A 72,089-nucleotide genomic window follows, 5' to 3' on the forward strand; every position below is an offset into this window, starting at 1 on the left:
AAGAGCCACGTGGTTTAAAAAGTCGTTGTTGAATGCTTTTGTCCGACCCAGGTTGCCTTGGAGTAGGGGCACCCGAGTTATTTGGTTAGGCACAGGACGACGGAGTTAAGTGGGACCGTGCTAGTATTCCGTGTGCAGGCGCTGCTATCATTGCAGGTCCGGGCCTGGAGTCCTCCTTTTGTGCCTACTGTTGCCAGGTAACTAACCCCATTCTTACTGAAGTAAGTGTCCGGGTCAATCGCGCTAGAGGGGGGTACGGACTTAGATCCCACCACCCGCTAGTCGTTCAAGGCAGCCTGTGCGCCCTTCTACCCCTACATAGCAGGGCTAGTAGCCCCTCACAATTGGCGTCACGAACAGGATTCACCCATTGGCTCGGGGTCGTTATAGAGGAGGAATAGAGTTAAGGCAAACATGTCTGAACTAGAAGATTTGAAAAGGAGCTTTGATGAACTACAAGGGAGGCTTGCGGAGCAGGCGGGTGCCTTACAGCAGGCACGAGAAGAACAGAGAGAAGCTCTTTCTCTCGCAAGGGCAGTGATTGATCAACAGGCCCAAGCTTTAAAAGCCCCGGCGGCAATCTATGTCCACCGAGACCGCAAACTGGCAGATTTTAGTGGTTGCCCTGGAAAGAGTGGAGATGATTGTGTGGAAGAGTGGATCGCGGCAATGCGGTCTGCGTTCCAAGTCATGAAGGTGCCAGAGGCGGACCGTGTAGAGCTGGTCAAGCAACACATAAAAGATGAAGCCAGGGCAACTGTTAAGTTCATGTTGGATGGGGCAGTAGAGTCTGTCGAGGGCATATTTGAGGTTCTCCTTCAAACCTATGGAGACAAGGTCCCCATAGGTACTAGGTTGAAGGAGTTCTATGAGAGAAGGCAAATGTCCAGCGAGACGGTCAGAACTTATGCCTATGACCTACAGGAGAAGCTGGCTTTGATTAAGAGGCGAGAACCCAACCGCGTTCCCGACTCAGAGACGGTGTTGAAAGAACAGCTAGTGCTGGGTTTGCGAGATGACCTTTTGAGGCGAGAGATGAAAAGGAGGGTCAAAGAGGAGAAAGGCCTAACCTTCATCGGGCTGCTGCAAGCCGCAGTTGACTGGTCCGAGGAAGAAGAAGCCCAGTCCTCTCTCGCCTCCCAAAGTAGGCTCAGAACTAGAGGTGCGGTGAACGCTGCAGTACCGGCCGAAGATAAACCATCCCCCCTCACCCTGGAGATGCTCCACGAGGAGGTTAGGAAACTAGCTGCTCGTCAAGAAGAGCTGTACTTAGCACTACAGAGCAGGGAAAGAGGGAGCAGCCAGCAGAGTGCACAGCGCAGGCGAACACCCCTGAGGGACAGCGAAGGGCGATATATTTGCTACAGCTGTGGAGAGCCTGGCCACACTAGCCGGCATTGTACCAAAAAGCTAGACGCAGGGGCTCTGGCCCCTATCCCCATAGACCTGGCGCAGGTGGCATTTTCTGGCAATCCAAACGCCAAGGGTGGGGCCAAGAAACACCCCACCACACCGGCCATAGGCCGCCAAGCAGCCGAGTGTCTTCTGACAGAGGTGGAGGAGAGCCTCCAAAGGAGTGCTCTTGGGAGGTGTCGCACCGTCCACCTTAAGATAGGGGGGGTAGACACCACCTGCCTCTGGGACACGGGGTCAAATGTGACAGCTATTACGGAGTCCCATTTCCGTAGGTGTTTTGGGCCACAGGAGTTGAAGTCAGCAGACTGGATTGAGCTCACAGCCGCAAACGGGCTCGATATTCCTGTCTTGGGCTGCTTGGAGGCCGAGGTTGAATGCGCCGGGAGAGTGGTTGGTAAGAAGTGCATTTTTGTACTCACCGATACTCACCCCCAGGTAGACAAAGCTAATGGGCTCCCAGGGATTGTGGGGATGAATGTTATAGAAGACCTCGAAGCGCTCTTTATCGCAGATGGGGGTCGCGTCCACATGGACCCCCACGCTCCAGACGAGACAGAGGCCACCATCCGTCGGTTGATAGCCCGAGCGAGGAAGGAGTTCCCGCGCACGGGTCCGGGTGGCAAAATCGGGTTCGTCAAGGTGGCTGGCAGGGAACCCGTCATCATCCCCCCGAGGAGCGAGAAAGTGGTGGAGGGTCGTTGCGGGGTCTCACCTAGGGTTGAGTGCCAAGTGCTGGCAGAGGCGGCAAAAGAGATAGAGCTGCCGCGGGGACTGTTAGTTGCCAACACTATTGCGACAACCAGTGGTGGAAGAATCCCTCTCAGAGTGATGAACACAAGCGAGAGGGCTGTCAAGCTGATGCCAAGAGCCAGGCTTGCCGTTGTAAGCAAACCACGAGCTGTGCTCCCCAAAGAGGTTGTATGGGTAGAGGAGAGAGAGGGGGCACTCGTGGTTAAGCCGCTGGGTCAGGGTGAGAGTATAGCGACAGGGGGCGAGGTTGGGCAGTTGCCGGTCCCTGTACAGGCTAACACCCGGGACCTCACTGAGCTACAGCGTCAAAAGCTTTGTCGGCTGTTAGCCCAACACCAAGACGTATTCTCGGCAAGCGAAGTTGATTACGGCTACACCACCACGGTGACACACAGTATCCCCACCGAGGCACCCCCAATCAAACAGAGGCACCGAAGGGTCCCACCCCATGTCTTTCAAGAGTTTAAGAGGCACGTTCAGGAGCTCGTTAGCCAGGGGATCCTTAAAGAGAGCTCCAGTCCTTGGGCCTCACCTGCGGTGGTGGTTATTAAGAAAGATGGGAGTGTTCGATTCTGCTGCGATTACAGGCGGCTGAACGAAGTGACGTGCAAAGATGCCTACCCACTTCCCCGCATCGAAGAGTCGTTGGATGCGCTCGGCAATGCGCTGTTATTCTCGACCCTGGACCTGACCGCAGGCTACTTCCAAGTGGCCATGAGCGAAACGGACAGGGGAAAAACGGCGGTTACAACACCATTTGGCCTGTTTGAATGGACTCGGATGCCATTTGGCTTGTGCAACGCCCCAGCCACTTTTCAGCGGCTGATGGGTATGGTACTGGGGGACCTCAGTTTTGATATACTCCTTGTCTACCTGGATGACATTATAGTCTTCTCCCGGGACTTTGATAGTCACTGCGAGAGGCTTGAGACGGTGTTCGAACGTTTGAAGCAGCACGGGTTGAAGTTGAAGCCGACCAAATGCTTCCTTCTGCGGCCGGAGGTTAAATTCCTTGGCCACGTGATTTCTGCTAAAGGCGTCCAGGTAGATCTAGAAAAGGTCAAGGCCCTGGAGGCATGGCCGGCTCCAAGGAGCGTGCGAGAGGTGAGGCAGGTGCTTGGATTCATGAGCTACTACAGGCGGTTTGTGCCAAGGTTTGCACAGTTGGCCAAGCCTCTGCATGCCCTGGTTGGGAAAGGGTTGAAAGACACGTCGAGGGGCACCCAGGCGTTTGTTTGGACCGGCGAGTGCCAGGAGGCCCTGGACGAGCTGAAACGATGCCTGGTGTCCCCTCCAATCCTGGCATATCCCAACTTTGGCCTACCCTTTATATTGACCACAGATGGGAGTCTGCACGGACTCGGGGCTGTGCTCAGTCAAAAACAGGAGGGCGTAGAGCGTGTGGTAGCCTACGCGAGTCGGGGGCTGAGAGGCTCCGAGAAGAATGACAAGAATTACAGCGCATTTAAACTGGAACTTCTGGCGCTTAAATGGGCTGTCACAGAGAAATTCAGGGACTACCTGATGTACGCCAGATTCACAGTAGTCACGGACCATAACCCGCTGCGCTACCTGGCAACGGCTAACCTGGGGGCTGTCGAACAGCGGTGGGTAGCACAACTCGCTGAGTATGACTTTGAGGTGTGTTACAAGCCTGGGCGACAAAACACGAATGCAGACGTCCTCTCCAGAATCCCCGACCAAGAGGAACCCGAGCAGGAGGACACAGGCAAGGACTTTATCAAAGTGGGCCCGGAAGAAGTGCGTGCGTGTCTGTGGCCCGCTAGGTTGGAGAAGGATGGTAGGGCTGATCTGAAAGCCAGAGTACAAGCGACTGCTGGGAAAGCTCTCGGTGGGCACAGCTGGGAGGAGGTCGAAGGGGCTCAGAAAAGCGACCCGGTCGTCGGGCCCGTGTATCGGGTGGTTGAGAGGGGCACGGAGATGAGCCATGCCGAGCTCCACGCGTTAACACCGGACGCGAGGCGGCTTCACCAACAGCTCGACCGCCTTAGGCTTTATAAGGGTGTGCTGTATAGGCATGTCAGTGACCCTCGTGATGGGGAGGAGATCAGGCAGCTCATTGTCCCAGAGACCTTACAACGTAAGGTATACGAGAACCAGCATGAGCATGGGGGGCATTTCAGTGCAAAGAGCACCCTCGCGGTGATGAGAAGGAGCTATTACTGGCCTACCATGAGTAGAGATGTTCAAGATTGGGTTCAGCAATGCAGGAGGTGCGCATTGGCAAAGGATGTCTTCCCCAACCACAGGGCCCCCATGACCTGCAGCAATGTCACCGCACCCCTGGAGGTCCTCGCTATGGACTATACGGTGCTAGAAAAGTCTTGTGGGGGTTACGAAAATGTCCTTGTCCTTACAGACATGTTCACCAGGTTCACCGTTGCCGTCCCCACCAGAAACCAAACTGCTGAGACGACAGCAAATGCTTTGCTGAAACATTGGTTTACCTATTACGGGTGCCCGGCCCGGTTGCACTCCGATCAGGGGAGGAGCTTCGAGGCTAGTGTGATAAAAGAGCTGTGCAGGGCCTACGGGATTGCCAAGAGTCGCACCAGCCCTTACCATCCGCAGGGGAACGCGCAGTGTGAGAGGTTTAATAGGACCATGCACGACATGCTCAGGACACTGCCACCAGAGAAGAAACGGGATTGGAAAACATACTTGCCAGAGTTGGTTATGGCTTATAACTCTCGTGAGCACTCCTCCACGGGTTATGCGCCCTTCTACCTCCTGTTCGGGAGGGATGCCAGAATGCCCTTGGACCTCCTGGGAGGGAAAGACATGAGGGAACCAGAGGCGGACAATCTGGACGACTGGGTCTGGGACCACCATGAGAGGCTTAGGACCGCGGTGGAGGTAGCAAGCTCGGCTACTCAGGAGGCCTCTAGGAGGAGGAAGAGGATCTACGACCGGAAGTCCCGCGGCGCCCTGCTTCAGTCTGGTGATCGGGTGCTGTTGCGCAACCACAAGCCCAGAGGCAGGAATAAGATCCAGGACAAGTGGGAACCCAACCCTTATTTGGTGGTGAAACAAAACCACCCCGACATTCCTGTGTTCATGGTCAAGCCAGAGAAGGGTGGCTCGACGAGGGTCGTGCATAGGGATCAGCTCAAATTGTGCACCTTTCAAGCGCCGACATGGCAGCCGAAGCAGGCCAATAGGCTGCCAGCCGAAGTGGAGTCCGATACCGACTTCATGGAGGGGGTTTGTGTTCTACCACTCCCATGTGAGTCGGACCCGAGCGCTCTCGTTGCCCCAGGGGCGGACGAGATCGGCGACTATGTCGCCCAGGGGTTAGAGCCGGATTTAGCGGGGGAGGTACAACCAGTTATGGCCCTAAGTGAGCCAGAGGACAGCGATGGGGCCTCAGAGGCGAGTGATGAGGTGCACGAGGGGCGAGGGGAGGTTTTGCAGTCTGAACGCCCTTTGAGGCGAACCCGAGGGGTACCTCCTGCGAGGTATAGAGATTATGTTACGAAATGAAGCCATGGATTACTGTTATGCTCATTTGCAATGTAATGCGAGTCATATGTGAATGGTATAGAGTGTTACTGAACATGTGAGTTAATATGTGTTATTCTGTGTTTGTTACAGGGATGAACTGCTTGAGTCGTCGCTGGTGTGGCAGGGTTTAGCTGGGGGGAAATGTGAGGGCACATATTTACAACCCTTAGAAAACGGTCACGGGGTTGTTTACAGCCTGAAGCAGCCAAGAGGGAGTGACGTAGCGTGAAGAAGACGGACTTGCGCAGTGGGAGAGAAGACGAGCGGAGCAAAAGAAAAAAGCACACGTGTCCGGATGAGAAGAGACGCTAGGAAAGGGCCACGGTCAGGAAGAGACCCGAACAAAGTATAAACGGGAGGTTAGCGAGACAGTATACGGTACCGCAGCGAGTCTAGGCTGGGTTTCCGTCCGTGTATGCACTCTGACTCCGGCTACAGTGGCCTTACGGGTGTAACGTCGGGGCGAAGTGTCGGCGGAGATAGCGCTAGCAGAGGGGCTAATCGAGAGCTAAGGCTAGCGGCCGCTCCCCTCCAATCGGCCTCAGTTTCCCGGCGTTGCCAGTAGAGTTTGGCGACAAGAACGTTTAGAAAGCGAGACAGCACGGCTGGCTGTCTGGCGAAGGACCAGCGAGTTTCCGGGAGAGGAATTGGGCGGCCTCACTTCGCACGGCCTGGGGACTGCCGTAGCTCCGTTAGCCCGCGGGACCGCCATCTTGGGCCCCGATGTCGGCGGTGTTTGGAGTACCCTGCCACCCAGACGACGCTCCGGTTGTTCACCCTGCTTCAGCTGGCTGTGTGTAAAAGTTTCACCTACCCGTGGGTTCATTACGCTCCATTTCAGGAGGGGCAAAGGTACAGTTTCTGTGTTTTATTTCCTTGCTTTGATGTGGACCAGAGAATGAACATTCTATTCCGGCTGTGGAAGTTCTGGACAGCCTAACAGACTGCAACTCCGGTTAATGACACATACCCCTAGAACTATCTGTCCGTCCCACCCCAGAGACAATTTACTGGAGTGAACTGTAAAGACTGAAAATGTTCCTTTGGTGTGTCGGACATTATAAATGATGTGATGAGACTGTGTCGACCATTTTAGACAGAATATTTGCTGTGTTAACTTTTACTGTTCTGCTGTGTTGTGAGTGTCTTTCCTGTGACTAGGGTGGGTTGTGTGGAGTCGAGGACTCCCAACTCTGGGTCTCACCAGTCTGTTTTGATTTATTTTACCTCATTTTATTTCTTTCATTTCTTTGGTCCTGGGGAGGCTCCTTGCTGTTTTCCCTTTGCTCTCCAGGGCCCTGTGGACATTGTTAACCAAGTTTGGTTTTTTTGGGGGCTCTCCAGATAAATAAAAAGAGCCACGTGGTTTAAAAAGTCGTTGTTGAATGCTTTTGTCCGACCCAGGTTGCCTTGGAGTAGGGGCACCCGAGTTATTTGGTTAGGCACAGGACGACGGAGTTAAGTGGGACCGTGCTAGTATTCCGTGTGCAGGCGCTGCTATCATTGCAGGTCCGGGCCTGGAGTCCTCCTTTTGTGCCTACTGTTGCCAGGTAACTAACCCCATTCTTACTGAAGTAAGTGTCCGGGTCAATCGCGCTAGAGGGGGGTACGGACTTAGATCCCACCACCCGCTAGTCGTTCAAGGCAGCCTGTGCGCCCTTCTACCCCTACATAGCAGGGCTAGTAGCCCCTCACACTTAGTTACTTAGTTACTTTTAAAAACACGATTTACAACCTGAGCAGGTGATAAAGCGATAGATCTTTCAGCCCAATTCTACTTTTTCTACATAATCCATCATACAAAATGTAATCAAATGGAAAAGTCTCTTTTTAAAACTTGTTTTATTAGTTTTAATCTTTTAACTTTATGCATCAAGCAAAAATTTAATTATATGCAACATTCTCTGAGTTGAATAAATTAGTTTAACATTTAAACCTATTTTCTGCACATTCCAGCACATAAAATAAAATATTTTTTGTCTTTACACTCACTCTTTCAAATAGATGCAAGTAAAACACAGCAGAAAATAAATAAAGTCAAAGACTCAGCGGTCCTGTTGCTCTATTTTCACCTGTAAAGCAGGAGCAGGGTAGGCGGAGGTTTACCCTGGTGCAGGTGTGCAGCGGTCAGTTGAAGAATCCGCGAGTTTCTCTGTGAGTTTCCCATTACGTCCTTGCGCACTCGGTGCTTGTTTGGAAGTTTAGGGTTTTTTTCGCTGTAAAAAGAAGTTTTCTTCCCACACACGATGGACGCTAATGTTTTTGTCACTTTTTATGGAATCAAACTCAAAGTAAGGTCAGTACTTCCACGCTTTAAACGCTGCACGCTCATACTCTCTCCCACAATCGATATATGATCCATTGTTGATCTGCACACAGCTGTTGTCACTAACGTCGCACTCGCTTACGTCACTGTCGTGAGACATTCTCACAAAAAAATCACGGTTTTAGTAACGTGGTAACGCAGCGTTCCTACGGGAAAGTAACGGTAATCTAATTACCGTTTTTGCAATAGTAATCCCTTACTTTACTCGTTACTCGAAAAAAGTAATCAGATTACGTGTTACTGCCCATCTCTGTTGTTGACTAATTTATCGTTCCGTCTTTTGCTGCTAAAACCTGGCTGTCCTGTTGACCCCTGAAGATGTGCTGTGGTATCAACACCAAGATGCTAGCAACAGATCCTTTAAGTCCTGTAAGTTGTGAGAGGAGCCTCCGTGGATCAGACTTGTTTGTCCAGCACGTCCCACAGATGCTTGCTTGGACTGAGATTTGGGGAATTCAGAGACCAAGTCAACACCGTGATTCATCAGACCAGACAATGGTCTGATCCCCTTATATTGGGAGTCAGCTGAAAAAAATGCAACACAAAAAATCAGCTGGACCAGGAATCAATGAGTCCCCTTGTACATTATAATGTTATGCTTAAAATAAGAATTGGGATGAATTGTAAAGGTGATTACCTGATGTGTTATGTAAAAAATGACATGGTCTGACTCTCATCTTTATGTCTCATGTAGCATACTTGAGATGTATACTAATACATATCTAGAAAATAGACAATAATCCTGAATGTGGGGGCTCATTTTCTTGGAAATGACAAAGAAGACTGCAGCTGTTTAGCTTGTGGTGAAGTTTTTTTTTCATCTTCTCTGCAACCAGAAATTGATTTAGGTTTGGAAATGTTTTTTTGAACCTGAGCCAAAGCTAAATGCTGTGTCATTTTGGCTGCTCATAGCCAAGAACACAGAAAAGAGATGCAGAAAGATTATTCCTCTGTCTGAACTTGCCCTGACTCGACTGTAGATTCAGATTTAAAGAATAAAAAAAAAGATAAAATGATGAAATAAAAAGAAACCTAAGCTACAATCAGGAAAGGGGAACTGTATCAGATACTTCCCTATTAAATTAGTTTTAGTGACCAGTGCTAAGTGGGATAAATTAATGGCAATTATTGTTGCTCAATCGATTCATTGCCATGTGAAGTAAATGCTTTCAAAGTGAGCAAAGATTAAGTCTGCACCTAAAAATATTTGTCCTGATACCTGATATCTTTGTTCCTTTGCTGGAGGAGACATGCCTATCCAGACCTGTAGACACTGGAAGCATGATCTGGAAAAATTACTGCAGTCTTCGTTTTCTACTTGTTTTTTCAAACTATTCCTTTTCAGCTATTTTGCACATATGTAAAGCTGAGTTCTTTGGCAATGCACATGAAAAATCACATATCTGACACAGGACCCGGACAACCTAAGAAACCTGATACCTGCACTGCCAGTCACACAATAGTGCTGCCTTGCATTTCTGTAATATTGATCTGACTGCTTGTTCCAACAAGGCTAATGCACCACTACCTTCACTCTCAGGTCCAAATGTCACTTAGTGTTGACGATCAAGCACAAAAGCACCCAAGCAAGGGGTAAACGCAGAAGTCCTTTGGTCATATTTGTATGATACTGGCCAGCAGGCAGGTGAAACGTCCAAAGAGTCCTCGTAAAAACCTGATGCTGACACAGGGGATGTGTGCAAATTGAGGGATGTCAACCTCTGACGCACTACCTGGGAAAATATATGACTACATTAGCAACAACCTCCTTCTCCTAAGGGTAAGGGTTTCTAGACAGCAGCCATGTCTTAATTGCCTCGTTTTAAAAAGCTCTTAACCTGTGTCTTCTACTGATGTAATATCTCAATCTCAGTCACAAAAGGGACTCCTGTTTCAGTCTATATCAGGGTGCGACTTTGTGCTCTAATGGTTAACTGAACATCTGTCCTATGCTACAACCCCTCCCCAAAACAATGCAACACTAGCAAAAAACCAGGAAGTGTTTCTGCTATCTGATTTGTTCTATACAGTGGATAAGTGACATTAAATAACATCTTCATTAGTTATTAATCTGGTGATTGTTTTCCAAATTTAATGACATAAGATGGTATGAAAAAGTGATAATGCCAAACTTTCCTTCAGCCTAAGGTGATTTATTACAACCTGCTATGAGCCACCAATCCAACATTTTTCACCTCAAAAAATGAATTATACCAGCGATAAAAATGCCATGATAGCATAACATCACAAAGTTGTTTAATAGCAACTGTGGACAAAGTAAGCAACTTAAAATTCAAACTACAGTTAGTTTTGTAAGAGTGAGATGTTTTTATATTGTCATTGATGCTTAGAAACATATAATCATGAGGGTCTAGTATAAAACGCTGCAATTGAAAAAAGAGAAGGGAGGGAGAGCTTTGCCGTGCTTACAAGATTACTACTACGCCGCACAACTGAAGCCCCTGGTAAACTGGTGTTCCCCAAACTATGAAGCTAAATGGAAAAATATGGAAATTACACAATTAGACTTCCCATTACAGTCTCTTTTAGGAAATAAGAACCAAGCTGAAAAATTTTACAAAGATTTGAACCATTTGACCCGGTTCACCCTGAAACTATGGTTCAGGGTTGTGGGGAAACTACAAATAGAAAAGCAGGCTAAGACCTTGAATTGGATAGCTTATGACCCGGAGTTTGTACCTGCCAGGCTGGATGGGACCTTTAAACAGTGGACTCTGAGAGGAATTACTTCTTTTTGTTCACTAGCAACAAATGGGGGATTCCAAAGCTATAAAACCATCTCAGATACATACGGATTGGCAAAGCACGACTTCTTTAGATACTTGCAGGTCAGAGACTATTACAACAAGACGTTGCTAATCAGAGATGAAAACGAATACAACCTAATTCATATCTTTCAAGAGGCATACAAGAGAAATGATTCTAAAAAGATGGTCTCGAAAATATATGGTAGTATACAAACCATTTTCATGTCTTCTGGGCCTGTCCAAGGATTCAGCCATATTGGGGGGAGGTGGCCCTTGAGATAAACAAAATAATTGGGATTAAAATAGACTATTCATTTGATACATTGTATCTTGGCAAATTGCATACGGCACTCCCACATAAAGATATTTATTTATTGAAAATACTTTTGGCTGGCTGCATGAAGGCCATAACCCGTAGGTGGCTAAAGGCAGACCCTCCAACTCAGGCCCAATGGCGTGGGATAGTGGAAGAAATTTTTGGAATGGAAAGGCTTACCTTTGTCCTTAGACTCGAGCTCGAGAAATTTAAGAAGCTCTGGGAAAAATGGGTTGTGTACTCCCCTTTGTACTGAATAAATGAATATTACCATGATGTAAGTAGATGCTATTACTGGAACTGTGAATGTCTCCCATGCTGACCTTAAGTTTTGTATTCCCATACTGTAAAATGATAAATAAAAAGTTATAAAAAAAAGAAAAAAGAAACATATAATCATTGATGCTTAGAAACATAGAATCATTGATGCTTAGAAATATATAATCATCTGTATGCTGATAAAAAATCATATCCTTATTAGGTCTGATAAGATTCTGTGTGCACTTGTGTACCATGAGGTGAGAGGAAGCAGCCTCGACGTTATAATTTCCATTATAGCTTTAGGAAATACACTGCTCTGTTCTAAAAGCGCAGTTTCACAACATTAAATGTTCGACTGAGACATGACCTATTGCAAGTTCCTGTTCTTATCATTTAGCGAGACGCTTACTTCTGGTTTTCTGCATACCTCATACACACAGTTTAAGTTCATTGAAAGGTTGTATGTCTATGTATGGTATAGCTGGAAATACACACACACACATGCACCTGCACACACACCCCCGCACACAGAATATAGACACTGATGTTGTTCAGATATGCCTGCTTAAGAATGTCACATGTATTTGTAATTGCATATTGATGAATGATTGCTTGCTGACAATAAAAAGGGCTGTAGCGTAGGAATCAGTCGAAGTTGGCTAAGTACAGGTGAAGGCCTGGGCTGACTTCCCTCACGAGCCACAAAGCTCTTTGTCTTTGTGGCTCGCGAGGGAAGTCAGCCCGTGCAGTTATTGAGTGTCTCGTGTTCCAGCGGGGTTTGTGCCTAGATAAACCCAACAAGTTTCCTTCCTAATTTATGTAATTCTCATGCTTTTGCACTGTCATCCTTATAATTAATAACATGACAAATGATAAAGGGGGGCTTTATATTTCCAGAGCTCACATTTTTCAATCTTAAAACATTTTAGAAACATCAATCAGAGGATGCTCAAAGTCCTCCAAGAACAAGTTTTACATTGGTAGTTATTTTGAAGCATGAACCTCATTAGGTGCAATTCCAGTAGTCACCAGGACATAAGCGCTGCATGTATAGCATCACCAGTCTGATAAGAACTGGTTCAAAGGTTTGCCAGTTTGGCTCAAGATAAGGTTTTAAAAAGGATTTTCTCCTTTTCACTCTGCTTTTGTTTCCATGCATTTCAATTCCAGATTCTTACAGCCACATCTCATTCCTATCATTTCTGGAATGTGTGCTTAGTTATTATTTTTTTATTTTTATTTTTAATTTTTTAATTTTTTAATTTTATTTATTTATTTATTTTTTTGCCTGTCCCGTTTGGCTCTTTTGCCATCAGAATTGTTGTCTAAAGGCAAAGAAAGATGCCCAACGGATTTACTTTACCAAACTGACCATCCCAGCCTTGCCGTAATGGTCCATTTGATTCACCTTTTATTGTTTATTTTATTTTCACTTACTGAATACGGGACAGACTTGACTGGGGGAAAGAAGGGGAGAAAGAAAGAGGGAAAGAGAAACAGCTGAGAAGAGGGACGGGGGAGAAGGGCAAAAGACAAAAACCAACAGAACGGGCAGAGAAAAAAAAATGCATATATCAATCACCTGGATCACCTGCTGAGAAAGAAAAAAGAAAGCAAGCAGAAGAGAACAAGAGTAATAGAATAAACAACATCACAATGATATATGGGAATATGACAGTAAATACTAAATGTTAAACATTATTGTGCAGCACATAAGATCAACAGAACACAGTGTGCTTTGAGGTAGGAGCCAAAAAGGGTGTAGTTTGTGGGTGTGATCACCCGTGTGTACACCTGTGAGCATGGACGCGCTTGTTTTTTGTTTTTTAAAAGGTTCCTTCATGTAATAATCTGCTAGAGGGTGTGGGGGGGCCACAGCCCCGTCCTCCAGGGCTTGAAGCAGGTGTGGAGGAGATCAAAACTCCAGACATCCAGAGGCCCCCAGAACACAAGAGACCAAGGAAGACCAACAGAGGGGCAGCTGCGCCACTGTCCCGGAAAGAGCTGAGGAGAGTCCCAGATGAGGGCTCACTCAGCAGCCGCGGAGCAGAAGCCAGGGGGAGTTGCAGTGACGCGCCCGTGAGCTCCGCCGGCAGCCAGCTGCGCCTGAGTGACCGAGCCCCAGGCCGAGAGGCCGGGGGCACCCCACCTCCGAAGTGGCCCGAGCGAGCCCCAGGCTCCAGGCCCCGATAAGCGGCCACCAAGGAGTGAGCCGGTGTGTACCTGGACGCCCATCCCCGGACACAAAGAACCACCAACGCACCGATGTCTGAGGGGGTCCGCCACTGGCAGGGGAAGTGGTGGTAGGGGGAGATAGGCCTCCAAACCTTGGAGGGCCTGAGATGTCCCCAGAGAGGTGGCGCCTGACACCCAACCTGACATATAGACACAGACATACAGGCACACACAGATACAAACATCCATTCCCACCCTCATGCTCTCATATGCACTTACTCCACACTCAACCAACGTGGAGACAGACATAAAGAGACGTTGTACACACGATCACACTCCCCAAGCGTACTCTACAAACCGGGTCTAGGTGCCCCCGCCCCTGGAGGGGGGAACTGCACCCAGACCCAGGTGGTGTTTCCCTTTTCCCTGCGGTGGGGGGAGGCAGACCGCCCCGACTCCGCAGCAGCAGGAAGGCTCCACACTCCAGACCGCAGTCGGACGGCCAACTCCTCCTCCTAGTCCTAGCCCCCCTGCTCCAGCAGGTCGCAGAGAATGGGGGTGAGAGAAGACTCCAAACCTCCCTCCACCCGCTCATTGTAATGTTGATGCATGTGTGTTCTAAGGTGCATTTAAAACCCAGGAGGGCATGGAGCTACCTGCCAGAGAGCAGCAGGTAAGCGCATGGTCCCTCCTGCTAGCCCTCAATGTCTACGTGTATTTAAAATTGAGAGGTGGGCAACGATGCCAGGGGTGGGGTGTACACCCTGATGGTACTTTGGACTCCGTGTATCGTGCCCACCCCCAAGATCCTATATGTATGTGTAATGAGAGTGTGAGTAATGTGAATGTCTAAGTTGTGGGATAAAATTGAGGCACAGGCAGCCAGAAGGGGACAGAGGGGGGGGGGGGGGGTAGCCTCCTCTGCACCCTGGTGACATACCCCTACTCCAAGGCCCTGCATGTGTGGGTGGTTGTGGTGGAGCGGGAAGAGGGAGGCAGCTGGAGATGGGGAGGGAAGGAAGGGAGGGGCAAGTGACCCCTCCCTGGGGCCAGCTCCCCCGCTGACCCCAGTATGCACCCCCATACTCCGCGACCCGCCAGGGAAAGGGGGCCGAGGCCCATCCAGACCGGGCCCAGTGCAGCAGCGCCGCCCGGCCCCACAGAGCCCGGGACAGTCCACCCAACCCCACCACAGAGAAAACTGCACCCACCCCACCATCCACTCATCTTCCAGACTACATAAGACAATAAACACCCAGGCTGAGATCTTCCTCCACCTCTCCTGTATCTCCCCCTCCTGCAGAGGGAGCTCCTGAGGAGAGGAAAGCTCCTGCAAGATGTGACAATCTCCCCCACCAGTTGAAGAGCCCCCCAGGTGGCTCGACGCACCGGCGGCACCCTGCTCCAGGGCTGGGCCCCCATGCACCCACCCGCCCACAACCCCGGCAACACACCAACCAGGACCCAAGCCCCCGAGGCCCGGTCCGGGTCCCAGCCCAGAGACGGAGCGCCCCCAGAACCTCACGCCCATCCCGGACCCACCCAGGGGCAGCCAGGCTACCAGGTCAGTAACCCACGTCCGTCAGCACAGACCCTCCCCTAGCCCCGCTGCACGCAGCCGCGAGGAAACAGTCACCTGAGAGCCAACAGAGCCCCTAACCGGACATGACCGCTACCCCGGGTTGAGCCCCCCAAGGAAGATTCCTCCGGGGAACCCCCCGACGCCCTAAGCCTGTCCCTACCCCCACACCAATCACAACAGTGAAGGCGGGACCAAACTATGACCCCCCACCCCCACTAGGTGATGGAGCTGATCAAAGGAGCCCAGAGCAATTGATCTGATGTGGTGGCAGAGGGTGTATCAAGACTAATGTAATCTAATAGATAATTTCTATATTGGTTAGAATTAAGATTATTTTTATTTTTCCAGTTCATTAGGACTGTTTTCTTGGCTATGCATAGGGCAGTGAAAACCATATGGGCGATATTCTTTTCTGAAGTGACATTATCTAAGCTGCCCAACAAACACACTAAGGGGGAAGTTGGAATGTTACATTTCAGACACTTCGATAAGTCTTCACATATCTCGCGCCAAAACTTCTGAACTGGTGGACAGAACCAAAGAGCGTGGATATAATTGTCCGGTGAATTGGTTTGGCAGTGTGAGCAGTTGTTGGTAGACGAAAAGCCCATCTTGAACATCTGATGACCTGTATAGTGCACTCTATGTAATATTTTGTATTGAATTAATTGAAGACTGGGATTTCTAATTAGATGAAAGGTTTTTAAGCAAATCTGAGACCAGAAGTTTAGGTCTAAGTTAACTGATAAATCCGCTTCCCATTTTGCAATAGGAAGTGATATTGATTCATCTGTTTTAGAAAGCATTCTGTATATTTTGGATAGTAATTTGGGGGGTTTAAGAGTAAGAAATTGAACCACACTTGGTGGTGTTTGTAGTTCAACTTGACCCGGTTTAAATTTCTTTTTTACTATGGATTTAATTTGTTGATATTCTAAAAATCTTTTCTTGTTGATCCCATATTGTGTAACTAGTCCGTCAAATGAAATAAATTCTGTTCCTTCTAGTATATGTTCTAAATATTTGATTCCTTTACCACTCCAATCTGAAAAGTTTATCATATTATTGTTTTGTAATATGTCAGGGTTGTTCCAGATAGGTGTACGTTTGCATGGGATTAATGAAGACGCCGTCAATTTTAGAAACTCCCACCATGCTGTCAGAGAAGAGCTGATGTTGATGCTTTTAAAGCATTCATGTCGTTGGATGTTTGAGCTGATAAATGGTAGGTCTGAGATCTCTAGATTATTGCAGAGTGCTTGTTCTACATCTAGCCAAGGTTCATCTAAGAGGGTGTGTTTTAGCCATCCTGAGATAAACTGAAGCCTGTTGGCTAAGAAGTAGTGCTGAAAGTTAGGCAGTTCTAGTCCTCCTTTATCCTTGGTCTTTTGTAGTGTTTTTAAGCTTATACGTGGGGGTTTATTTTTCCAAAGGAATTTGGACATACATGAATCTAGAGATCTGAACCAATCTTGTGGCGGTTTAGTTGGGATCATTGAGAATAAATAATTTATTTTTGGTAAGACCATCATTTTTATAGCGGCAACCCTTCCCATGAGTGATATGGGTAGACATTTCCATCTAGCCAGATCATCTTCTACCTTCTTTAAAAGTGGGATATGGTTTAATTTAGTTAGATCTGCAAGCTTGGGAGAAACATTAATACCTAAATATTTTATATTTCCCGATTGCAGTGGTGTAGAAGAGGAATTATGGAAGGAGCAATTAATCGGTAGGACTGTAGATTTTGACCAGTTAATTGAGTAATCTGATATTCTTGCAAAAGAGTTTATCAATTCAATCACCCCAGAGATATTGGTTTGTGAATTTTGGAGAAAGAGTAACACATCATCCGCATAAAGGCTGATTTTATGTTCCACGTTCTTGCATTTTATGCCCTTAATTACTGAATTCTGTCTAATTGCTGCTGCTAGTGGTTCAATAAAAATTGCAAATAGTGAAGGGGAGAGTGGGCATCCCTGCCTGGTGCCCCTCAAGAGACAGAAGCTGGAGGATGTCTGGTCATTTGTTCTAACACAAGCTGTTGGGGAATTATATAATATTTTTAACCAGTTTATGAAAGAGGATCCAAAACCAAATTTGTGTAAAGTTGCAAATAGAAATTTCCAGTTAACTCTGTCAAATGCTTTTTCTGCATCTAAAGAGAATATTGTAGTTTCTAGGTTTTTACTGTATGAGTAGTCTATCAAATTAAGTAATCTACGTGTATTTGTTGATGAGTGCCTACCTTTTATGAAACCAGTTTGGTCAGGATGAATTAAGAGGGGGGTTATTTTCGCCAGTCTCTTTGAGAGAGCTTTGCAGATTATTTTAAGGTCTACATTTATAAGGGATATTGGACGATAGCTTGAGGGATATACAGGGTCTTTGCCTGGTTTTAGCAGGAGATTAATGTTTGCAGAATTCATATTTGATAGAAGTCTGCCCTTTTCTTTAATTTCCAACAACGTTCTGTAGAAAACTGGTGCTAGAATCGACCAGAATTCTTTGTAGAATTCTGCAGCCATCTGGACCTGGAGCCTTATTATTGTGCATACTTATCAGGGCTTCCTGGAGTTCACCTGGTGTCAGTGGTGAATCCAGTGCCATTGCTTGAGTGTCCAATAATTTTGGAAGAGTTATGTTGTCCAAAAACTGATCAATTTCTTTTTTAGATGGGTTTATTTGTGGTGAATACAACGTTTTATAGAAATCCCTGAAAATGTTGTTTATTTGTATCGGGTCATATATTGTGTTCCCAGATGAATCTTGAACAGCACATATAGTTGTTTTTTCTTTATTTATTTTTAGCTGGTTTGCTAGAAATTGACCGGATTTATTACCATGTTCATAATTTTGTAGGCGTAGTCTTTGTACTAAGAATTTTGTTTTTTTATCAATTATCTCATTTAATTCTAGTTTTGTTTTGCGTATTTTGTTCAATGTTTCCTGATCTTGGTGGGACGCGTAGGCTTCTTCTAGTGATTTGATGTTTTTTTCTAATTCCTGAATATTTTTGTTTTCTTTTTTCTTTTTATGTGATGAGAAAGAAATTATTTTACCTCTCATCACAGCTTTCCCTGCTTCCCATAGAACAGAAGCTGATGTTTCGGGAGTGTCATTATAGTCCAAATATGAAGTCCACTCTTTTTTAAAATATTTAATAAAGTCTTCATCTTTAAGTAGTGATATAGTTATTAGTTATTATTATAAGTTGACTAGGGACTCGATGTTGTACAAAAATAAATACAGAAAAGGTCTTGAGCCAATCCTTATTTATTTTCTAGAAAAATGGGAAACAGATGCAGCAGTTTATTGAAACGTGAAAATATACATGCAAATACAGTATGAAAGGCAAAAACAGAGTTTGTGAAATTCTAACGATCATGAAAGTGAATATTAGGTATGAGCAGCTTTATTTTTAGGCAGCTTTCTTGTCATTTCTTCTCATTTTCTTTTCAGCATGATACTTTTTTGCATTCATGATTTCATAAATTTTGACAAGATCCCAAACACCAAAATTTCAAGTTTGGATTTATCACTCCATAAGACCCGTTGTCACTGGTTTTCAGTGATTTACAGTTCTTGTATAATTTTGCATACCTTAGCCTTTTCTCAGTGTTTCCCTTCCTTTAAGACTGGCCTCATTTGAAGCTACACTTCAACTGAGGCCATTTCTGATGAGGCTTTAGTAAACAGTGGCTCGATCAACTACAGGTCCTGTGTCAGTGCTTTCCTGGATTTCTTTCCTTATATTGTTTTTCTAGGTGTCCTCTGTTTTTCTAGATTCCTCAGGACACACTGCACATAATGCCAAGTTTCCAGCTAATAGCTTTTTGGGAAAACTGTGTTACCTTTGATATCCTTCACAGATTCTACTAAAGAAATGGGAACAAATTGTGTTTTTATGACAGGCTGCAAGTAACAAAGTGTTTAAAGATACAATTTAAAATTGTTTCTTTGCTAAGTTGTCTGGCTAAAGGAGTGAGCCGAACAACAAGGAGTGCCATTAGGTGCCAGTTTTTATGCTCGAATGACTCATGGGTCAGTGCTAAGTGGCTTAATAAAAAAAATCCCCAAAACATTAATCTGAAAATAGTCAGTTACAAAAACTGATGAGTGAAAAATGAGTGGAAAGTATTTATAAAACCTTGAAAAAGATCAGAGAACTATTACTCAAGACCAGTGGAAAATATAAGAAATAAATTTAGACGTTTTTTATAATCGCTTTGTTGTTTGAATCAATTAAAGTCACACTACACAAACCAAGCCTCCGTATTTATTTGTGTTTGGATGTTCTGAGCAGACAGCTGGGACTTCCACTCAGCCTGACCCCTAGTGGTTGAACGATTTCTCAAGACCACTTTTAAAAAATAAGAAATAAAGTCTGTCTCCTTATAAGCAAAATATAAAGAAATGAGGTTTGACTCAGTGCTTTTGCACAATATTATACTAAGAAATCACAAGAAAAAAATAGCAGCTGCACAGCTAGTGATTGAATTTGTCTCATATTCAATTCTTAATTGAATTTATCACTTGAATAATCAGTCCTGTAAATGCCTCCTGTGATCTATTTACAGCTTGTTCCGACCTCTCATCCACAGTTTATCAGCCTGGCAGACCAACATGACAGACTTTGGCTACATGCTACTATGTTCTGCTTTAAACTCTACAGTTTCCTGTCCACAAAAAGGGGTTTTAATTCAGTTATGGCTCCCTGGCAACTGTATGACCCCCCCTGTTATTGCTGGAACCAGAAACTAACATCGTGATGGTCCTTGTCAGATTAGGCCAATCAATGACACACTGACCAGAGGACAGCGGAAAAAGAGAAAGAGGAAGAGGAGGAGTAGAAGGAGAACCGAGGGATGCGCGTGGATGTGTGTTTGTTGAGGGAGGGGGGCAGCTCCTCCCATAATTAAGTTAGTGTGCTGCGCTGGAGGTCCATGTTTACGGGGCAGACGAAGTAGTTTCCTTCACTCTGTGGAGACTGCAGGAGAAGCTCTCTCACTCTCTTCTGTCTCTGGTTATTTCTGCAACTCATCCCTCACTGCGCTGCGACTGGCTGACCTACACGAGGACAAGACGGGGGGTGAAGAAGCAGCAGCAACACCTGCCTAATCCTTCACTGCTGCCGCCATCCCTCCGTCCGTTCCCGCTTCCTGCCCAGTCTTGGACCTCGTCTCCGCCGATCTCTCCGCCACCCCCGCTGCCATCATGTGCGACTGTTTCCACCTGGCCTTTCCCAACTGGCACGCTGCCTCCTCTGGGACGAGTGGGTATCGTTATCTTTACGCTCTCTGCTCTCCTCCCCCCCTTGTTTTTTCTCCGTATGACTTAGCCCGTTCTCCCCAGAGCAATTCGCCGATTGAGCAGCAGGGTTCAGTAGTGCAGTGGGAGAGATTTTGTTTGCGTGCGTGCGTGTGATGGAGAGAGGCAGTGAGCGAGTGTAAGGCGGTTGGTGCTGATGCTGAGCTGTGTTGCTGGGTGTGTCTGCAGAGCGCAGGGGAGTGTTTGAAGATGTCATCATCGAGAGGATGTCAGGCAGCTCTGCGTTTCTCTCCTGCTCTGTTTGAAGCGCAGCCTGAAAGGCAAACAGACCTGATATTTTTACCGTGGCAGTTCAGCAAATCAGGGTTAAAAATAGAAACATGACAACTTAGACTGAAATAAAAAAACGAACAAACACTGAAATGTGTACAAAAAACATGCCCAAAATTCCCAGGAATATCTGTGATGAAAAATGAATCCAACAGCTCTGTATAATTTAATCTTGCATCCTTTTTCCTACTAACTTTGTTACCATTTGGAGTTTAAATGAACCAGATATAAATTTGTTTGGGTCAGGGTTAGTGGGCTTGGACCATATATAGTTTATGTGCACATGTGAAATATTTTTAAATTAACATTTTGTAGGAAATAACCCTGTTACACATTTGCAACATGTATGAGTCATTCTGTGTTTTGAGTTGAGTGGATGTTTTCTGGTGCACGGACTTTCTTCTTAAAATGTGCCTTACAAGCATAATTAGGGAAGGTGTTCTTACCAAGGCTGCAAAAAGTCAAACAGTGTAATGAGTTTCAGCAACATAAAAGGCTGATCAGATATTCAGGGTCAGGAGAAAACGATAAGCACGCTTATCTGAAGTTTCTATCGGCCTAATTATGAAAAATGTGTTTATAATAAACAGGAAATCTGTGTTTTTCATTAGTGGACATCCACGATTACACGGTGAAGACATTCCTTACTGTCTTGAAAAATGATGAGTTAAGGGCTCAGCTGATGCTTGCTGTAAAAAGGAGCATGAAACATCACATTACTGCTCCCCCTTTCTATTTCCCACAGTTCTCCTCATTTACTTCCATCTCTACTCTGAATTAAATCTCCCTCAAAATGATGCGAGGTTTGTTTTGCTTTGAGAAGCTTCAGGCAACGCTCAAGGTCAAAGAGAGAGAGAAATAAAAAAAGAGAGACAGGGAGGAAGTTATCCGGATAAGTGGCTGATCAACAAGACACTGGAAGCCAAAACGAACAATCCTGATCCATTATGGAGTATCACGCCCGAGTTGGACAAATTCATTTTTAATATGTGTGGACTGTTCCCATGTTTATTTTTGTTTAACAGCATGTCGTGGGAACACGGGCAGATTAGGATGCAAATTCCAGAGCTGTGACGAAACTCGCTGTAAGTTTGAAGCAGATTAATAGATTGAAAGCATGCGCTTTGGAGTCTCATGTTAATATAATCCATGCAGAAAATCTAATTCAGCTTTTTTTCCCTCCCTTGACTAAAATCCTATTATATTTTGGATCCCAGCAAACTGCTTCCAACTAAAAGGAGCTTGTGTCTGACTGTTGCACAGGAAAAAAACAAACAAAAACGGAGAGGAATCCAAATCCACGAGCACAAATAATGAGCTGTATTACTTTATATTAGTTTAGTGAAGACTTCAGGGAGCTTTTAAAACAGGAAACACAAAGTAGAGCAGAGGGTGGTTATGTAAGAGATGAGCTGAGGACAATACAACACGATACAGTTAGGATTTGCAATGCAATTCTACAGTTTAGATTTTTGTTTACGATCTTATTTGAATCTTTACCCACATAAACAAGAATATGTAGGTTTATATGCCATTGCATTGCATTATTTAGTTTAAGTGCTCACACATCAGTGTTGCTTGAAAGCAGACACGCCGGCCTGAGCCCGCAGAGATCAGCCACACCCAAATCCAGCACCAAATCATGCAGGTTCTGCACCACAAACGGCTTACTCATCTATGGAGGGTGCTTTGAATCTGAAAAATATAATAGAAAGTCAGATTGAAACATTAGGCTTTGCTTTCCTCTAACTTCTGATAAGTCAAACAAAAAATAAAAACTGTGCTCTCTGATTTTATTTTGACATGTTTAGTTGCAAATGTTCGGTGAATATGTGGGAAAGGAGTTTCTAAGAGTGCAGTGCCCGTAGCAGAGGCGGGAATAAAGAACATCCACCTTAAGTGGTGAATAACATAAGGAATGTATCAATCTGTCATTTCAGTCCCCCCGTAGTGTACAATGCACAAACACATCGCACACCATCCACAGTGAGTTACAGTTTTAACTGTGGATGAAAATCCAGATCAAATACTCCACAACACCATCACTGTGTTTCTGTATAATAACAGCACCAGGGTCTAGCCATGCTGGCACCTAAAGGCTGTATATTAAGGATGTAAGTTAAGGATGTGTATAAAGCTTACTTCTAGTGTAACACATGATGCTCACAAAGACAATTAGATGATGATGCTAAGCAAGCATCCTCTGTTTACCATCCCAGTTTTACATGTTTGTGTGCTATCATCTGTTGATTAGCACTACAATCAAACTGCAGTCAAGGTTAAAAGGCAGTCCTTCTATTAGCTGTTCAGAAAGTATCAGACCTAAACTGGTTGCCCGATGATGGATGGCACTAGATGGAAACTTCAGGTACTGCAAAACTTAAAATTAGCTGTGCCACAGCAATGGGAGCTCTTTTATGTCTTTACCCAAAAATCTGTTTACAGAGGCTTCAGTGATTAATGGATCTTTAATGTGTTTGTGCTTAGGTTTGTTTACAGAAAAGACTCAATAAGAACTTATCAAGAATCTACTTAGTAACTCTTTTAACTACTTTAACTAATTCTTCTGATTTGTCAGTTTTTTTTTAACCCACAGCTCTGACCAAACTGAACTTACACCTTGCAGTTTAATACTTATCACTGTTATTAATTTATTTACAATTTCTACCTGCGTAATGTGCTCTTACATATTTACAGAATTGTGATTTTTTTGTATACATCATGCAGTGTCAATAAACAAATCTTAATCTTCAGGATCTATTTCGTAGCTCTTCGATGATTAGCAATGAAACGTAAATTAAGTTTATTAAAGTACAAATGGTCTACATAGAGTTAGTGCATTACATATTCTCAAAATCTCCTTTTTTCTCTGAGTAACATGCAAAGAGTTAAATCTCTGAACCAAAGTTGTCTTGGGGGTTCTTGGAAAACAATATAGAGTGACACAACTTGAGGAAAGGTGTGACTGCGACCTTAAAGTGTCCCGCCTCCTTTGTCCGTCTTAGGCTGAAGAAATCATTTTATCCACTTCAGCAGCCACACTCACACCAGGAATGGTTAAGAGCAGTTTGGAGCTTTTCTTACTGACACAGTTTACGTTCAGGAGTTCAGCAAACAGCAGCTTAAGGTAGGTCAGCTGCTTGCTGTAACATCATGGGAAAATCTTTACTATTTTTGCCAGTCAGACCTGGTCTGAAAGAGAAGGATGTTGATGAGTGCATGAGAAGGATTCTTCTCTTTCACTCGCTATTTCAGGTAATGGTGTAGGCGGCTGTAAGGACTCTCACATTTTTATGTTTTTTAACATGTCTAGACTGTGTTGTGCTCACTCACTGAGTTCACAGAGAAAATCTTTTGAGATGAATAGATATATGTTGATAAATGTCCTCTTATGCTATTTCTAATCACATGAATCCACAATGACTTTATCAGACGTGAAAAAAAGCTGAGCTGGATTGTCTTTTCATTGCTCTTAAACTGTCTTGAAGGCTTAACCTTGAGGCAGCAACACATCCTGATGCAGTAAGAGGTTTTTAAACCATCACTCTCTTGCCCGAACTTTCTTCTAATGCACTTACACAGGCTGTGAGAGCTCTTCACATGACATACATTACTGTAATGCAGCGGGTGGGGTGTCAGTGTGATGGTGAGTTGAGAAACTATATGGATCTACCATATACACAGGCCAAATGTTGCACATATTTCTGTTATTTTAAGTCATTCTGTTTTTCATTGATGGCTTTAAAAGAAAACTTACTACAATAATTTGTTTTTGCTTCAAATAAGACTTTTGCTTGTAAATTACGATGCGGTGTTTGCACTAATGAAGTTGACACTTTCATTATGGTTTTTTGAGCTCCAAATTTAGCCACAGTTTAGTGTTTTTTGAGGTTTTGTCCTGCAACATATCAGCTATGCCCAAATAAAACACCTAAAGCACCTAGACCAGCGTTATTCCTGCAATGAAAATGATTTGTTTGTCCATGTAGCATTAATTTATTCAACTTTAAGTTCTACTGACAGTACTTTTTTTTATCAGTACTTATATTTTTTAGTCAACAATACTATAAAACTACAGAAATCATACTGTATGGCTGTGTAATTCTCCACTCGACAAGCCTTGTTTTAAATGTACAACATCCCTGAAACAAAGGAACTCTCAAAATAACGTTAACGAATGGTTTATTTAAAAAGGAATTAACTTGAATAGAGCAGGTAATAATTATAATCTGGTAACTTGATTAATTTGGAGTCAGACTTTCCCTTTTTGGCAGCCTTGATGGGCTAAGCTGAGAGGTTGCAAAGTCCAATCTGTGGGTCAATACAGTGGATCACTTAACAGAGGCAGCAGCTCCCTGGAGGGAATTATTGCCAGGAAGAACTCTAAATAGTCTAATCATCGGCTCCAGAGTCTCCGAGCCTCAAAACAACTGCCAGGGGTCAGACTGGGTGGAAGTCTTATGCTTTGTCTTTGTGCAAATCATTTCTGTGTTTTTTTTTATTCATACAACAAAAGGATTATAAAACACAAGTGTGAGCTACTTTTACATGGTGTCGTTTTCATACGAATAGAGGACAGAGGACAAAGGACAGTGATCCCTCTTGAATCATCCCTATTTTTTTATATTTTTCATTTTTATGTTTTTATATCTGAACATTTTCAGGGGCGTGTCTTTTAATTGTCTTTTAACATGTCTTTTAAAGCCACTTAACACTGACCTATGACTTATTCAATTATGAAAAGGGACCCAACTCAAGAGATGAACCAGTGTCTTGATACTTAGCAAAGAATCAGTTCTTTAGGCACTTTGTTACAAAAACACATCATGTTTTTCTGACACCTGTCAGAGGATATTTCAAGCTATGTTTAAGAGTAAAGGTGGTCATCCCAAATATTCATATGCATTAGGATTGTACACACATCTGTTTTTTCCTTTTATACTGTATTTCCAATATATGTTTATACAAGTTTCAATGGATCTCTGCAGCTATTTCACATGTTCCTATCAAAATGTAAAGAAATGAAAGGTGGCTCAACACTTTTGCACATTACTGTATAATCTGCTACAATTAAATAAATTTCAATATTATGAATCGTGTTCAGTGCATTTTATTTGCTGTTTTTGTAAACGGAGGAGTGTGATTTTTTTGCCAGGTGCCTTTTTGCATGACATATTTGAGGTTTTGTAGTAACAGGACAGACTTTGTTTAGCTGCTGTGTGACCGGACTAAAATCACTTAATGCGATTTTCTATTTATTTAGGGATTAATATGCAAAATATTTACGCAATAAACTTGTGCATGCAGAAAATGAAGCATTAGAGGTCAACAGTTTACGTTTAAAGTATTGCAATACACAGATGTCATATCAGATACTATGTTGTTGTGGTTTTTTTTTTTTCTGAACAGGACCTGGGCGACGGTTGCAAGGCCCAGAGCCTGCCACAGAGGACTCAGTAAGTGAATTTACTGTGACACAAAGTGACATGCTTGTTTTTTCTTCATTTCATTTCTTTGTTAGTTACTGTAAGTTTTGTGCTGTGACTTCATTTCATTCATTATTAATTTGAGCCATCTGCAGCTGGTGATATTGTCCACTTTAGTGCAGCTTTATATAATGATGTTGATTTTTTCAACATGAATACCGACATCTTTCCATGTGTCAGTATTCCTTCAAATTTTTGAAACCGGAGGGAAAAACTGTCACAACATAACATAACATAACATAACATAACATAACATAACATAACATAACATAACATAACATAACATGAGGGCATTATATTGTGTAAGTAAATGTGTCACTGTGAATGAGTGACAAGGGAGTAGGTGGTCCTACTGGGTCATCAACACTGTGGAATAATAACATTAAAGCTGTTAAATCAATAGTTCATATACTTCAGACTATAAAATTTTACATTTACAGATGTGTGTATTATGTCCTTACTGTTTTTGTCCTGTTTTTATATTTTTCTTTTCATTTTAATCCCCCTTTTCCATATTTAGCACATTTTCACCAACAAACAGCTGAAATGTTTCATTCCATAGAAGGAAATCTACTGTACGTTCTCAACGTTGTCATATGTTTTTAGGATTTTGTATTATACAGTGACAACAGACTGTATGAAGTAACGCGTCTAGATCACCAAAGTGATCAACAGTTCAGTTTCTGTTTGAAGGCGGTCACATATTCCTGTGCCTTAAAACTGGATCCACCATGTTTGATTGATAGATTATGATGTTGATGTTGGAGTCTGAGCTAATAAATACTGAACAACAGTTATTTTAACTTTACAGCAAAGCAAATAGAGACAAGACTTAGTGCTAATGGAGACTTTGCACAGATAGGCAAATAACAACAACCCATTACAACTTACACTTTTTATCAGAGAAGAAATTTGTACAAGTCAGTGTATAGTATTTATACAGATTGGCTGACTAATATTTGTGCTGCACTGAAAAATGATCACATCAGTCTAATATAAACAAGGCTGTCACCGATCATGGGCTAGCAGCTGAAAAACAACAACTTTTGGTTAATTCTGGTTTGGATGATGGATGATGAAAATGAGAATCTACACTTCATTCTCACACACACACACACACACACACACACACACACACACACACACACACACACACACACACACACACACACACACAAAGTACACATGCACACAGTATTTTGCTCAAAGTGTTGGCCTGACAGACTAGCCAACGCTGCCATCTCAGGAAACACACCAATAATGTGACAGTTTTTAAATGCCAAATAGCTAAACACCCAGTCAGTGATGCTTTTGGCTAAACAAGGTGCTATCGCACTATCTGGGATCCAATTTTCCTCCATATCTTTTTTTTTTGTTGTTTATGCTGCAGGTGCAGCTGCATGAGTTTTAATAAGAAAACATTTTATATGCAGCTCAAGAAAATAGATGCTTTCTAGGCTTGATAATATCCAAATGAAATGATATGAAATTTCTTAGGGGTGATGATGAAAACAGGTTTGTTTTCATGTTTACTGACCTTATGTCCATGCAGATGTGTGATGAGCCATCTCAGTTCGCAGAGAGTGAGAGACCACGCCCACAAGGGTCATCTCCAGTTGAGGAGTATCCTGAGACTGAAAAATACAGTGACAGTGATAAAGAGGTACAGAGAAACACCACACATATTTTAAGTTACGTGTGCGCTTCATGTTTTAAGGTCCCACAACATCACTCGATCCCATATGAGTAAGCACTTGGCATGAACCAAGCTCAGCCCCCCCCCCCCCCCCCCCCCCAAACTTTTAGCTTGTTTAGTCTTGAAAATCCAGTTAAGACAATAGAACAGAACATTGTTTACAATACAACCATGTCCAAAAAAATCAGGCTTCTCTGGCAGAAATAACTGGCTTTCTTTTAATTCTTCACCTCAGCTGGGAAATTATAACGCTGCTACTTCACTGCATGTAAACTCACAGTTATTGAATAGTCTGCGTGTAAGTCAACGGTCTATTTTTCAGGCCAAAAAATAAATGAAGTTAGAAAAACAAACTTGTGACTGAAAGAAAGAAGTTTGTGTATTCGACTCAGTTATACTCACACGGCTGCATGTCCTGAAATGACAAAAAAAAAAGGTGAAACTGAAGAAGACTGTTTCTGGACAGCATCCACATGAAAATGTAGAAACTGTGAAAGATAACATTGTGTTTTTATTAGTTGTTCTATTACTTACTTTCTATTACTTATTTCTCTTTACAGATTTGTGTGCTAATGTGTGGTCCAAGATGAGCTCTGCATTGTATAATATTGCAATAACTTGGCTACTCCCCTGTATAAATGAATGTACCCTCCTGATCTGAGTATTATAAGATTACTTTTTAAACCCCTTTGCTCCTCTTAAACTCCTTTTAGTGTGAAGCAGAGCATGACCCACGCCACAAAGGTGGGACTGGAAAGAAAACTAAAAAGTCTGGGCTTGGGTCCATGTTTGAAAAGCGCTCTACTCCAAAGATGAGTAAACTCAAGGTGAGACATTTCTAGCTTTTCCTCTGTGTACTGCATTTGTAAATCCTTTCAAGCTATGCAACTGCAGAAAAAAAAAAATCAGTGCTAAAGGTAAAATGACTGTCCTTTTTTTGCACTGGCAGGAAGCTGAGAGCCCTGAATCTGAGGTGATAGTGAAAACGGCCAAAGATGGATGTGCAGAGGGTCTCATTTATGGTGGAGGGGGAAAAGAAGGGATTTTCATTAAGGAAGTAGTGCCAGAGTCACCAGCCTCCAAAAATCTAAAACTGAAAGAAGGTAAACCTGCGGCTAAAAATTTGTCTCATTAAAATTATTATAAGTTTAAAGTCTCTATATTATTACATTACATTACTATGTATTATTACATTCTGTATTCTACTTGATTTTATGTTATGCTATTGTAGAATTTTTAATTTGCAATATTCAATTGACAATTACACTGCTCAAAAAATTAAAGGAACACTTTTAATAAGAGTAAAACATCAAGTCAGTCAAACTGCTGGGATACTGACGTGGTCAGATATGTAGCAGAGGGGCTTGCTAATCAGTTTCAGCTGCTTTGGTGCTAATGAAATCAACAACAGGTACACTAGAAGGGCAATGGTGCGACAAAACAGGAATGTTTTACAGGTTGAGGCAACCGAGATCCTGGGTTCCTCCTTGTAGGCAATGGTACCTGGAGGATGAATGAATTGATACCATTGACTGGTTCCTACACTCATCTGACCTAAATTCAACAGAACACCTCTGGGATGTTATGTTTCGGTCCATACAATGCTACCCCGTTGTAGGAACCTGGTAATGCCTTGGTCCAGATTTGGAAGGAGATCCCCCAGGACACCATCTGTTGTCTCACTGGAAGCATTGCCTGAATTTGTCATGCATGAATTCAAGCACAAAATGACACCCAACTACAACTGGCTGTCATTTTGAGCTGCTGCAATGAAATTTTGGCAAAATGGACTAGTCTGCTTTTTGAATTCAGCCCCCTGTAAGTTGATAATTTTTATTTCAATCAAATGATGAGGCCATTCATTCCTAACACATTACCCAGTTCTTATCAGCGTCGATATCCAGCATGATTTTTTTCCTCCCATTGAGATCTTATGTGTTTTCAAAGTGTTACTATAATTTTTTAGCACTGTACGTTGAACACAAGCAAATGTTAATGTTATTCTTTATTTGATTTTTTTATTGAACACTTCAATTTTTATCAACTAAAAATGGGACTTAAAAGTCTGCTCATCAAAGTCCTTTTGAAATATTTTGTCTTGTCTACACAGGTGATCAGATTTTGAGTGCCACTGTGTATTTTGACAACATGTCATATGAGGATGCCATTCAGATTCTGGAGCATGCTCAGGCATATAAACTGAAGCTTTGCTTGAAGCGCAAGCCAGAGATCACAGAGACCGAACCAGCCATCGAATCTGACGTTATACCTGTAACTATTCTCAAAGTTGTCTGCTCAAACTCTTTGTTAGTTATTTTTATTTGTTAGTAACGACTTACCTTTAATTTTTATGCTTCTTAACAGGAAGAAGACCTCCACACTCCACAGATGAGAGAACAAGGAAAAACTAAAAGACGCGGAGAAGCTCGCATTTCGTGGCCCAAGTTTTCATCCTTTGGAAAAGGGCGAAAATCACGTTTTACAAGGTCTCACAGTTCCTCAGAGGCTGAGGAACAAAGAAAGCTTGAACTCAGCCCAACAACAAGCGACACAGAGTCACCAATAAAAACTCAGGATGCTCTCAAATACAAGAAAAAGCATAAAATAAAACTACCTGGTCTGACAAAGAGAGGCCGGATAAGTTCATCTGAGGAGCAGGACACAGATGTGCAAACTGGACAGATCAGTGGTGACACTCACCACACACAAGAATCTGATATGCTTTCACCTGAGTGCCTTGAAAGCCCCTCAGGAGAAATGCCTGAAGCCTATGTGAAAAAAGATCTGAAAGTAATGAAAGATGTGCAACTTGAAGAAACCAATCTAACGGTCCGTGAAGCTCAACCTATTCAACATAAGGTGGAACTTATCAGTATAGATAGCACTTTGAAAACAGCAGATTTAACTGTGGCTCTAGCAGATCAAGAAAGCCCCTCTCTTATCAAGTCCCCTGAGGGGAAAAAAAAGAAGAAAGAAAGGTCTGAATTAAAAATGAAAATTCTGGGGAAGGATAAATCACACAAGAAAGAAGCAAAAGCAAAATCGTCACCAAAAAGGCTAAAAACACTAGGGGCAAGTTTTGACTTAGCTGATCATCCTGAAAATGAAAAATCTGACTTAATCCCAAACTTTGAGTCACACACAGAAGAAATCCAAGAAAAACACGAAGACAGAAGAACAGGGGAAACTGTCAAACTGACGAAACTCAGTTTGGGTGACGTTGGTGCTGAGGAAATCACAGATGATCCTTATAAGAGACTGGCAAAAAGCAGTGATTTCAGAACCCAACTTCCCAAACGGGAAGAGATTGAGATACCAGGTATGGAGGATAAGTCTGTGAAGACGAGAGCAAAAAGAATTAAAGAACCTAAGGTAAATTATACAGGACAGAATGGAGAATTTCAAGCGGAAACTGTGCAACTGTCAATTGATGTTGACAGTGTGAAAGAGGCAGTTTCTAAATTGCCTGGATATAAGCTGCCTAAAGTTGATACATCTGGCATGCCTATTCCAGAAGAAATTACTGTGATAGATGCAAATGCTCAAAGAATATCAGTGAAAACGCCTACAAAAGTGGTAGACACCAAAACAAAGCATGGAGCAAGTCTTACAAAGTTTGACACAACTTCTTCTCTAGAAATTTCCAAGACTACAGTTAAGCTGTCACAGATCACAACCGGGCAATTAACCTCAGAGGATCTTTTAACTGAAACAACAGTAAAAACTTATAAGGAACATGAAACTAAGAAAAAACAAAGCAGCAAAGAGATTAAAACTGGGACCTATAAAAGAGAAGATATTATAATACCAGGAAAGGAAAGTTTAGAGAAAGTATCTAGTCTTCAGGCACATGTGGCTGATGAAACACGAGGAACAGAGGGTATCAACTCTGAATATGAATCAGATAAGAAATCAAAGAAGGCAAAGATGACAGTGCCTAGCTTTGGGATAGCAAAGCCAGACATAAGAATCCCTAATATTGGAATTGTCTTGCCAAAACAAAATATCTTTCAGCAAAAAGGGGACACAACAAAAGGAGAAAAAGCTGAATTCCTCCGAGAAGTAACGACATCAAAAGATGAAATTAAAAAAGAAAAGGGGCAGAGTGAAGGAGTTGTATGTGAGGTTGTGATTCCTGAACTCGATAGCATTGAATACATTGACTCAGTAGATGGTTCACCAGCCAAAAAGGACAATGGCATTAGGCTTACAGGTTTTGATGTAAATCTTGAGTCAAAAACAAACGTGGATATTTCCCTGGCAAAAAGTGCAGAAACTGAAGAGCATGCAGTTAAATTGCCTCAATTTGGAGCTATTACTACATACATCAGTGTAAATGTGCCCGATGGAGATAAGCCTATAAACACTGATGAAGCTGAGACAAAAACTCTTGAAAGAGAGGGAAAGGGTAGCAAGTTTAAAGTGCCAAATGTTGGTATCTCCATGCCAAGGGCGAAAGGAATAAAAACGGATTCAAGTCTATCAAAGAAAGGTGTAGCTGTGACACCACCGCCTGAGACCGACGTTACACTTGGAAGTGTAGATGTTTGTATTGCAGAACGAATAATGGAGGCAGAAAAATATGACCAGGAAATAAAACATCCTCGGGCAGAAGGTGATTTTGATAGGCAAGGAGGCAAGTTCAAGATGCCAAAGTTAGGAATTGCAATGCCGAAAATAAAAGGGTCTGAATTTGACTTCAGTGCATCAGAGAAAAATGAAGATATGAAACTGTCAGAAACAAAACGGAAGGTGAAACCCTCTGATGCCGAAATTAGAGCTCCTGAAATGAAAGTTGTAGAAAAGTATGTAGACGAATCACCATCAAAATTTAAGATGCCAACGTTCAAGCTACCTAAATTTGGATCTCCTGTGGCCAACACCAGTCATGAAGTACATGATAAATTAAAAGACATTGAAATTTGTGAAACACAGCTGAAATCAACTGAAGGTGTCAATGTTAACATTCCAACACCAAATACTGATATTGTGGGATCATCTATTGATGTGAAAACAGTTGATGTCAAACCACAGACTGGAATTAAAACTAAAATCGATGTAAGTCTTGGGAGTGCAGAAGCTTTCTTTCCCCAGGAAAAGACTGGAGATGAAACCGAAGTACATGAAAGCAAGTTCAAATTGCCAAAATTTGGAATAACAATGCCAAAAGTAAAAGGACCAGAAGTTGATTTTAACTTATTGAAGAGAGATGTAGATGAAACACTTGAAGAAGCCAAAACTGATGCTGAACGTAAAAAACCCTCTGCTCAAATGGAAACCGAAGATCCTGATATTGAAGATCTGACAAAGGACAATGAGAACTCACTTTCAAAATTTAAGATGCCCACATTCAAACTACCAAAATTTGGAGTTGGTATCCCAAGTGCCACAACAGAAATACCTGATTTGGACACAGGTATCAAAATAGAAGGTGCTGATATTAGTATCCCTGAACAGGTTCTTGAAGTGAACATAGCAGCACCCAGCATTGAATTAAAAGAACATGAAGGCAAAGGAAGTAAGTTCAAATTGCCAAGTCTTGGATTTTCTGTCCCTCAAACAAAAGGACCGGACTTTGATTTAAATTCTTCAAAGAAAAGCATAGATATTACTCTTCCAGAAGCTGAAGTCAAACTCCCTGATGTTGAAGTTGAAAAAAATTCTGCTGAGGTTGAAATGAAAATTGAGACTAAGGAAAAAAAAGAATCACTATCAAAGGTTAAGATGCCAACATTCCACTTACCAAAACTTGGCATTGGTATCACAAGTGCAACAGCAAAAGTACCGGATATGGACAAATGTATCAAAATAGATGGTGCTGATATTAGTATCCCCGAAGAGGTTCTTGAAGTTAACATAGCAGCACCCAGCACTGAATTGAAAGAGCCTTCAATCTCCTTGAAAACCAGTGGATATGAACATGAAGTAAAAGGAAGTAAGTTCAAACTGCCAAGTCTTGGATTTTCTGTCCATCAAGACAAAGCGCCTGACATTGATTTAAGCTCATCAAAGCAAGACGTACATATTACACTTCCAGAAGCTACAGCTGAAGTCAAGCTCCATGATGTTGAAGTAGAGAAACCTTCTGTTGAAACTGAAATTGAAGCTCCTGAGTTCAAAGTTGAGACAAAAGACAAGAAAGGATCACCATCAAAGTTTAAGATGCCAACATTCCAATTACCCAAATTTGGCATTGGTATCACAAGTGCAACAGCAGAGGTACCGGATATGGAGAAAGGTATCAAAATAGAAGGTGGTGATATTGAGATTCCTGAAGAGGTTCTTGAAGTTAACATTGCAGCACCCAGCACTGAATTGAAAGAACTTCCAATCTCCTTGGAAACCAGTGAATCTGAATATGATGGAAAAGGAAGTAAGTTCAAGCTGCCAAGTCTTGGATTGTCTGTCCCAAAAAGAAAAGGGCCTGACACTGATTTAAGCTTATCAAAGAAAGATGTAGATGTTACACTTCCAGAAGCTAAAGCTAAAGTCACACTCCCTGATATGGAAGTGGAAACTGAAGCTCCTGAGTTCAAAGTTGAGACAAAAGACAAAAAAGGATCACCATCAAAGTTTAAGATGCCAACATTCAAATTACCCAAATTTGGTGCCCGTGACACAAGTGCAACAGCAGAGGTACCGGATATGGACAAAGGCATAAAAATAGATGGTGGTGATATTAGTATCCCTGAAGAGGTTCTTGAAGTTAACATAGCAGCACCCAGCACTGAATTCAAAGAACCTTCACTCACCCTGAAAACTACAGGAGCTGAACGTGAAGGCAAAGGAAGTAAGTTCAAACTGCCAAGTCTTGGATTGTCTGTCCCTGAAACCAAAGTACCTGACATTGATTTAAGCTTATCGAAGAAAGACGTAGATGTTACATATCCAGAAGCCAAAGCTGAAGCCAAACTCCCTGATTGTGAAGTAGAGAAACCTTCTGTTGAAGTGGAAACTGAAGCTCCTGAGTTCAAAGTTGAGACAAAAGATAAAAAAGGATCACCATCAAAATTTAAGATGCCTACATTCAAATTACCCAAATTTGGCATTGGTATCCCAAGTGCCACAGCAAAAGTACCTGATTTGGACACAGATGTTAAAGTAGATGGTGGTGATATTAGTATCCCTGAGGAGGTTCTTGAAGTCAACATTGCAGCACCCAGCACTGAATTCAAAGAACCTTCACTCACCCTGAAAACTGCAGGAGCTGAACATGAAGGCAAAGGAAGTAAGTTCAAACTGCCAAGTCTTGGATTGTCTGTCCCTCAAGCCAAAGGACCTGACATTGATTTAAGTTTATCAGAGAAAGACGTAGAAGTTACACTTCCAGAAGCCAACGCTGAAGTCAAACTCCGTGATGTTGAAATTGAAAAATCTTCTGTTGAAGTGGAAATTGAAGCTCCTGAGATAAAGATTGAAACAAAGGGAAAGAAAGGATCACCATCAAAGTTTAAGATGCCAACATTCCAACTGCCAAAATTTGGAGTGGGTATCACAAGTACAACAGCAGAGGTACCGGATATGGAGAAAGGCATAAAAATAGATGGTGCTGATATTGAGATTCCTGAAGAGGTTCTTGAAGTTAACATAGCAGCACCCAGCACTGAATTCAAAGAACCTTCACTCACCCTGAAAACTGCAGGAGCTGAACATGAAGGAAAAGGAAGTAAGTTCAAACTGCCAAGTCTTGGATTGTCTGTCCCAAAAACAAAAGGGTCTGACATTGATTTAAGCTTATCGAAGAAAGACGTAAAAGTTACACTTCAAGAAGATAAAGCTGAAGTCAAACTCCCTGATGTTAAAGTAGATGGTGGTGATATGAGTATCCCTGAAGAGGTTCTTAAAGTTAACATAGCAGCACCCAGCACTGAATTCAAAGAACCTTCACTCACCCTGAAAACTACAGGAGCTGAACATGAAGGAAAAGGAAGTAAGTTCAAACTGCCAAGTCTTGGATTGTCTGTCCCTCAAGCCAAAGGACCAGATATCAATTTAAGTTTATCAAAGAAAGATGTTGATGTTACACTTCCAGAAGCCAAAGCTGAAGTCAAACTCCGTGATGTTGAAATTGAAAAACCTTCTGTTGAAGTGGAAATTGAAGCTCCTGAGATAAAGATTGAAACAAAGGGAAAGAAAGGATCACCATCAAAGTTTAAGATGCCAACATTCCAAATTCCAAAATTTGGAGTGGGTGTCACAAGTGCAACAGCAGAGGTACCGGATATGGACAAAGGCATAAAAATAGATGGTGCTGATATTAAGATTCCTGAAGAGGTTCTTGAAGTTGGCGTTGCAGCACCCAGCACTGAATTAAAAGAACCTTCAATCTCCTTGAAAACCAGTGGATATGAACATGAAGTAAAAGGAAGTAAGTTCACACTGCCAAGTCTTGGATTGTCTGTCCCAAAAACCAAAGGGCCTGACATTGATTTAAGCTTATCGAAGAAAGACGTGCATGTTACACTTCCAGAAGCCAAAGCTGAAGTCAAACTCCCTGATGTTGAAGTAGAGAAACCTTCTGTTGAAGTGGAAATTGAAGCTCCTGAGTTCAAAGTTGAGACAAAAGATAAAAAAGGATCACCATCAAAATTTAAGATGCCTACATTCAAATTACCCAGATTTGGCATTGGTATCCCAAGTGGTACAGCAAAAGTACCTGATTTGGACACAGATGTTAAAGTAGAAGGAGCTGATATTAGTATACCTAAAGAGGTTCTTGAAGTTAACATAGCAGCACCCAGCACTGAATTCAAAGAACCTTCACTCACCCTGAAAACTACAGGAGCTGAACATGAAGGAAAAGGAAGTAAGTTCAAACTGCCAAGTCTTGGATTGTCTGTCCCTCAAGCCAAAGGACCAGATATCAATTTAAGTTTATCAAAGAAAGATGTAGATATTACACTTCCAGAAGCCAAAGCTGAAGTCAAGCTCCCTGATGTTGAAGTTGAAAAACCTTCTGTTGAAGTGGAAATTGAAGCTCCTGAGATAAAGATTGAAACAAAGGGAAAGAAAGGATCACCATCAAAGTTTAAGATGCCAACATTCCAATTGCCAAAATTTGGAGTGGGTGTCACAAGTGCAACAGCAGAGGTACCGGATATGGACAAAGGCATAAAAATAGATGGTGCTGATATTGAGATTCCTGAAGAGGTTCTTGAAGTTAACATTGCAGCACCCAGCACTGAATTAAAAGAACCTTCAATCTCCTTGAAAACCAGTGGATCTGAACATGAAGGAAAAGGAAGTAAGTTCAAACTGCCAAGTCTTGGATTGTCTGTCACAAAAACCAAAGGGCCTGACATTGATTTAAGCTTATCAAAGAAAGATGTAGATGCTGCACTTCCAGAAGCTAAAGCTGAAATCAAACTCCCTGATGTTGAAGTAGAGAAACCTTCTGTTGAAGTGGAAATTGAAGCTCCTGAGTTCAAAGTTGAGACAAAAGACAAAAAAGGATCACCATCAAAGTTTAAGATGCCTACATTCAAATTACCCAGATTTGGCATTGGTATCCCAAGTGCCACAGCAAAAGTACCTGATTTGGACACGGATGTTAAAGTAGATGGTGGTGATATGAGTATCCCTGAAGAGGTTCTTAAAGTTAACATAGCAGCACCCAGCACTGAATTCAAAGAACCTTCACTCACCCTGAAAACTACAGGAGCTGAACATGAAGGAAAAGGAAGTAAGTTCAAACTGCCAAGTCTTGGATTGTCTGTCCCTCAAGCCAAAGGACCAGATATCAATTTAAGTTTATCAAAGAAAGATGTTGATGTTACACTTCCAGAAGCCAAAGCTGAAGTCAAACTCCGTGATGTTGAAATTGAAAAACCTTCTGTTGAAGTGGAAATTGAAGCTCCTGAGATAAAGATTGAAACAAAGGGAAAGAAAGGATCACCATCAAAGTTTAAGATGCCAACATTCCAAATTCCAAAATTTGGAGTTGGTGTCACAAGTGCAACAGCAGAGGTACCGGATATGGACAAAGGCATAAAAATAGATGGTGCTGATATTGAGATTCCTGAAGAGGTTCTTGAAGTTAACATAGCAGCACCCAGCACTGAATTAAAAGAACCTTCACTCACCCTGAAAACTGCAGGAGCTGAACATGAAGGAAAAGGAAGTAAGTTCAAACTGCCAAGTCTTGGATTGTCTGTCGCAAAAACCAAAGGGCCTGACATTGATTTAAGCTTAACGAAGAAAGATGTAGATGCTGCACTTCCAGAAGCTAAAGCTGAAGTCAAACTCCCTGATGTTGAAGTAGAGAAACCTTCTGTTGAAATTGAAGCTCCTGAGTTCAAAGTTGAGACAAAAGATAAAAAAGGATCACCATCAAAATTTAAGATGCCTACATTCAAATTACCCAGATTTGGCATTGGTATCCCAAGTGGTACAGCAAAAGTACCTGATTTGGACACAGATGTTAAAGTAGATGGTGGTGATATTAGTATCCCTGAAGAGGTTCTTGAAGTCAACATAGCAGCACCCAGCACTGAATTCAAAGAACCTTCACTCACCCTGAAAACTGCAGGAGCTGAACATGAAGGAAAAGGAAGTAAGTTCAAACTGCCAAGTCTTGGATTGTCTGTCCCTCAAGCCAAAGGACCAGATATCGATTTAAGTTTATCGAAGAAAGATGTTGATGTTACACTTCCAGAAGCCAAAGCTGAAGTCAAACTCCGTGATGTTGAAATTGAAAAACCTTCTGTTGAAGTGGAAATTGAAGCTCCTGAGATAAAGACAGAAACAAAGGGAAAGAAAGGATCACCATCAAAGTTTAAGATGCCAACATTCCAATTGCCAAAATTTGGAGTGGGTGTCACAAGTGCAACAGCAGAGGTACCGGATATGGACAAAGGCATAAAAATAGATGGTGCTGATATTGAGATTCCTGAAGAGGTTCTTGAAGTTAACATTGCAGCACCCAGCACTGAATTAAAAGAACCTTCAATCTCCTTGAAAACCAGTGGATCTGAACATGAAGGAAAAGGAAGTAAGTTCAAACTGCCAAGTCTTGGATTGTCTGTCACAAAAACCAAAGGGCCTGACATTGATTTAAGCTTATCAAAGAAAGATGTAGATGCTGCACTTCCAGAAGCTAAAGCTGAAATCAAACTCCCTGATGTTGAAGTAGAGAAACCTTCTGTTGAAGTGGAAATTGAAGCTCCTGAGTTCAAAGTTGAGACAAAAGACAAAAAAGGATCACCATCAAAGTTTAAGATGCCTACATTCAAATTACCCAGATTTGGCATTGGTATCCCAAGTGCCACAGCAAAAGTACCTGATTTGGACACGGATGTTAAAGTAGATGGTGGTGATATGAGTATCCCTGAAGAGGTTCTTAAAGTTAACATAGCAGCACCCAGCACTGAATTCAAAGAACCTTCACTCACCCTGAAAACTACAGGAGCTGAACATGAAGGAAAAGGAAGTAAGTTCAAACTGCCAAGTCTTGGATTGTCTGTCCCTCAAGCCAAAGGACCAGATATCAATTTAAGTTTATCAAAGAAAGATGTTGATGTTACACTTCCAGAAGCCAAAGCTGAAGTCAAACTCCGTGATGTTGAAATTGAAAAACCTTCTGTTGAAGTGGAAATTGAAGCTCCTGAGATAAAGATTGAAACAAAGGGAAAGAAAGGATCACCATCAAAGTTTAAGATGCCAACATTCCAAATTCCAAAATTTGGAGTTGGTGTCACAAGTGCAACAGCAGAGGTACCGGATATGGACAAAGGCATAAAAATAGATGGTGCTGATATTGAGATTCCTGAAGAGGTTCTTGAAGTTAACATAGCAGCACCCAGCACTGAATTAAAAGAACCTTCACTCACCCTGAAAACTGCAGGAGCTGAACATGAAGGAAAAGGAAGTAAGTTCAAACTGCCAAGTCTTGGATTGTCTGTCGCAAAAACCAAAGGGCCTGACATTGATTTAAGCTTAACGAAGAAAGATGTAGATGCTGCACTTCCAGAAGCTAAAGCTGAAGTCAAACTCCCTGATGTTGAAGTAGAGAAACCTTCTGTTGAAATTGAAGCTCCTGAGTTCAAAGTTGAGACAAAAGATAAAAAAGGATCACCATCAAAATTTAAGATGCCTACATTCAAATTACCCAGATTTGGCATTGGTATCCCAAGTGGTACAGCAAAAGTACCTGATTTGGACACAGATGTTAAAGTAGATGGTGGTGATATTAGTATCCCTGAAGAGGTTCTTGAAGTCAACATAGCAGCACCCAGCACTGAATTCAAAGAACCTTCACTCACCCTGAAAACTGCAGGAGCTGAACATGAAGGAAAAGGAAGTAAGTTCAAACTGCCAAGTCTTGGATTGTCTGTCCCTCAAGCCAAAGGACCAGATATCAATTTAAGTTTATCAAAGAAAGATGTAGATATTACACTTCCAGAAGCCAAAGCTGAAGTCAAGCTCCCTGATGTTGAAGTTGAAAAACCTTCTGTTGAAGTGGAAATTGAAGCTCCTGAGATAAAGATTGAAACAAAGGGAAAGAAAGGATCACCATCAAAGTTTAAGATGCCAACATTCCAATTGCCAAAATTTGGAGTGGGTGTCACAAGTGCAACAGCAGAGGTACCGGATATGGACAAAGGCATAAAAATAGATGGTGCTGATATTGAGATTCCTGAAGAGGTTCTTGAAGTTAACATTGCAGCACCCAGCACTGAATTAAAAGAACCTTCAATCTCCTTGAAAACCAGTGGATCTGAACATGAAGGAAAAGGAAGTAAGTTCAAACTGCCAAGTCTTGGATTGTCTGTCACAAAAACCAAAGGGCCTGACATTGATTTAAGCTTATCAAAGAAAGATGTAGATGCTGCACTTCCAGAAGCTAAAGCTGAAATCAAACTCCCTGATGTTGAAGTAGAGAAACCTTCTGTTGAAGTGGAAATTGAAGCTCCTGAGTTCAAAGTTGAGACAAAAGACAAAAAAGGATCACCATCAAAGTTTAAGATGCCTACATTCAAATTACCCAGATTTGGCATTGGTATCCCAAGTGCCACAGCAAAAGTACCTGATTTGGACACGGATGTTAAAGTAGATGGTGGTGATATGAGTATCCCTGAAGAGGTTCTTAAAGTTAACATAGCAGCACCCAGCACTGAATTCAAAGAACCTTCACTCACCCTGAAAACTACAGGAGCTGAACATGAAGGAAAAGGAAGTAAGTTCAAACTGCCAAGTCTTGGATTGTCTGTCCCTCAAGCCAAAGGACCAGATATCAATTTAAGTTTATCAAAGAAAGATGTTGATGTTACACTTCCAGAAGCCAAAGCTGAAGTCAAACTCCGTGATGTTGAAATTGAAAAACCTTGTGTTGAAGTGGAAATTGAAGCTCCTGAGATAAAGATTGAAACAAAGGGAAAGAAAGGATCACCATCAAAGTTTAAGATGCCAACATTCCAAATTCCAAAATTTGGAGTGGGTGTCACAAGTTCAACAGCAGAGGTACCGGATATGGACAAAGGCATAAAAATAGATGGTGCTGATATTGAGATTCCTGAAGAGGTTCTTGAAGTTGGCGTTGCAGCACCCAGCACTGAATTAAAAGAACCTTCAATCTCCTTGAAAACCAGTGGATCTGAACATGAAGGAAAAGGAAGTAAGTTCAAACTGCCAAGTCTTGGATTGTCTGTCGCAAAAACCAAAGGGCCTGACATTGATTTAAGCTTAACGAAGAAAGATGTAGATGCTGCACTTCCAGAAGCTAAAGCTGAAGTCAAACTCCCTGATGTTGAAGTAGAGAAACCTTCTGTTGAAATTGAAGCTCCTGAGTTCAAAGTTGAGACAAAAGATAAAAAAGGATCACCATCAAAATTTAAGATGCCTACATTCAAATTACCCAGATTTGGCATTGGTATCCCAAGTGGTACAGCAAAAGTACCTGATTTGGACACGGATGTTAAAGTAGATGGTGGTGATATTAGTATCCCTGAAGAGGTTCTTGAAGTCAACATTGCAGCACCCAGCACTGAATTCAAAGAACCTTCACTCACCCTGAAAACTGCAGGAGCTGAACATGAAGGAAAAGGAAGTAAGTTCAAACTGCCAAGTCTTGGATTGTCTGTCCCTCCAACAAAAGGGCCTGACATTGATTTAAGTTTATCAAAGAAAGATGTTGATGTTACACTTCCAGAAGCCAAAGCTGAAGTCAAACTCCGTGATGTTGAAATTGAAAAACCTTGTGTTGAAGTGGAAATTGAAGCTCCTGAGATAAAGACAGAAACAAAGGGAAAGAAAGGATCACCATCAAAGTTTAAGATGCCAACATTCCAAATTCCAAAATTTGGAGTGGGTGTCACAAGTGCAACAGCAGAGGTACCGGATATGGACAAAGGCATAAAAATAGATGGTGCTGATATTAAGATTCCTGAAGAGGTTCTTGAAGTTGGCGTTGCAGCACCCAGCACTGAATTAAAAGAACCTTCAATCTCCTTGAAAACCAGTGGATATGAACATGAAGTAAAAGGAAGTAAGTTCACACTGCCAAGTCTTGGATTGTCTGTCGCAAAAACCAAAGGGCCTGACATTGATTTAAGCTTATCGAAGAAAGACGTGCATGTTACACTTCCAGAAGCCAAAGCTGAAGTCAAACTCCCTGATGTTGAAGTAGAGAAACCTTCTGTTGAAGTGGAAATTGAAGCTCCTGAGTTCAAAGTTGAGACAAAAGATAAAAAAGGATCACCATCAAAATTTAAGATGCCTACATTCAAATTACCCAGATTTGGCATTGGTATCCCAAGTGGTACAGCAAAAGTACCTGATTTGGACACGGATGTTAAAGTAGATGGTGGTGATATTAGTATCCCTGAAGAGGTTCTTGAAGTCAACATTGCAGCACCCAGCACTGAATTCAAAGAACCTTCACTCACCCTGAAAACTGCAGGAGCTGAACATGAAGGAAAAGGAAGTAAGTTCAAACTGCCAAGTCTTGGATTGTCTGTCCCTCAAACAAAAGGGCCTGACATTGATTTAAGTTTATCAAAGAAAGATGTAGATGTTACACTTCCAGAAGCCAAAGCTGAAGTCAAGCTCCCTGATGTTGAAATTGAAAAACCTTCTGTTGAAGTTGGAATTGAAGCTCCTGAGATAAAGATTGAAACAAAGGGAAAGAAAGGATCACCATCAAAGTTTAAGATGCCAACATTCCAAATTCCAAAATTTGGAGTTGGTGTCACAAGTTCAACAGCAGAGGCACCGGATATGGACAAAGGTATGAAAATAGATGGTGCTGATATTGAGATTCCTGAAGAGGTTCTTGAAGTTGGCGTTGCAGTACCCAGCACTGAATTAAAAGAACCTTCAATCTCCTTGAAAACCAGTGGATATGAACATGAAGTAAAAGGAAGTAAGTTCAAACTGCCAAGTCTTGGATTGTCTTTCCCTCAAACAAAAGGGCCTGACATTGATTTAAGCTTATCGAAGAAAGATGTAGATGTTACAGTTCCAAAAGCCAAAGCTGACAAAGCTGGTAAGGCCCCTGAGGAAGACATCAGCATTGATGTTCCCGGAGTTGATGTCATACTACCAGAAGTCAAAACAGATGTACATCTTCCAGATACCGACCTTAAAGAATCCTCACATATTATCATAGAGGGGGGAACCGATACAAACCTTGAGGCTAAATTGAAAAAGCCAAGATTTTCATTGCCAAAATTTTCATTTTCCAAGCAAAGTGTAAAAGACCCTGAAGTCGATATCAGTCTCCCAAAAACTGATGTTATTTTTCTGCAAGGTGATATAGTCAAACAACCTGACAATGAGTTCAGTATGGAAGTAAGTGATGTGAATAAAGGAATTAAAATTGATGCAGCACCCGGCATTGACTCTGAAGGTTTAGCTGTAGATGTGAAAGCTAAAGGAGGTGAGATATCTGGAAGCAAGTTTAAAATGCCAAATCTGGCCATCTCAATGACCAAAGTTAAAAGTCCTGAAACAGATTTAAGTTTATCAAAGAAAGATGTTGATATTTCCTTACCAGAGGTAACAGCTGACATCAAACTACTCCATATTGAAGGCAAAGAAACTGAGGGTTCTACTTCATTACCGGAAACACCTACAATTGAGGCCGAAGTCAAGTCAAAACGACCAAGTTGGACATTTCCAAAATTTTCCTTTTCAAGGACAGCCGATAAGGCCCCAGCTATTGATGTCAAAATTGAAACACCCAAAGCTGAGATTATATCAAGCAAAACAGAAGTCTGTCTAGCAGAAGCTGAAATCAAAGGACCTTCAATGGAAGAACCACCTGCTGAAGAAACTGAAACAAACTTGAAAAAACCTAAATTTTCACTTCCGAGATTTTCTTTTTCAAAGTCAAGTATTAAAGAATCGGAGTTAAGTGATGAGCTTCCACAAGCTGATGTTTCTGTTTCAGAGGGAGAAATAAAAGTTAAACAACCTGAAATGGAAATTAAAGCTCCTGAGAAAGAAGCTGGGCAAGGAAGCCCATTTAAGTTCCCAAATTTAGGCATTGTACAAACAAAACCAAAAGGACCTGAAGTGGATTTAAAATCATCAATAAACAATGTTGACAGCAAACGGCCAGAAATAAAAGCAGAGGTCAAAATCTCAGAAGAAGTCAAACAATCGTCATCTAGTTTGGGAATCAAGTCTTCTGAGACAAAAGCAAAATCAAAAGATGCTGAAGGATCCCCTTTAAAAGAAAAAATTTCACCACTGAAAATGCCAAAATTTAGCAGTGCTTCCTTTGACGTTACCATGGAAGCACCCAAAACAGGAAAAGTAATTGACATTCATGGATCTAAACCTAAGGAGGATATTTCTGTCACCGACAAAGATTCGATTGTTAATATTAAAATGGATTATTCCAAAGGTATAATATCAGACTCCGAAACACCCAAGACTGAGACTGATGTTGTGGGTCTTCCATCACCAAGTAAATTCAAACTACCATCTTTTAAAATGCCCAGGCTTAGCTTCTCAAAGTCTAAACCTGAAGAGGAACAGCTTCCTGCTGAAATAGAAGATAAAGAAGCTCAACTGGAAATGGAAGTTGAAACAAAAGGAGAAAGTAAATCACCAAAAATGATTCTGACATCATTTGGTGAGATCCTAAAGACTATTGATGTTGAATTTGATGTTCCAAAAGCAGACCAAGTTGAAGAAAATCTTGTAGTCTCAAAAGAAGTTCAAGAAATAGGCGAACATGCTGGAAAGCAATTAGAAGCAAAGGAAAAAGGAGCAAGTACCATACAAGATATTTCCAAGAGTCCCGAGAGGACAGGTTGGTTTAAATTTCCTAAGTTTGGCCTGTCTTCCCCTTCAGAAGCCCCCAGTGCTCCTGAGAAATGTGAACAAAAGGATGAAAAGAGTCCAGTAGGGGGAATGGGGGACGAGGAAATTAGCCCCACCTTTTCTGTCCAATCATCGGATGCCTTCGCTGATATAAGTTCTGCAGTCACAAGTGAGCATGTTGGCCCATCCATATCTTCCCCAACAAAGGTAACTGTCAAATATTCTGATCCAAATGTTGCTACTGAGCTTGAAGAGACACACAGTAACATCTTTACTTCGGCCACGAGGACTGAACTGATCTCAGTTCAGCCTAACTTACCGGAGAAAATCACTATTCTGTCCTCTGGAATATCATCGTCATCAGAAGACACGTGCAGATTGGAATCGGGAAAACTACACGTCATTACAACAAATATACAAGCAACCCCAGAAGCACAGCATGCCCAGTTACTAACTGATATTGAAGCTGAATTAGCTGAAGGCCTTCCCTTAAAATCAGAAGCTAATGAAACTACATCATGGACTGTGGAAGGCTCAGACAGTGGCAACAGAGCGGTGTTTGAGAGGCACTTAGTGACGAAAACCTCAACTGAAAGAAGTGAAAGCAGAGAGACAATTGTTTTAACCAAACAAATTACTCATGTATTTGACTCTTCTGAGCCCATCTCTGGTGAGACAGCGTCATCTATACAGCGACTGAGAGACTCTGTGCACTCTGAGAAAATGAGGTTCTTTGACGATGCTGAGAAGTGAGGCAACTGGAAATAATTCATGTGTAAAGATACTATTTCTCTTTGCCTAGACCTGAATGTCAGAGGAGACAAGTGAATGAAAACATGCTGGAAACTGGGAAAGGAAGTTAGCATGTTTAACTTACCGATCACAGAGAACAATCTGTCAGTGTTCAGGCATTACAACATGATGGTGATGTGCTGTGCTATGATGCTGACCTACAAAAAAAATATGCATTCCTGTAATTCACGCTGACAGTCTGTTGAAGATACTAACAATGTGTATAACTGTGTCCTTACTTCAAATTGTAGCAAGGCCTTAGCAAATATCCTTGCTCAAGATGCAGAATGTTTGACTTTTGCTTACCAAAATCTCTAAAACTCATTTTGCAGTTTTTCACTATTGACTAATTTACTTGTGTGTGTACTTTACAAAATGATAATCACCAGTGCCGTCAACTAAAATTTCTGACTGTTTGAGACTGATGCAAAAATCAATTTATTTTACTGACATTCCAAATTGTGTTTACAGTAATTTCACTATAACGCTTACAGTATATACAAACTACAATAGCATAATGCAGTTAAGATAGAACAAAGAATATGTACGTATTGCACCAAGATACTGTTGTCGCTGTAGCTAAAATGTAAAGAGACAATAGCAATGCAAAGCTGAAATGAAAAGCGTATGATCAAACAGAGCAAATGTACTGCTAAAACTATATTTTTTATTAATACTTTGCTACTTTGAACCTAATTTGCCACACTAGAAATCTGTCTGGACTCTGTTTTCTTTCCATATCTCTGTACAAAGTGGGGCTATTGAACCGGCTATATAAATAGCTTTTAATGACCTTTGAAATTTTATTGGATAACTGCTCGTGTTTGTATTCTGATAGGCTTTAACTTAACTTGTTTGCAAAGTTATAGACAATAAATGCTATTATATCCAAAACTATGTTCGTGTGTGTGTTTGTGTGTCTATAGTGAAATTAATAAAAAGCACAGTTTTCAATCTGTAGTCAATATGTTTGCACACTAGATGGAGACAAAGTTCATAACTATGGTAACATATCATCACGAATATGCTTCATGTTATATACAGATAATTCACAGTTTACTGTGTGAATAAGTCCCTGTGCACAGTGTGAAACTTCTGTGTTAGCTTAACTACAGATTTCCTTGTTATGGCCTTTTTTACAGCAATTGAAATTCCTTCACAAACTTCATTTAAATATCATGAAATATACAGAACAAGAAAAAAAAGCTTCTTCCACTCCAACTTTGAAAATGTAAAACGTATCAGTATACCTTACAATTACACCATAGCGTGCCAACTATCAAGCACTCACTCGTTGTCTACGCTCACCGAATTGTTATGTGCTGCCTTCAAGAGCGTCCCGTCACTTCCTTCTTTCTTCCGGAAACGATGTTAAAATTATTGCTGGTGCAGGTTTCTCGCGTCCTGTGTTTCACAGAGAAACTGCATGTGTATAAAATTAGACCCTAATCACACATTGGCCATAAATGTGTCTCACAGCATCAAAATATTCATCAACTCTAATTAAAACATAGTTTGTCAAATGGAAATATCCAACAGACTCTTGTAGGAAATTTGAAACGAATGTGTCTTGCAAGTCGTTTTTCTTTGTCATCTAAGAAACATCAACTACACGTATGTGGACATGTGTATCAATAATATGTACATCATAAAGTTGTTTCCAAATTTATTTTAAAACCATGTTCTTTTAAAAGAACTTACTGGTGTCTATCTTTCATCTAGACACTGAACCTATTTGCAGTGACTATTTAAGTCTCAGAAACATTAAACCATCTACATCAGGAATGCCAAACTTATTTTATATCCTGGGTGTCTCAAACATAATAAATATAGCAGAGAGTAAAAAAGGGTAAAAACCCTTTCTGCTATTTTATCTAATATTTAACTACTACGGCAATGCATGGCGATGGGGGACATCTGCATCAATAGGAAAAGCTGTTAAACTATAATACAGTTAAGTTCAATCTCTTTGACATTTTCCAAAAGCTTTCCAGTTGCTTGGATTGGAGTCTTTCCCTGGCTGATTCTGGCCCGTGGGCCTTATGTTTGGCATCCCTAATTTTGATTACCCCCCCCCCCCCCCCCCCATCCCCACCCAAAAACAAAACAAAAACAAAAAGCTACACATTCTGTGGAATAATACTAATTTTGGGTATTTTAAAAGTTATTATTATCATTATTATTATTATTATTACTTAGATACAGTAGTTATTTATTGCTATTCAGTTATTTTCAGGAATGTAATAACCAAAAAATAGAAACATAAAATGTAAAGCAGAGGTGCCCACGTACTTTTTGACATACAGTCTTGAACGAGATTCTCTCGATAGCCCGCCTTTTCCCGACAGGCTTTGAAGGCAGCACTAGCTCCGCTTCAATGCGCAGGCTCTGAACACTTGACTGCGAGTGGTAACTTTACCACAGAGCCTTGCGTGCCCCTCCGCCTGTCGCCCACAACAGTCAGCATCATCATCGTCATCATCATCATCACCATCACCATCATCATCATCAGCAGCAGCATCAGGAGCAATATCAGTGTGATGAGGCAGCTGAGGACGGAGAGCCTCCTGCTCTGAGACACTGGATCAGCCTGCAGACAGGTACGAAGCTTTCATCCGCATTTTAGCCAACTTGGACGCGTTAAGCCCCATTCATTCTTTATTTCCTTACTAGAAGTAGCTTAATTCACTTTTCCTAAAAGTAACTAAATTACTGTTTATGTAACTAATCTAAAGTGCACCTCGGAGGTTTAGGAAAATCACAAAACCTGTTTTGCAGAGACTTTCTGAACTGGAGTTTGGGGTTGCGGGCAGAAAAGCGCAAATCAGCCCGTTTCCGTGTAGGACGAGCTGTTTTAATCGTGTAAATCTACTACCTACCTGTTGTATATCATGCAGATGAACCTCTGCTCCAATACAGCACAATGTGTATATTTTAAATACCAGTTTTATTTAAATGATAATAATAATAATAATAATAATATTAATAACAATAATTAAAGCATCAGCTGAGTGCGCCTTAAAAACTAGAACAGGAAATGTGAATTAGGGCAGCAAACACTGGAGAAATCACATTGATTTCCAACTGAAACTGAGCAGTGGAGTGTTTTTAGTAAGCTGTATGAGAGAGAGAGAGAGAGAGAGAGAGCATCACTATTTTTGACCGCGGGTTGGATTTTTCCTCTTTCCTTGGGTTGTGAAAACTTGCTGGATTTCTGCAGCAAACCTGCATTTGAGGAGGTGCTGCTGCTTCTGGCTCTGATTTAATAGCAGAAATGGAAAAGGTGTTTGAAGTGAAGCTGGCGCGATGAGAGAGGAGAGCGCGGAGAAGCCATTCCACCTTAATACACCTTTATATCTGCAAAAATGAAATTGTGGAGTTCAAGTGACTGCTGCTGAACAGCCTCTGGGAAAAGACAGTTTGGACAGTCTTCACCACGATGAATCTACTGATGGACATGAGCGAGAGGAATTTTTATCCCTGACATCAGACGTATCCGTTTCACCCAAAACGTAAATGGAAATGATAAAACAGGAGACAGTGGCTCTTGTCTTTCTTAAGATGTTGGGTCTAGTCCACATTGAAATCAGGCATTTAAAATATACTAGGAGGTGGGAACATCAGGCTCCAAACCTTATTCTGTTATTTTAACGCTAATGAAGAGGATTTCTTTCTGGAGTAGAGGCTCACTGAGCCTTCCAAGTGACGAAATCTACATAACTGCTACATGAAATGCAGCATCCTACCCAATGTGGTGACGGTGAGGTAGAGCCAGCCGGTAGGAGATTGAGCCATTATTAGTAGAGAATAGTAAAAAATCCTGAAACTGAGAACAAACGCGAGACTTGGGGAAAATTACAAAATTATCCTTTTTTTAATGCAGTCTGTTGCTTTACATTTCTTTTACGGTTGTATTCATGTGCACTGGTAACAATTGTGGCAATAGTCATTATGTAATGGGGTTGTCATCCATCCATACCTGTATCCATCCATCTTTTCCCATTTTTTGTCTTGAAAGCCATAAAGGAATCTTTATTTGCGACCACCCCTATGTGCACTTACCTGATGAAAATTTGGTGGTCAGAGGTTTTTTTTAACCTTACAAAATATATTTTTCATATAAGTAACAGCAACGAAATTTCACACTGACTGACTGAGAGTGTAAAACAAAGTGACATTTTACATCCAAAAGGTCAAAGGTCAATTCTGAACAGAGACAGATGAAAACTGCATCTTGACTTTTTGGTGGAAGTACACAACCATCATGTAGTAATGATACTGTTGATGCCACCTGCAGAATGGTGCCATTTTTACTTGACAGAATTGCAATAGCTGGTAGTGACTTTGCAAATCCAGATTTTTCTAAATCCATCCATTCATCTATTTTCTGCTGCTCATCTGAGTCTGGGATGAGGGGGCAGGAGTCTAAGGAGAGAAACCCTGACCTCCCTCTCACCAGTCACCTCCTCCAGCTCATGCAGAGGAAGTCACTGAGATGTTCCCAAGCCAACCAAGGGGTATAAAATCTTCAGTGTGTCCCTAGGTCTGCCCTGGAGCCTCTTCCTGGAGAGGTCATGCTGGAACACCTTGTGTAGGAGGCATCCAAGAGGCATCCTAGTCAGATGTGCTAACCCACCTCAACTGGCTCCTTTTGATGTGGAACAGTAGCATCTCTACTCTTGAGTCCCTTCAGAATGAACTCCTCACCCTATCGCTAAAGGATAGCCTAGCCAGCTTTCGGAGGAAACTGTTCCACTTGTATGCACTTGTATCTACAGTTTCATTCTTTGAGTCACGACCCAGAGCTCTTGACCGTAGTTGAGAGTAGGAACGTAGATCGACTGGTAAATCGAACTTTCTTTTCACGCTAAGCTCTCACTTCACCACAACGAAGCGGTCCATCACCTACATTGATTGAGACATGGCACAATGACACTCATGAACAAGACCCACCTGGGGTAGCAACTTATTCTTGACCCAGAGTGGATGGTCCACCCTTTTCCTACTAAAATTCATGGCTTCAGACTCTGAAGTGCTAATTCTTATTCCTGTTGCAGCAAACTACACCAGTGTGAGGTGGAAGTTGCCAACTGATAAAGGCAACAGAGTCACATCATCTGCAAAAAGTAGAAAAGAGATCCTGCAACCACCAAAGGGGAGACCCTCTCTTACATGGCCTAGAAACTTTGTCTATAAACATTATGAACAGAATCAGTGACAAAGGGCAGCTCTGGAGGAGTCCAACACAAACAAGAATGATCCTGAACTGTTGTTGCCAATATGGACCAAACTCTCACTGTGGTTGTACAGCAACCTAATGGGCTGTAACAATGGGTCAGATACCCCATCCTTCCAAAGTAGCCCCACAGGATCCCCAGGAGAATTCGCTCTCCAAGTCCACAATGTGCATGTAGACTGGTTAGGCAAATTCCCATCAACCTTTAATATCCTACAGAAGATAAAGAGCTGGTAAAAGATTTTTCTACACCTAGGAAATTCTGGACTAATTCCTTTAAGTAAATGATCTGGATAAATCTTAGACCTTTATGATTTTTGTGGCAAGAATTAAACTTGCACCCCACTCAAGACAATTATTATTTCCAGTAATGACGTAATAGTAAAAAAATACCTTAATTCTTTCATTTAAACAGTCTAACCAGCTATCCAGAAACATTTAGATTTACTGTCATCTATGATGAGGAAATGCACTAAATAGATTTTTTGCTTGACTCGTGATAATAGTGACTTTTTTGCATAATCAAAAGTTTTTCTTATATTTCTGTTTATTAGTAAGGCAACATATCACTGCAGCTCCATCTCCAACAGAGGCAGTAAAATCAGAACATATTAATACTGCTTAATTTTATAGATTAAAACTTTCTTGTATTTAAATAATGTAAATCACATCAAATATTTAGAAATAAACTTTAATTTTAGCCCTAATTGTTTCTTAATACTTGTTTTTTTCTTTTGTTGCATAAATTGAAAAGCATCTTAACAGTTCATGTCTCTGCTGAGGCAGAAGTGAGGTAGCTTCCTGTGAACAAAGACATTAACACATGGATAATCCTGTTCAGACCTAATGACTCAAATAAGAAATAATTATTCCGCTACCAAAAAAAAGGCATGACTGAAGCGTCACGCCTGGCAGCAACATTTAAATTCTTGTGTCTGTTACGCTTCACATCCCTGCAGAGTGAGTGCACTTCTCGAAACAAGATCAGACTGAAATCATGCGCAGAGCTCCACAGGCCTCTCCAGTTGATACCTAGAGAGCAACACAGCTTTTTTTTTTTTGGTTTTTTAACATAAGACTGACTGGAGTGACCGCACAGATTCCCTCCAGAGGAACAATAGGAGCCTCAGAGGAGGAATAAAGGCTGCATTGTCTCTTCACGGAAACGATGATGAAGGGCAGCAGCAATTCCAGGTTTAACAGAGAAGTCTCACAAACTGCACAACCCCGTCCTGATGGTGGTAATTGCTGCATAACGGCACACATGAATACCCCCAAATCAGCCCTCAGCCTTGTGTGCAAAGTGCACTACTCAGACAATCAGAGGAATAAAATCTCAATCGCTCGTCCCCATGGCAACAGGAACTGCCGGTCTGATTGTATGGAAAGTGGTGTTTCTGATAACTTATCACACGTAAAGTCTGCCCTTCACCACCAACCAGAACGCTGTACTTGGATGTTATTAAATGGATAAGGAGTGATGTCTTAATATCTCCATAAAAACAGAATCAGGCTTGCATTATAGTCTGTAATCAGGTGTTTCAACTTAACAAAATCATAGATGCGGCAGAGGTGAAGGGTGGTATAATTTTGCATTGTGGTCTGCTGCTCATAACAGCGGTTAAACCAGATATAACATATGTATAAGTATCAAATTCCAGCTTTCGGAGCTTGATTGTAAGTTTTAGCTCATTGCTCGTCTGGCTACAGCTTTTCTGGTTTGGTTCATGCTCACTGCACTCAAAGCACCAATTTTGCTGTGGCCTTTGCCATCCTGGTGTTTTGAAACTAGAAGTATTGAGCGAGGGGTGGATCTGACTCAGTAACCAGGTGACACTGCGCACTCTTATGTTATTGACTTTTCAAGGTAGCCTAACCTGCTTTGCCATCTGTTCTGTTCTAAATGGGGCCATTAAAACAAAGAGAGCATCATATTCTGGTAAGAAAGAACTGAACACATGAAAACATGTTGGTAGCTGGTTGATGCAGTTATAAGTAGTAGTGTTGAAGCGGTGTGTGGTGAATACTAAACATCAGTCTTCATTTCTCCTGTTTTTGGACCATACCTCCAAAAGGTTCTGCTGAAGCCGTCGTTAACCTCCTAACATCCTAACGTTTTATTGAGAAGACGACGAGATGGGAAGTCATTTTTTTGTTGAACCCTTGCAGGGGAAGAAAATACTTATTTTACACCCCTCTTACAAAATAAGGAACTAACTGTGCTATCTTGAAATAGTTTACACCGCTGAATCATAAGGCTTACATTCAAACTATGCCACTGTAGCAGAACTTTCACTCGTAGTGTTTTTGGCCCAACAGTTGTGAAGTATTGGTAGGCCAAAATATTTATAATGGAATATATTGGGTAGTTTCTTGCAGTAGAGTTACTAATACTTGCAATATTGCAAGTATAAAAACAGGTATACTCTAAACAAACCTGGCTTATCAGAGTTATTACTCCTTGACTCCATGACAGTGAAGAAAAAGAAACTCACCTCAGGGTTAGGGGAGAGAGCTAGTTTAATGAACTGGTAAAGTACACTGGATAAATATTAAACACCTGCTTTTCAGAGCTACCTTTTCCTTCACTTAAACACATTATTTATTGTTTTTAAATAATAGATGTTTATCTTGTGTTCTATTAATTGAAGCAGAATAGCTGTACCATGTTATTATGGGGAGCATATTACAATTTTATCATCATACTTATATTACAAGTTACTCCTACACCTGGTGTCCTAGTGTTAATCAAATTTAATTAGACACACTATATAGATAAAAGTACTTGGCCACCTACATATTAAACTTACAAGAGCTGCACAGTGATGGAAACCCATGTCATGAAGCTCCCAGCACACAGTTTTTGTGCTGATGTTAATGTCAGAGGAGGTTTGGAATACTCTGAAGTGCTGTCAGCCTTCGAGTGTTGAGATGACAGAGTGTTGGCAACTGTTACATATTAAGCACCTCTGTGACTTTACATGGTCTGACATGAGTCGCTGAGGTTCCTAAACACCTGCACTTTGCAATAATACCACTAAGAGCTGATTGTAGAATATCTGGGAGGGGAAACAATTATTAACTGACCCAGAAATGTAACTTTGTTCATCTAGTCGAGAAACATTTCCTCACTCATCCAAGTGACTTCTTCATACTTAGCTGACTGCACCTTTACCCACCTTATCAGCAGTAAATTTGCATAATGACCAAAACTAGCATGATGGGCTGTGACGTCAGTGACTTGATCAGTTATATAAAAATTGTCATGACTATAGATTAATGGCCATTAGTGCCATTCAAAGAGAGTCAGGGAATGGCTGCAGTCACAGCACTGTAAGACGGTAAAAGATGTATCCTTAGGTTCCCGGCTCTGTTCAGAGACGATCTTTCCCTTTTCACATGAATGGATCCCTTGACCTTCTGCTCGAACTGGGAACTGGTCTTTAGGTATAAATAGAGTCGTTGCCTGACAAGGTATCTCTTCTGTGTTGTGCCATCTGCTTAGCCAGAGTTTGTTTAATCCTCCAATCCCCCTAGCACTTGACAGCATACATTATATTACTGTTTGTACCCCGGGAACCCAATCCTTGGGGTGCACATATTTTTGGTGTTTCTGTTTTAGGGTTAGAAAGCCACAGAGATGCGTTGTATTGAAAAAAGTGCATCTCAGCTTTTCTAATATGCCTGACTCATAAGTGGTCACTAAAGGCTTTTGTTTAGGTGGCAACAGTTGTCCTTGTTCTCTTCTGGCTTGCCTGGAACATTCTTTAGGTGCCTTGCCAGCTTTGACGACTACCCAGCTGGGATACCCACATTTACAAAGGGCCTTTTTGATATGATGCTCTTTCGCTTCCTTGGCTTCCGTTTGTGTGGCGATGGTGTTTGCTCTGTTTTGTTGTGTCCTGATGAAACCCAGTTTGCTCTTCGGTGGATTACGAGAGTCAAACCCTAACTCCTAATACAGTTACATTCGTTCACGGCACACATCAACTTTCAAATATCCTGCAATAGTGATGGGAACTTCACAGTCTAAGAAAGCTAACCTTTTATTTTCTTATCCTCCTTCATATATACTAAGTCAAGTTCCTGGTGAACTTGAAGTATTAATCAGTGAATTGTGGTTAGGGAATGATGCTAGTTTTGGTCATTATTCAAATGTACTGTTTATAAAGCTGGAGAAAGCTGCAGTCAGTTGAAACTGAGGAAGTCATTTGCATGCGTGACGAAATGCCACTGAAAACGCTACATGAAACCTCCATAGCCGTTGTTTTAGAAATAAAACATGTTGGTCCTAGTTTACCAGAAGTACGGAAAGTACATCAGACTGTATTGGATAGTGTTATACATGTTACACATCGAGTTGCTAGTCAGCCGTTGCTGTCAGCCTTCATTGTTGAGCATTTGTTAATCACCACTGCCTGACTTTTTTTTAGTGTTTGTGACCATTAACACTAATTGCCCATTACTGTTAGCCAGTTAGTGCCAGAAATAGGGGCGAATCAACCTAGAACAAACTTCTGTATTACCAGAAACACTGTTAGTCCTATTAGTCCTATAAATAATCTCCTAAGCTAAAATTCGACATAAGTAACTATCGTGAAAAATGCCGTTTTAACGCAGAGGGTGCAAGTAAAATCAGAGAACCTTGAACAGACAGTGTGTCACATAACCCAGCTTAAGACAAAAAAAGGAAGGAAAGAGCAGAGAAACAAAGGGAAGACAGTTTATTGACTTGTGATTTTCTCCAGGATGACTGAGGTGATGAACTCTCTGGAGCCGGGGACAGAGGACTTCAGCGGGGGAGGAGCAGGAGGAGATCAGGCCACAGTATCCTTTGCTTTGTGTGTGCGAATATGTGCAATTAGACAATTTCAAACCAGTCTCGTTTCATTTGAGCAGAAAGCAGAAAGCAGAAAGCAGAAAGCATACAGCGGTGAGTCACAGAAGTGATGAGCAACCATAAAATGCTGGTTGATATGACAAAGGTCATTAGCTGGACTCAGTGCTGCTTTGAACAAATGGTAAATGGCGTATCCAACAAATGGACAGCTAAATTATTGACTGTATAATATCAACAGTTTAAATAACATATTTTGTCATAATGTGTTTCATTAACTATTACTTGTGGTTAGATTTATGGCTGAGTCAGTGAATACATGTTATTAGCTCCTCCCTGTGTTATTTAAATTACTAGCCATATTAGCAGCATAGCTAATAACAATGTTTGTTTGATCCACATTGAAATATCTGAAAAGTAATACATGAAGTCCCACGAAGAAGTTACACACTAAATATGAACATTACACCCTTTCAAATACCTAGAGAATGGCTAATTTATTCCACTGGAAATAAAATTTAAAAAAAAAAGAGGCGCCACCTTTTTTGTTTCAAGTTCAGACGCTGTCATCAAGACGTCACCTTTTGGTTTGTTGACCATTTTGGAACCACGTTGTTTTTGTATGTAGATGTTTTTCTTTTTGATCTTTTTATTTTTAAGTTAAGTCATAGGAGAGGTTAGACCTGAGAAGTTGTCATTTAAGGCCAGCACTAGCTAACTAGCTGTGTTAGCTAGCTAGAGCAATATTAAACGGCATGCTGACAATGGATAAATAAAGCATGTTTAAAATTATCAACTCTTTAGACTTTTAGCAAAACTCAACTGAACAAGAAAAAACAACATCCATACCCCTAATTATTCATCACTTTAGGCCTTAATATCATTTAAATGCATTTAGTTGTCAGAAAGGGGGGAGATTAGCTGTAAACCCGTTTCAGACATCTCCGTTAATCTGATGATGAATGTGTCGAGTTCACGTGTGGATGAGCACCCTGGTCAGCTTTCCATTCTGGACCTGCAAACATTAATCCTTCACTTTCCGCACAACACAAGCCTGAATGAACGCTGTTAAGTTTGAGGTTAGGTGGTTAGGTGCAAACAGGATTGCAACTGCACATGTTGCATTCTTTCTGAATTTCTATAAATTGCCCAGATCGCTAGAAGACTGACTGTCTTTGAAGCCTTTTGAAATAAAAAAAGAAACAACAATTTTTTTGGCAGAAGATATCTGCTGTGCTAGTTGTGGTTAAAAATAAACTAAACAGTTTATAAGTTATAGCTTAATAATTTTGTCTGATGCATTTCCTAAGAACTCTCTAAGTATAGGATTAAAGTATCAAGAGTAGATCAAGTAAAATACAGCCATGACACATTTATGTAAAAAATAGCCTGTATCTGAATGACTGAAGGCCAACACTTGAATAGACTAACAGCTGTTCAGTGGCATTTGAGAAACTGCAGTTTTGGCAGTTTTGCATTGCAAGTGGAAGAAAACCTCAAAGACCTGCTGGCTCTTTAGAAGAACCAGTGTTACAATGTTACAGGGTTGCTTTTCTATTCGTGCATTGGCGTTACCAGGTAACCAATTCCTTGTTTTCTCTAAGCCAGACGACCAGTCAGAGCAGACTGACCTTCATCTACCATTTACCATTCATCATGTTTTTTATGTTAAATCCAAGCATGTACCTATGAAACTTCAACTGAGTGTCATGCAAAGACTTCACACGAAGTCTGTCTCAAATCTTCCATCTGATGCAGACAGTTTCTGTTTTTTTAATCCAATTTTTACCGCATTATTGTTCTTTCACATGTGGTACCCACAGTGACCTTTTCATCCCCACAAATATGAAGCCCTCGTTTTAACCTTACATAAACTTTAAACAGATCTTCCCAGATACCCATGAAAGGTATCCAAAGTTGTCCAAGAGGCTTCCCTCTATAGTCGTGGAGCCAACAGACGGAAGTGAGGTGGAGAGTGGAGAACTCCGCTGGCCCCCGGATGATCCGAGCTCTGCAGACGCCCAGACTGAGAGAAAGCGTACGGATGAGCAAACTGAAGGTGAAAAGGAAAGAGAAACTAACATTGCCTTGGCTTTTTGGCACAGTTAGATTCGAAGTGGTCTGATAAGAAGTTGTGTAAATAAAAGTCACATGCACGTAATTAGAAGACCAGAAGGTATTTGGCTGTTGGCAAAAGTGTACATATACTGAAACTTCACTTAAAGAAAAGTACCACTACAACAAATTGAAATGACTCCAAGTCAAAATGAAAGTTGTCATTTAATATCCTACTCAGGTCAATCATAGTGTGACAGCAGTATTTTTACACCTTACTGAGGTGCCAAAAGTACAAATACACCAAATATATATAAGTTAAAGATTCTTCAACTTATATATAGCACTGAAGGGCATATAGCCCTACAAGCAGCTGAGACATGTGAGTTATTTGCATAGTTTCCCCTGACTTGCCTTAAGAAATGAACATCAGTTGCTTATAGCATCACTATAAAAGGTTACTTCCTGTAATGGCTTCCTGTCATTGGTTCTTTATGCTAAGTGTACACTTTGCAGTCATTCCTACTTCATGAGCAGAACAAAAATGAGGAAACACTCAAGAGCAGACATGCAGTGATATGCGCCACCATAATATCGTGATTATATGCATCAGTGAGGTGAAAAACGAATGCCGTTATCGACTCTGTCTTATCAGCTGGCTCCTGGACAAAGCACGAAGTCATACAATTCAGGATAACAGCACATTTTTTCCACTTACAGCGAGTCATTTGAAGGGATAGTTTTTTACCTCAGTTTATGCCACTGAGTATGGACCTACCTCTGGTTGGTTACCTCTTGTCAGTAGCACTTGATGTTGTAAAATGAAAGCAGAAGAGCAGCATTAAACCTCATGGCGATGACAAGACTACATGTGTTCCAGGCTGCTGGCGAGCGCACCATAGCGATAGTAATCCTCTCATCTAATTCTATCTTAAACCTTTAGCTTCAAATGCACAGAAACACAGAAATGAAAGTAGCCTGTTAGAAAAACTGATGAAAAATCCTCTATGTGTCTTTTTTTCCAGATGAGGAGCAGTCCAGTGAAGGTGGAGCTGAAGAAGCTTCAGGAGTGGAAATGCAGGACTCCAACTGAACAAACTCGCTTCCTGTGATATAAACTGTTACTATGAGTGTATCCAGACTTGGAATGAATGAAAACGAGTCAGATAGAGGAGTGCAATGTGCGGATAGAAAGATCAGAGAGACAGAGTAGGAAGGGTAGAAAACAGATTCCCAAACCCCAGCTCACGGGCTTGGAGCCAGTTACTTCAGCACCTTAAGAATAAAGACGCCGAAGGCGCTTTTTTGTTTTTTTGTTTTTCCCCAAATCTGTATCTTTCCATTACATCTGTAATGATGGAGCTTGTTTTGACATGTGTAAACTAAGATTTATGGGGACAAAGATGGCATGTTGAAGCATTTTTCAAGAAAAAAAAGTTTTGGCAATAGGTTTTAATTTGAGAATTCCCAGGTCTAAAATGACTGTTTTGACATTTCCAGCTTTGTAAATATAGATTTTGAATTAAGTTAACAAATTTCCTCTCTCTGGCTCCAAGCCCTCACCATCCAGATGCCCACGGAATCATCTGCACATGTGATCTGGACAGATGTTTCTAAATGCTGTATTAAGTATTTAGCTCATGTGTGCCATACTACTACTAATAAAGGTAGCTACTGTATTTACATTTAGGTGCAGATTACATCACTGTTTGTTCGGTGCCGACTGCTGTAGTTTGGGTGATCTTGGTCTCACTATTAACTTTGTAATATTAGCTTTGAGTATTTGAGAATTTCACAACAGATCCATTGCTTTATTAGATGTTACAATATTCATTAAAATATTAAAGTATGTAATCACTGTCTTCTTAGTTTTAAAGGGAATGTAACTGTTGTTTTATTTAAGATATTGGAGCAATATGGTCCCAAGAAATCAAAGGCAGTCCATTTTGTTACAGACTACAGAAGTAAAAAGAACCAGTGTATTTTAGATGTGTGTTGCTTGTCACAGGCATATTTTTTAAAAATACTGGAAGCCTAAATTATTGCACAAGTAATAAACCTTTTGAAATGTTCTTTAATTTGTGGTCCCAGTGGTTTTACTGCTTATGGGGAAAGTGAAGTTTACGTTACTTTCTCAAAAATATTTATGCATTTTTGAAATGTAAGATGTTTTTGATAGATCTAGATGACCTTTTGCATCCCTGCACAAAGTCTCTCAGCTCAAAGTTAAATTGATGGAAAGAGGAAAGTAGAAGGAGGAAAAAGCACAAAAGGTTTCAACAGATATAATTGGTTGTCAGATTCAACTCTCCATCTCTCTGTGTGGATATGATGCAGGTCTCCCAAAACGAGCGAATTGCTGCTCCTTGGACTCTTGCTGTCTGGATTTTCCCCACTACATTAGTGGAGACTGCAAGCTGGCAGATGCTCTTGTAACATGGTTTACAGTCAAAAACACCTGTGAGTCTGGGCCCAACTCCCTATCAGATGACTGTATACCCATTACCTCTTCCTATTTCCACTTTATGCTCGCTGTTTTTATTTAGAACTGGCAATACTTAAAGTTCAACTAAATCCCACTTAAGGGGATACAGTTGTTTTATAGAATTGAAGTTTTTTGTTGGTTGAGCAGCCCTAGGAAGTACACTATTAATAGTGCAGACTTACACTGGATACATTGTTACAAGAATACATTTTTGGTCATACTCATAAAAAACGGAACAACCAGCAAACAAGAGCAGTCCCAAGACTGTGTGTCTTGAGCAAGGCTAAAAATTCTCTCTGGATCATGCAGGAACTGACACACTGGATCAAGAAGGATAACCGGATTCTGCATAGTTTGTGATACTTTTGTGGGATACAGTGTCTCTCTTTTTTATTGTCAGTTTGAGATGTATTTCTGAAAGAAATGACCATGACCATAAATCAAAGTAAAATATGAGCATACTAGCTAGTCATTCTATCCAAAACGGTACTAGGCATGCAACAACATCAAAGCAACAAGGTGTGCAGTTCCCTGGGGACTTCCTCAGTCAATACTTACCCGGAGGTAGTCTCCAGAAATGTTCTTTTGTGTTCTACATTACTGCTGAAAAAGTCTCTAGTGCCTCAAGACAATTTAGGATCCAAAAGTGCTACCTGCAGCACAACAAAAACCATTTAAATGGTAGGTAGAAGACATGAAAAATCCCCTCTAAAGCTAGGTTTAAGTTTATGTAAACCCTGATTTAATGCCTTCGTCATGACACATACCGTGGAGAGGGAAAACTGTGGTAAATCCAGTTGCCCTCTTGCTTGATGTTGCACACATTTCTCTCTTGTGTATTTCTTTATGGGCCTCTGCTTCCCTTTTGCAAGACGTGGCAAAACCCAAAGCAAGATCAAAAAGACCTTTGCAGTGTTGGATTTACAAAGGCTTCCTTTGACTGTGCTTTTTTGACACAGAGCGTTCGATGCCTGTCAGCAATTTCAGTGTTGTTCAAAACTGTGAAGCAATAAACTGGTAGGTGAAAGCCTCACATTTCTGTTTCTCAAGAAACCAGAGTGTCAAACTCTGCAAAGAACAACACCATCAAGGCTTTGCAGGTACATTGTACTTATGCCCCAGTTCATCTGAACACAATAATAAAGGAGGCAAAACTAAGATAAACAAGAAGGAGAGGTGCCAAACCACAATGTGACTAAAAATGATTAAATTAAAACAGGAAATCAACAGAAACCCAACATCATGACGATATTTCACTAAGGTGCAAAAGTACGTGAATGTCAAGGATTAGCAGTAAATATGAACGTGTTAAATTCAGATGAAGGTTTAGGTCGTATATAAAAAATTCACAAGAAGGAAGAATATTTTTTTGGCACCTGTATGTGCAGATGGGTATGGTGATTGGGATTCGGTCAGTCAGAATTTATCCAGCTCCTTATTTTCCAAAGAAATAGAAAGCAGAGGTGAATAGCGCAAATTTAGTAAGAACAGCTGCATTAGTAGCCAGAATGCCACTTTGAGACACCACTGTGGGCTCTGCTGTGGACATTTTGTTGCTTTTTGCTGATTAAGAAAATGCATTATTCCAAATATTAAATGAATTTTATTGCAGCTCTAAAAATCTCAATCTTGAGAGTGACTTGGAAAAAACAGTAGCTATAAAACTGCACATTGACTTTATTAAGTCATAGAAAGTTTTTGTGTAGCTCTGCAGTGTTTATTCTCTTTTTTACAGTGAAAGAAGCTCAGGTGTGTTTATTCTTCCTTGGAGCTGGAGGCTGTTCCATGAATACCCCGTTCTCATTTTAGGATCTGATTTATGTTTCTTGCCTCATAGTTATTCAAAGAATGTAGACTCAACAACTACCTTACCCGCTGCTGCATTTCACATCCAGAACAGGATGCTGTTTTCATGTATTACTTATGGGACTACATCCAGTCCAAAAAATTCTGATAAAAGTCAACAGCTGACAAATAGCACGGCTCACCTTTAGACATTAAACTTTTTCAGTGCATCTCACAGGATTGTAAAGAAAGGTTGTTTATACGTTTTAATGATAGGGAAGTTTGTTTTACTGCTTACACCTTTACAGCAATGTGACCCAACAGCAGTCAGCACCTTGCTCTGACTGTGTGACAGAACACAAAAACTATTATCTTATGCCATCATAAAGGGCATAAAATATGTAATTAGAAATGTGTTAGATACATGTGTAGTTTTTTGCGTGTGAGCCATTGAGGATTAGACAAGGACATAAATGATAGCTCTGTCCTTTTTAAATTTTTTGAAACAAATTCCCGCAGTGAAACCTTTTCGCTGTCAGTTTCACAGAGTAAACAGATGAGACGTGTTAAATGAACCCCTGTGTGCTGTTTCTCATGTTTATCAAAAGTAAAAAGATGCGATTTATCATCGTTTTAACCACAGACTCCTCAGCTTTCACCGATTTTGTGTGAAGGACGTATAAAATAACACATTTTCAGTGGCTTCACACTATAACCCACTCCCACACTTTCATTTCACACATGTGGTGTTCGTGTCCCCTGGACCCACAGGTCATAAAAGTGTGGAGGTGCCGTGTCCCCACTCTGTCCTCCTCTTACATGGCCTGCTGTTAGTGTGTGTGTATGTATTGTCTTTTTGCCCCTTGTTTTCCTGCAGAAGGTTCCAGCACTGTTACATTTAAAGCACCTACGCCTGCCTGCTTCCACATTACTGCACATTTGACCCACATTTGTCTTTTAGTAACTGTTCTATATTATCTGCAAACCAGCGGTAGAACAAACATCAATAGCCTATCCAGTGCGGCTGCTTATACAATACAATACAATACAACTTTATTTATATAGCACATTTAAAACCGAAGGTACACCAGAGTGCCGACATAAGATATAAGACAAAAGGCTATAACAGATTATAGATCTAGATGGCGAAAAGATTCTTTGCTCAGTGATTTTAAAAGAGGTAGATGACAAGATCTCAGAACATGAGTCCTTATTGGATGGAGGAGGGTGGAGGGATAGTTAGGGAGAAGGCCACACAGGAAATGGTCCGGTTCAAGCTATTGTCATCTATGCATCTGATGTGAATTCTGTTCTCTAGGACCTGTAAAAATAAAAAGAAGAGCTGCAGTTTGTGTGGAGGCTAGAAAGATGTGATAGATGTGTTTCAAGTGCAAGTAATACATATGCAACATACACAGGAAAACACATGGTATATGCTGACAACAGCCTCAACAGGGCTCTTTTGCACATTTGCAATAGCAATGTTATTTTTGTGTGTGTGATGGAGACATTATCAACACTTTTTGGTTAATTTAAGAATCAAAGAAAATAATCAGAGGAAAAGTTAATAACCCGATAATTTATTTAAATATAGTAAATGCACTGGTTCTTATATAGTGCTTTTCTACTCAAGCACTCAAAGCACTTTATACAACATGCTCATTCACCCATTCACACAAGCACTTTTTTCCACGCTGAAATGCTTTCTGCCTGCTCAGCATCCTGAGTTACGGCCATCACAATCTTAGTCTGTCCAGATTCTCAGTTTGTGAGGATTTACTGGTTTTATATGAGTGCTGACTGGAGATTTTGGGCTCGTGATCAGACTCATAAAGCAATTTGAAGATGTCACCTGTGGCTCCTAAAAGCTGTGATTGCCATTTATTGTACAGTAACTTAAAGGTGTTTTCAGCCGCTCCCTTTTTTCTCAAGGGGTTGCCATAGTAGATGGATCCACACATTTCACAGATGTCTTTCCTGAAACAACCCTCATGTTTATCCATTTATTAGCTTTGTTGTGAACTCTAATAATTTCATGCTGAAACAACCCTCATGTTTATCCATTTATTAGCTTTGTTGTGAACTCTAATAATTTCATGCTGTTGTCCAACAACTCGATTCAGCCGGAGGATAAGATTTGCATATATTTACTTTTATGAAAATTCACATGACAGCCAAGTTCTAATCACGCGTTGTTGAACATCAGAAGCGCTGTCATTAAAAAGCTTTCTGAGTATCTGTTTCTCTTTCTTTTTGTCTTGTATACACACTCAGGCGAACAGGCAACACGAGCAGCACTCCCACATGCACTTTGACAGCTTGTTGAAGCTGATATAATGTTAAAGGTCAGGCTGGTGTCTTGATCCAGACAGCGAGATGGATGACGGGATCTCCATCTTATTTCTTCTACGGCCCCTTCTCTCTCCAGACCTGACCTTTTGGATGACAACCTCGTGAAGAGCACTTCACGGGAGCGCGCCGGGTCACTCCTGGGAAAATGAAGGGCTACAGGGAAAGAGGCTGTGAGGGCTGGAAAAAAAATGCAGCGTCAATTATCTCTCAAATGTCACAAGCTGCTTTTCAGAGGAGGGAAAACTTGCACTTTCGTCTGCTCTTAAGGATGGCTTGCACTCACAGATTGTGCCATATTTTACATATAATTCACACAAAGGTGGAAGCTTTTAACACTCGCTTTCTTTTTTATTACAAATCAGCACAAACAAGATTTGCTGATGCAACATTTAGATGCCACTTGATACAAATGTGTCTGCCTTTGTGATGAATTTCAAATACACTGTGCTACAGTTTGGGACATTTTAAAACAGACTCAAGGTCCTTTTAGCCCTCTAATCCCAAGTGTATCATATCTGACTTTTTGCGACGTCTAAACCTTCAGTGTGATAAACAGCACAATAATGTTTTATGAACAAATGAAAACTCATATTTGCAAAAATTTGTTAGAACAATAAATTAAAAAAGTGGATTTTCTGGCATTTGTTTCATGGTTGAGGCTTTACAGGGTTAAAACAGCACATGTACTCAGTACACCTGCAGTACAGTACACCTTTCCTTCTGTGGATGTAGTCTCGGTGTCATCGTGTCTCTTCAGACTGGCTCTGTGGCCCCAGCATTTCTTGCCAGACTGATTCCTATTCTTATGGTTGAACATAACTCTTTTTTAACAGAACAAGAGATTTTTAACAAAGGACTAGTTTTCTTCAGAAAGCCTAAATTATTTCTATTTGCACACAATAACAGAATTATTTCAGAAAAAACTAAAATGACTAGGCTCAGTAGTATTGGCCCCATGAAAAATATAACACAAACCATTGCTTTCCAATGATGCACTTTAAATGGACTGGTTCTTATGGTGAATGAACTGGTTCTTATACAGCGCTTTTCTACTCTGAGTACTCAAAGCGCTTTATACAACTTGTTCATTCACCCAATCACACAAGCACTTTTCTAGACTTTCAGTGCTTCCTAACTAACATGGATGCATCGGAGAGCAACCTGGGGTTAGTATCTTGCCCAAGGATAATTGCAGACTGGAGCAGACTGGGATCAAACCAAGAACTTTCCAGTTAGTAGGTGACCCGCTCTACTACCTGAGCTACAGCCACCTACTTTAACCATGTAATGGTCAAATCTTGTAAAGTCAAGGTAAAGCTATACACTCTGTAGATAACAAGCTTCAGGCTGTTAGCCAGCAAAAGGACACATAATCGATAGGGGTGCAACGATATTCGTATCGATATTGAACCGTTTGATACAGTGCTTTCGGTTCGGTACGCATATGTATCGAACAATACAACATTTGTAATTTATTTTATCAACTTTCCTTCTGACGATGCTGTCTGTGTTGAGCGCTCAGTGAATCTGCGTTCGACTACTCCGCCTAGGCTGCACTGTCGAGCGCAGATCCACTGAGCGCTCAACACAGACAGCATAGTCAGAAGGAAGAGCGCAGGGCAAGCTAGCGAGACAGAAGTTAAGCTCTCCTTGCAAGATGGACCTCCCCCACCCTCATTCAGATCTGGCGGTTGGAATTATTTTGGTTTTCATGTGACGTATGACCCTGAAGGTAAGCGAGTCATGGACTAAAGTAAAACAGTATGTTGGATGTGCCATGCAATGCTTAATTACATTGGTGTGAACTAGTGTGTTAGCGCAGTTAGCTCGTTAACGTGTTGGCCGTCTAGCCCCATGCACGGGGCGATCGGCGGTAGCTCGTTAACAGAGATTTGCCGTGTTGTGGCGTTAAGGTCATTTCAACGAGATTAACCTGAAAGCACTAGTGGGAACACAACGAATATGACTGCACATTTACGCCGACATCATCCTAGTGCAAAGACAAAAACAACAAGCATGCTACTAACTTTAGCCGAGTCATTTAGACAGCTGTTAGCACGTGATTCTCCTTATATGTTTAATATGCTGCTGAGAATATAGCCCAGAAGAAGCGGATAGTATAGCTTTTATTTTGGAAAGAGACATTTCTCTGTAATAAACTCTCTTTTCCAAAGATGAGTGATTCCTCAATCAGATACAGGGCTTGCAAAATCGCTAGCCCGACGTCCCGGAGCTAGCGATCTTTCCAGTCGGGCTACAAAAATCTCTCTGCCCTGCCCGTCGGGCTATTGTAGGAAAAATATATGTCAATGCTTTTGCATTCTTTCAGAAATGTAGCTGGGTAATTATGTCATTGGCATCGGTGAGCCACTGTCAATATGTGACATATTGAAATCGCGTTTGAATTTGCGCTTGTTTTTTTGCTTTCACTTTGCAATCGCACGAACTGTGTATAGAGAGCGACAGCACTGATCTGTGAGTGATGATAATTTGTGCACCAATTCCTCTGACATCGTCTTATTAATCGTTAGCTTACTATGCAAACATGACAAGTGAAATCTCCCGCAGCAAGCTTAAACATGTGAGAGGTTGATCGCGCAGAGAATCGCTGAGCTTATGTGAGTCCGTGTGTAAAAGTAGCAGTATATATATTTTAGTTCTGCTGAGCCAAATAAGACAGGTCGGGGTGAAGAAGTGACAGCCAAAGAAAAGCTTACCACAAAACGGAGAAGTTATGACAAATGAGACTATAAGGCAAAAAGAAAGTGCAGCTTTATGGTTTCATGGACAAAAGAATTTCTGTGGCTGCAATATGACGAGCTAAATAACCAGGGCTGCACATAAGTGGTCCGCAGGTGCGCATTCGCTGTCAAAATAAAAAACGCGCACAAGGGTTAGGGTTAAATTTAAAAACTGTACTTTTGAGTTAAAATATATATTTATAATTTTAATAAATGACAAATTAAAAAGGCATGAACATTTTTTTGTATCGAAAAAATATCGAACCGTGACACCAAAGTATCGAACCGAACCGAACCGTGAATTTTGTGTATCGTTGCACCCCTAATAATCGACTAGTACTGGAGAGGCTCATAGTTTTGACCCTGGTAGTTTTTGGCTTCTCTGAATAAATTCTGTGTGCAAAGTAATATATATATATATATATATATAAAATAAAGCTAGGATGTTTGGAAAAGCTGTGTTAAAAAGTCCTTATTCTATTTAACAGCACTCTGTAATTACTTAAAAAATTCTTTTCATTCACTCAAAAAACAAAAAACTGCCCCAAATATTGACTTTACCTAATTTTATTTTGTTACATAAATACAATCTAAAATGTTACATTTGATGGAATCTGGTCAAATGAAATTTGACCAGATTGTTATATAAGCGTTGTACTTGAACAAAAAAACCCTTTGATTTTATATAGTTAAGTTGCATTTCCCTCAGAATTATTCCTAATGTTTTTTGAGGGTGATGAATCATGTGGGCTAAAAATACCGTCCTCATCTGTAAGTCAGTATAGATGTTTGAGCGCATTGTCATGCTGCGGCGTGCATCTCATGCCTCATGAATCACATGATAGATGGGAACAAAATGTCTGCAGCGCCTTAAACCTTCACAGCGATCAACCGCTGACAGGTGAGGAGACAGAGCTATTGTGTTTTGTTGGAAATCTTCACAGGATTTAGGAATAAACGTAATGATGGATGTTTATGTAAACGCTAGGGTCCACAGTTTTGTTGATTTTGTTAATATACATCGACCTCTCTGGCAGTTTGATGTTCATTTTCTCTGATCTGTTGCCTGTTCTTCTGTAATTTGATCCTTTCTGACTTCCTTCCACATTTTCTCCCAACTTTTGCTTTTATTTCCTTCCCTCCTCATTTCTACTTCTTGTTATATTTCCCCACTTCTGTTATTCCCTTATCCTGTCCACCCCACTTACCATTTGCTCGCTTTCCCTTTTGGCTTCCTTCTCCTATATTTTGCCACATTTCACATATTTCAATTTTACTTCAGATAAAAAACATTTATAAATAATTAAATACATAAAATATTTATCTTTTTGCCCAGATGCTAACTTTCACTCAACATAAATAAGGGTTACTTTGCTGTACGTCCTCTGGCTGTGCTCCTCTTTTATTATGTTGCATTCATTCATGTTCATTTTGTAACAAAGAGTGCATAAATCATGCCAGCAGCCACTTGTAAATCTGTGTATTTAAAAGTACCTTTTAACACAGCCATTAGAGCAGCTGAGTGTTGTGAGGGAGTTGTGTTTTGATGATGTCAAAGTGTGCTGTGCCAGGACTTTCATCTCCCACTCCTGCTGGCTTCAAACGGATCTTTTAAATGTTTCCGTGATAGGCCAAGGTAACGCACACCCGCCCTCTTGCTTCAGCCCAGCGCTGTCCTCTCACAGCTCAATACGATGAGATAACAAAGTCTTTATTTATGGCTGCCAAGCCAGAAGTATCACAGACAAAAAGCTGAACTTTAATCTGGTCAATTCCATTTATCAAACACATTTTAAAAACAGCAAACGTTACTAAATGGCCATACGTTAGGTTCCTTAGTTTGACTGTTAGAGTCAAATAAAAGAGTCAGATAAAAACCCAGCACACATCCAAATAGATGATGAGAGAACCAGGTGACATGATAAGATAAAGTGTTTTTGACAACACAATACCAAAAAATACAGGAGCATAAAAAAGGCAACAGTAAATGCTGCACTGTTGCAAATAAGAAAAGAGATTAATGCTGCAGAACATGATTAGTCTTGGGATTTAGTTCACAGAGCGGTGAAGTAAACATTTTAATTTGAGTTAATTAGTTTAACACTGAGGGCACTCTGCTGTTTATCCAACATGACAGATGCACATTAGAGCTCTGAAAATTCAAATTGGATGCATTTAAACATTAAATGCTACTATCCCATCGACTAAAAGAGGAGACAAGAAAATTGTTTTAGTTTGTCAGCAGATGAAAGTGAAATTCATTTTATTGATTGATAGACATTCTGTGTGCTAATAGCTGCAATTCTAACAGTGTTGAAGTGACGTAGCAGCAGATTAGGGTTAGTACAAAAACATCTGTAGATTTTCTGCATCACCAACCAATTACATGTAGATACAGTAATAATGCTTTACAACTGGGCTTCCAATGTGATATTACTAAGGTATAGCTTTCTATATTGTATTTAAAACATGCTGTAAATAAAAGAATGAATGAAAACATGGCCTTTCCAAAGCATTAAAAAGGATCCTTAACAAAGGATATAACTGGTAAATAGTAAAATTCAACACATTACGTTAAAACGTAAAGATAAATGTCTGTAAAAAATAATGTAGAAAATTCCTTCATGCTAAAATCATATGTTTTTCTGTATTTTTACTTTATTATTAACTTAACTCTCAACCGGGTTACGCAATCAGCACAAGTTACAGTGATTTATCCAGGTAATTCAGAGCCATTGTCATGACTATATCTAATTGCAGCCTCAGTACAGCTTATTAGGCCATTAATCTCGCTTTGCAGTACATCCATCAGAAAGATACACTGCTGTTAGTGGATAAGAAGTATACTATAAAAAAACTATAATGAAACTCAAACAACATAAAAACTGAACACAGACAGCTTCTTGCTACTAAACTTTATTTTTTGTGTGTATTAGACATAAATTGCTCAAGCGGAGTTTTGTAAGCACAAAAAAAGAAATTGGGTGGTTGTTACATTTACAATTTATAATCTGAATAAAATTATTGTATGTTTCTATGGTGAATGTAATTAAATCATGTAGGATCTGCATGATATTCAAGAACCTATTTGTTCTTGTTGTGATGACATGAACCCAGCAAGAGGGGCTAGTTGCTTGGACTTGAGATGTTACAAGATCACGCGAGATTTCAAACCACAGGAGTAGCATGCACATGGTGTGTGTATGCTATTGCTATTTATTGTGGTTTAACCTGTCAAGGAAAAAATGTAAAGAAAATTCTGTGTAAAGCCTTGTAATCATAACTTTCCTATTTTCAGCATGGATTGGCAGCTCGGTGGTCGCGGTGTTCAGCACGGTTGCATCACAGCAAGAAGGTCCTGAGGCCATCATCCACCATCAGCCTTTCTGTGTGGAGATTGCATGTTCTCCCTGTGTTTGTGTGGTTTCTCTCCGGGTACTCCTAGGCAAACAATTACAGCTGACTCTCAGTATTCGTGGGGGTGAGGGACCACAAATGCCTTTAAAAAGCTGAAATACATGAATACATGAGAAACCCTTAAAAAATTCTTATAACTGCCTATGTTAATAGTTTAAATATACCTTAAACTATTATCCTAAAACACTTTGCAAACGCCAGCCTGTCAGCAGCGTGTCTATTAAGAATTCTGCCTATACGTAGTTCAGCTTCCCAAGCATCATTTTCTTTCTGAGGAGCTTTGCTTTTGTAATTTTAGCATCATTGGTGATTGTCTTTTAAGAAAAACAAACAAACATTTTATTATTATTTTGTTGTGTTTATACTAATATTAATATTTGATTTAGCAAATCATTTTTTTCTTATAAAAATTCATGTAAAAATAATGAAAATAAATGAAAATAATGAGGAAATATTCTAGATTTCCTCTGCAAACAGGTGAATTTTCTGTGAATAATTTGAAGTTGTGTTCCACAGAAAAATCTGTGAATATGTTAATCCATGAATGCTGAACTGCAAATAGGCGGGGGTCGACTGTACTTTGTTACTTCACCTAGCTATATAAAAATCTAATGTGCCTTTAAAAAAAAAAAAATTCCTGAGCACTTTACTTTTAAACGGCCAACTTAAGTTTGTGCACAGAAAGGATGAAAAATGGCAGCGCGATCTACAGCCAATGAGGAGTGGAGATAGACATGGTTCTTTTTCTTATTCCACAAAAGTGCTATAACCTGATGATAAGGGGCAGTCTGCACCCAGAGTGATTATTCACTGCTGGAAACACCACAGAGTCTTTGCAATAACAGCATGGCCAGAATGATGTTCACGGTAAGTGTATGACAACTCAAACCAGAAGCAGGGAACAAAAGCAGTGATGGTTTCTAACCTCCATCTGTAGCTTCACGTGTTTCTACAGTAGAATCAGTGTGGCAATCACTGTGAAGTGCTGAAACGCCGGTTTAGAGCTTTGCATTAATACTTAAACACTAAGTAGTAGCAACCCAAGTAGTGTAACAAATGACACTCTCCAGAGATTAATTAAGAAATGCAATGCAGTCCTTGTAAAACAACAATGTGGTGTTTAATACATCACTTTTCTAAAGTAACATCTTCCAAAAGTAGTTATCTGCCCAACTTTGTTAACTGTAAGCCAATGAAAGCACCTGTTTTATAAACACTG

General features: G+C 41.1%; 2 protein-coding genes across 2 annotated transcripts; both read left to right on the top strand.

Annotated features, from left to right (window-relative positions):
• Positions 1-18,384: 18,384 nt before the first annotated feature.
• Positions 18,385-46,859, top strand: LOC309695080 (uncharacterized protein). The gene is made up of 7 exons (XM_082515506.1): positions 18,385-20,394; positions 26,130-26,176; positions 27,759-27,869; positions 28,616-28,729; positions 28,852-29,005; positions 30,013-30,173; positions 30,267-46,859. The coding sequence occupies exons 1-7, from the start codon at positions 20,337-20,339 to the stop codon at positions 45,921-45,923; spliced, it is 16,302 nt and encodes a 5,433-aa protein (XP_082371632.1). The 5' UTR covers positions 18,385-20,336; the 3' UTR covers positions 45,924-46,859.
• Positions 46,860-48,330: 1,471 nt separating this feature from the next.
• LOC309695564 (protein LBH) lies at positions 48,331-60,168 on the top strand. The gene is made up of 4 exons (XM_082516292.1): positions 48,331-48,562; positions 55,947-56,025; positions 57,920-58,094; positions 59,116-60,168. The coding sequence occupies exons 2-4, from the start codon at positions 55,948-55,950 to the stop codon at positions 59,181-59,183; spliced, it is 321 nt and encodes a 106-aa protein (XP_082372418.1). The 5' UTR covers positions 48,331-48,562; position 55,947; the 3' UTR covers positions 59,184-60,168.
• The last annotated feature ends 11,921 nt before the right edge of the window (positions 60,169-72,089 follow it).

The sequence above is a fragment of the Aulonocara stuartgranti genome, assembly GCF_965226115.1.
Source record: "Aulonocara stuartgranti genome assembly, chromosome: 19".
In the NCBI taxonomy this organism is placed as follows: domain Eukaryota; kingdom Metazoa; phylum Chordata; class Actinopteri; order Cichliformes; family Cichlidae; genus Aulonocara; species Aulonocara stuartgranti.

Bases quoted from the DNA above. Each gene is read 5' to 3' on its own strand.
- LOC309695564 (XM_082516292.1), top strand. From the start codon at position 55,948: ATGACTGAGGTGATGAACTCTCTGGAGCCGGGGACAGAGGACTTCAGC. The intron at 56,026-57,919 runs GTATCCTTTGCT...AACTTTAAACAG, and splicing joins CAGGAGGAGATCAGGCCACA to ATCTTCCCAGATACCCATGA. The intron at 58,095-59,115 runs GTGAAAAGGAAA...CTTTTTTTCCAG, and splicing joins TACGGATGAGCAAACTGAAG to ATGAGGAGCAGTCCAGTGAA.
- LOC309695080 (XM_082515506.1), top strand. From the start codon at position 20,337: ATGTGCGACTGTTTCCACCTGGCCTTTCCCAACTGGCACGCTGCCTCC. The intron at 26,177-27,758 runs GTAAGTGAATTT...ATGTCCATGCAG, and splicing joins AGCCTGCCACAGAGGACTCA to ATGTGTGATGAGCCATCTCA. The intron at 30,174-30,266 runs GTAACTATTCTC...GCTTCTTAACAG, and splicing joins TCGAATCTGACGTTATACCT to GAAGAAGACCTCCACACTCC.